This window comes from Ovis aries, chromosome 6, assembly GCF_016772045.2.
Source record: "Ovis aries strain OAR_USU_Benz2616 breed Rambouillet chromosome 6, ARS-UI_Ramb_v3.0, whole genome shotgun sequence".
In the NCBI taxonomy this organism is placed as follows: Eukaryota; Metazoa; Chordata; class Mammalia; order Artiodactyla; family Bovidae; genus Ovis; species Ovis aries.
Window position 1 is genome coordinate 6,474,729 of NC_056059.1, and position 72,089 is coordinate 6,546,817.

Below are 72,089 nucleotides of genomic sequence, written 5' to 3' on the forward strand. Positions count from 1 at the left end.
TTGATTGTGCCCGTGTTCTGGATGATTGTGTTCTCCACTGAGATAGGAGATGGAATAAGATAGTGGGAGGAGTGTTATTAAAAGATCAGAAGCAGAACCCTTGGGTTCTAATTTTAGACATGCAATGTGAGAAAGTGACAGTTTCTTCTCTAATTTAAGTTTCTATTCCTTAAATGAGGGAATTGATATAAAGTTATTTCAAGATAGAGGCTAATTCTAAAGTGCTGTGGTTCTAAGTAAATGATTGTTTATTTAAACCAAAGAGAGTTAGTATTATGCTAGTAACAGTACTAGTGGCTTATATTTGGTAAAAGAGTAACTGTTTTCACTATTCTAATTATATATTAATATCTAAAATATTAATATCCTTTTGGATTAATAAGAGGACACTTAAATAAACATCAGTGTATGGATTTGTACAAGCGGCATAGTCTAATACTTTCTGATAATTATGATCATTAGCCATAATTAATATTATATGTAAATGCATCTGAAAACATAATTCTTCTGTGTTGCTATGCATCTTAGTCTGTTCAGGGTACAATAACAGATTGAGTGCCTTATAGACAACAGAAATTTATTTCCCATAGTTCTAGAATCTGGGAAGTCCAAGGGCAAGGTGCTGACAGATTGGTGTCTGGTATGAATCTACTTCCTGATTTGTATTTGGCCATTTTCTCTCTGTACTCACATGGGGAAAGGGGCAAGAAGGCTTTGTGGAGTCTCTTTTATGAGATACTAATCCCATTCATGAGCACTACACACTATCATTTAATTACCTCCCAAAGGCTCCACCTCCTAATACTAATTATATGGGAGTTAGGATTTCAACATATTGATTTTAGGGGTGCCATGCACCTTGTCTATAGTATTTTAAGTTTAATGTCTCTTTAATAGATTTTGATGAGTTTTTGAGGAAACTTTTTGTAATAATCATAAATTATATCCACATCCCTTTCTATGTATCAGAAGTAAAGAATGTTTCTTGAATAAATGTGGTCCGTGTTTGCATTTGACTTTATGTTCTGAAATAGCAACCCAGCCTAGAGTGCTCAGCTGACCCAGAAGACAGCTTTGCAGGAGACCTGCACCTGAGGCAAGTCGGTTAGAGTCTTCATTAGCTCTAGTTTCTCATACAGGTAGAAGTAAGGTAAAATAGGTATTAGGTACTGAGTTTAAAGTTAAACTTGGAAAGTAGTCCTGCTTTTTCAAAATAAGTTGGAAAAGAAGAAAAAGTTATTTCAGGTTGATTATATTTAGGTAAGTTTTCCATTATGTTAGCATCAGTTCGTAGAGGAATCAGCTCCTTTCCCTGTTTATGACTCTCAGATGCCTCAGTTCTTGAAGCAATGTGGAGAAAGGACTTTGGGGTGAATGTTTGTATTCATTGTACTACAGAGATGACTGTGCCAAAACATTAGAATTCAGGGGCTATGTACTTCCTGATTTGAAACATTCCAAGCAGGTGTATGAATGAAAAGTCATTTTAGTTTTTTAAGAAAATGAAGGATTATGTAGCCATCTGTCCTTGGGAACTCCTTTCTGGTTGTATAATGTAGTTTCTAAAAGAGGTAGGTATACTGATCGAGAGAAATATCCATCATATTGACTTTTTTTAATTCTCAAGTGACCTACAAGGTATGTGAATGGTCACAAGAAATCACACTGTTCTAGCAAGATCCTAAGAAGTCTACCCTAACTGCAATTTTAAGTCTGAGAGCAGAGCTGGCATTAATGCTTATGCTAAAAAATAGTCAGGCCGTGTTAGTGTTTCTGATTATACGTGTGTTTAATATACTCACTGCTCCAACATATTTTACTTCTAAATCAGGGTCTAATATATTTATCCCAAAGCAGTTCCAGTGTAACCTAATCTAACTTCATTCTAAATGTCTTTGCTTTCTTACTGTGTGGTCTTGATAATTTTTTGTTACTAATAATAGCTAATTATCCCCATAATTAAGATGAATTTATTTATGTAAAAAAATTTTTATTGTTCTTCACTATGTATCAGGCATAGAGGATACAGCAGCGAATAAAAAAGGCAGTCTCTATCCTCAGAGATCATTCATTCCAGTGGGTGAGATAAATAATAAAGGAGTAAATATATTGTGTGTGGCAGTACAACTTGTGGGTCTTAGACAGCGTGGTTGACTGAGGGCCCCTTGCTCTGAGTTGACTGAGTTCTCCTTACTCTGACTTCCATCAGTGCATTCGTGCTGAGTCTGTCTTTCACAGTGTGCTCCCAGCCAGTGAGTAACCATGACAGTGACCCCAAGGCAGACATGTTGCTGAGAAACACTGGACCTCTTCTGCAGATGATGTTGGCTCACAGATCTTCCAACAACCTTGCTGACTTTTCCCTGGACTCTCAGGCAGTCTAGAACATATCCATATACTTCCACCTGAGGTCCCTTGGGTCTCTCCCAGCCTTTCTTTGACCTGTCTCCCCATTTTCCTAATAAAATTGTTACAGATTTAACTGCATCTTGGCTTCTGATTGATTCTCAGATGACCCAGACTAATACATTATGTTAGGAAGTAATAAGGGTTATAAAGAAAAACAAAAGCACAATAAGGGGTTATATGTGTGCTCTCTTAAGTAAGGGTGGTCAGGGAAGGTCTTAAGCAGAAGTGGCCTGTGAAACAGAAATAGTTGGACAAAATTCCAGAGTAAAGTAAATTGCTTGAGATTATATTATTAATTAGTGATAAATCACCAAATAGCTGGCACATTTAAATGCAACTGCTGTTTTATATGCAGTTTATACATAAGTGGTGATAAAGAAAATGAATGAGAGTGTCTATTTAGGTGACAGTTCATATTAGACAATTGATACACATAGAGCAAAACTGCTTCGGAAGGAGTGAGGAGAAAGCTCTAGAAACCATAGAATAATGCAATTATTTCTTTTCAGCCTACTTCGTTCTGGCATTCCTTTCTTCCCCTTGTTCTTTTATTTTACTGGTGCTGCAGCTTCTATACCAATTCTTCTATACCAAATCAGCAGAATTTACCTTTTTTCTTTCTGACTTTTTCCCGTTCTGTTTCCTGAACTGTCTCCATCTCCTACACTGCCTGAGTTGTTGAAATGTGTTTCAAAATATTACACAATCCAGAATAATAAGCACATTCATTTTGAATCTGAACTATAAGCTCTTAGAAATAGCTCCCCCACCACCTGCTCTTTGCCCATATGCACCAAATCTTCCTGTTGAAATCACATTACATTGACAAGTCAGGAAGGTTTGTATCCTGAGTTGAAATCTAGCTCTTTCATTTAAGGAATTTAAATAGGGACACACCTTTTTTTAAAATCTAATAATACATCATCTTCAGCTATTGAAATTCTTATACAATTTTACAATTTTGCTTTTTTCTTAGCTCTGAAAAGTTAAACTTTTTAAAGCATTATAATTTTCTAAAAATCCTTTTGTGTATTCGTGAAGTGCTTTGATCAGTTAGTTTGAAATAGATTTCCCTTGCTTGTTCTTTTGGCAAAAACCTGGCATTCTTCCACCTTTCATAGAAAGTAAACTGCCCTTCTTCCTACAGAATAGAGCATGTGGAGGTCGAAAGTATTTTTCATAAGAAAAGGGGCATTCAGAGCAATACTTAGCTAAGCTTAATAAAAAGCAGTTGTGACTGAGAAATTGCAATGATGTCATGTAAGTTTTATCTTGCATAAGCAGCAGAGTGAGGAAATTCCAGAATTAATAAGTCTGCTGGTACAGCTGTGCCCTGAGTTGGAAAGTTCAGGATGTACTTTTCACTCTCACTGACTGGACATTTTGCTCCACATCAGCCTTTGTGAAAGTAATTGGCTCTGTCCATTTCCAAGCTGCTAAAACATTTATAAATGAGTCTATTTAGAAAATGTGAAATTTTCAGTGGATGTAGTAAGTGATCATTTTGACTAAAAATTATCTTCCATATTTACCTTGATTTAATAATAACCAATAATTAGTTATTTTAAACTATCAAGTCCTTTCAAATATTGAGTTAAGAAATGGAGAAATGATTGAAGGGAGCAAAGAGTTAAAAGCCAAGAATGAGCACTGGTCTAGTTGTTAATGTAGCTCTAGTATTATCCAGAAAGCAGCTGACCAACTGATCAACAAGAAATTGGCTAAATAAAATAGATATAATTTTATGACCCAGAATTCTATTGAACAGTATAATACAAATTCTTCTAAAGTTTTGAAAAGTAGAAAATATTTTCATTTAAATGAATATGTATGGTGTGTTATTACACTAGATTTCATTCAGCCTTATGGGTATTAGTGTTCTGTATTCCTGTCCTCTTTACTTCCTCTTCTTTCAAGAGGGGGAAAAAAAGATTACATGAATAGTCCATGGAATTACAAAAAGAGTTGGACACAACAACAACAACAAAAATTCATAATTAAGCATGCATATTGCTTGTTTGAAAATCTGAAAGTTTAGCTTTTCATGATTATGAGTACCTGAATGACTTTAATGGATGACTCTAAAATTACTCAATTTATAGATATATTTTCGCAAAGTTAAAATTAATATGATGGAGATTTTTTATTATTTTTTCTAGTAATAAAATAATTTTAAGGTTGAAGTTATTTCTGAAGGAGAAGTTATGAATTATGAGTTCTTAGAGCATATGCTTTAGATTCAGAGTCACCAAGTTCTTCCGCTTAGGAGCTGGTATTAAGCTGGTCACTCTAGTTCCCTAAGGCTCACTTTTCTAGCACAAAATGGAGATTATTTATAATACAGTTCTCACAGGATAATCACAAAAATAGAATGATGTTAAAAATACAGGGAATTCCCTAGCAGTCTAGTGGTTAGTACAAGGTGCCTTCACTGTGATGGGCTGGCTTCAGTCCCTAGTTGGGAACTAAGATCCTGCAAATCTGTGTGCTATGGTACAGCCAAAATAAATAAATATGATATTTTAAAATACACATTAACTAGCCTTTATTAGGCTTTTTTTTTTTTTTTTTTTCAAAATACCCACTACACCGTTAAGTAATGAGTATAGTTAGTGCCTGGCATTTAGTAGTCCATCAGCAAATGTTATTTTTATTCATTTTCTTTTAACTTTTTAACCTTTTTTTTCTCTTCTGTATGATTTTCCATATGTACAAATGTGGGTGGAAAAAAATGCCACAGTCTTTCGCTGTTCTGAAAAGGCTATCATATTTCTTCAGACTTAAAAAGGTTTAGCTGCTTTTCAGGTCATTGAAAAACCCATTCAAAATTCCTTTCAAATTCTAATTGTGTAGCAACCAGAGTGTGAAATTTGGCATTTCTAAAGGTGTCAGACAGCTGAGTTCGAATTAATAGATACTTCCCAGGAAAGGAAGAAATACAATAGTGAGCAGAGAGTTATTCCATTATTTTCTAACCAATTAAAAAAAATACTATAAAAAGTTAAAATTTTCCTTTATGAAATGGAGAATACTGTTCTGTAGCTAACATATTTAATTGCTGGTCCCCTTTTGGTGATTGTCAGAGTGGTGACCCTGAGCATAGAGTTTAACTACTTTGAGATAATTATAATAACATAATAAAATTTCAGTGTAATGAAAAATAGCATTTTGAATTGCTAATAAAGAACTAAACCATTTCATCAAAATACATAATAGAATAGGACTAATTCTTTTTCTTTTTTAAAAGATTAAATTAAAAAAAAGCATGAAGGTTCTCTGATATCTAGAGTTTATTACAGATGCCAACACTGTCATTTTAAAACAGGTAAACGGGGAATTCCCTGGCAGTCCAATGGTTAGGAATCTGTGCTTTCTCTGCCAAGGGCCCAGTTTCAATCTCAGGTCAGAGAACTAAGATCGCACAAGCTTGCTTGGTGTGGCCAAAATAAAAATAAAATAAGTGAAATGAGTGAACACCAAAACATAAAACTAAAATATCTTAAAGATATATTTTAAACAAATTCCCTACAATGATAATGTGTATAAGATATATTGATATTGTTCCTTTCTAGAGATTGCATTTCTCATACGCATATTTTTTTTAAATTTCTCTGCTTTCAAGATTGAAGATCATTAAAACAACTGTTGCAGGAAGGGGAACCCCTTCCAGGGCCCAAAACTGGACTCTTGTCTAACACTCAGAAATGAATTGTCTGAGGAGACACATGTGCTGACCAAGCAAGAGATTTTATTGGGAAAAGGCACCCGGATGGAGAGCAGTAGAGTAAGGGAACCCAGGAGAACAGCTCTGACACTGTAGCTCGCAGTCTAGGGTTTTATGGTGATGGGATTAGTCTCCGGGTGGTCTTTGGCCGATCATTCTAATTCAGAGTCTTTCCTGGTGGCGCGCACAGCGCTCAGCCAAGATGGATGCTAGCCAGAGGGATTTTGGGAAGTGGATGGACACGCGGTGTCTCCTTTCGACCTTTCCTGAACTCTTCTGGTTGGTGGTGGCTTATTAGTTCCGTATTCCTTATCAGTACCTCCTGTCATAAACCAACTCATGCAAATGTTACTATGGTGCCTGGCCAGGGTGGATGGCGTGCGCCACCAGGAAAGACTCTGAATTAGAATGATTGGCCAAAGACCACCTGGAAACTAATCCCATCACCATAAAACCCTAGACTGCAGAGCTGTTCTCCTGGGTTCCCTTACCCTACTGCTCTCCATCCGGGTGACTTTTCCCAATAAAATCTCTTGCTTTGTCAGCACATGTGTCTCCTTGGACAATTCATTTCCGAGTGTTAGACAAGAGCCCAGTTTTGGGCCTTGGGAAGGGTCCCCCTTCCTGCAACACAACCACCAATTTCAGCATTAAAGTCAAAGAAAGAAAGTGAAGTCACTCAATCGTGTCCAACTCTGCAACCCCATGAACTGTAGCCCGCCAGGCTCCTCTGTCCATGGGATTCTCCAGGCAAGTACTAGAGTGGGTTGCCAGTTCCTTCTCCAGGGGATCTTCCCAACCCAGGGATCGAACATGGTTCTCCTGCATTGCAGGCAGATGCTTTATCCTCTGAGCCACCTGGGAATCCCATAACGCCTACAGCACCCAGTATTCCCAGGCTGTCTCCCATCCAAGTACTAAACAGGCCCGACCCTGCTAAGCTTCCGAGATCAGACGAGATCGGGCGCGTTCAGGATTACATACTTTTATAAATATGCGATGTTGCTACATGGCATTTTCATTACTCTGTTGTGCACTTTCCTTCCAGTCTCCTAAATTTAATCTGGTAGGTAGTTTTCTGTATTCTCTGGTATAAACATCTACCACAGAACTTTTAACTGAATTGAAATGGGAAGAATTGGTATTTATTTCTTTCCAACTCCATGTTGTATATTCAATCATACTTTAAAATATACCTATAACTTTATATTAGAGTCTTTTATACTAATATTTTCATATATTTATGACAGAAATATGCTGTATTACATTCAAATGCTCTTGTCTTCTTCCATTTCTTGCTTTTGTTTTATGGCATATACTCCCTAGAGCTTAAGGATTTGAGCAGAATTTAAAGATTCAGCAGAGAAAGCTGCTAATTCAAATTATGCACTTGCTCTCTCCTTCATATTCATACTTATTTGTATGTCTATTAGCATGTGTCTTGTTATTACTCTTCTAAAAATGTATTCATAAAGTTGAACCTAAACAACACACAACATTAGGATTTGCAGAACTTGAATTCCAAGTTTACCTTGGTCATGAAAACTACAATAGTACGACGTTCTTTGAGTCATTTTCTCTCCATATTGTTGATTTAATACTAGACAACAGTAATAACCCAATTGAACTCTGGAGACTGTCATCTGGAATAATTATATGATGATTCAAAGCATGTTGAAAAATACAAAGTAGTTTCAAAGTTCTAAGAAATTTGAAATTTTAAGAAAGACTACTGAAAAGACTTCATCTAGACAAGTTATTTTATCATGGAAGCTTGTCAGAAAAGAAGAACCCAACCCTTTTCTCCATCAATAATGCTTATATATCAGCTTCTATAGCTTTCATCCCTTAAATAAAACTCTGAATTAATCTAAATATTTTGCGCTGTATTTTGATTGTAGATCCATCTAAAAACTTTATTCAGGAATAGCTTATATTAAAGGCAACAAAGATGAAACCCTTTGTCGTCAGTAACTTTTCTGGACTTTCCCAGTGTGGAGACCGGATTGTTTAACCAAGCGGTAACAAGATTATGAGTAAAGACAAGTGAGTTAAAAGTTTTTGTTTCTTTTTTTTAATAAGATTTTGAATTATTTATTAGATTTTGATCTGAGATTGAAATTAAATGCCATAAAAGGAAGATTGCTAAATTGCTATTAAATTATTGCTACTAATGAAGAGTGTTAGTGGCTTTGCCAGTGAGTAGAATAATAATACAGCAACATTTATATTCAGAGGTTTTTGTCGCACATACAACTTTCTTTTATAGGTCTTCTGATTCTGGTATGGTGTTATCCTCTGTAGGTTCAGTTGTTATAACTATAGGAATATTCTCAGATATCCATCCCTTTGGAGTCCTATTAAAGGACCGTCTGCCAGAAAGAGGATTGGTAAAGGCCATGAACCTGGGATCTGTTAGAAGTAGTAGGTCAAAATCTGGAACCTTGAATTTAACCATTTTTGATGCTTTTTCAAAACCTCCAAATGGGGTGGCAACTCTGTGAGGAGTGAAAAGAAAAAGAATAAATTAATATTCAAATTTATTTGCCAGAAAATAAAAAACAATTTAATGCATGATCTTATGCATTATGTGTTGTCGTGTTACAGTCTTACTAGGGTTTCAATTTTTGGCCTCTGAAATAAGTGTTTCCATTCAAGGACCATGCCTTTATGATAAAACAGATATTTGATAATGAATTTGTGTAAAGACCTTTTGTATGTACGCTTAGTTTTGGACTGAACTATTCTGTTCCCTGGACGCTGAGTCATCACAAACATTTCTTGCCTTCCTGCCTTTGCTAACAATGTTACACTTGCTTATTTCCTCTGGGGGAGGAAAAAAAAAAAAAAGGTATTTCCTCTGTGCCTCCATTCCACCTGTATATATCCTGTGGCCTTTAAATTTTAACTTCCCCCTCGATCCCTGGGTCAGGAAGATCCACTGGAGAAGGAAATGGCAACCCACTCCAGTACTCTTGCCTGGAGAATCTCATGGAGGGAGGAGGCTACAATCCATGGGGTCGCAAAGAGTTGAACACGACTTCGTGACTTCACTTCACTTAACTACCCCAAGCCCTCACTCCCTTTCTTAACCAGATTCCTATAGCATTGATTGTTTTATGTTAGTCTTATAGTGCATCTGTTAATAATATGGCATTTGGTATTGTCAGCTTCCATTTTTTAGAATATGATTTGGTTTCGGTCATCTGTGAATTATAAATTCTTTAAGGGTAAGAAATATATCTTTGCATTTTTCTGGTTGTGCCTCAAAAACATCGAAATCCTTCTACTCATCTGAAGAAAGTCCACCTTCCTTATCTTGGCATTCAAGATGTCATGTAACAGTCTAGCTTTTTTTGATTCAGCCATTAATTATTGATCCAGTGCCAGGCACATTCCTAAATGCTGGACATATGGCAGTGAGCAATGTAGTCAGAGTGTAAGGTTTTATATTTCTAGTGAAAGAGATAGACAAAAAATAAACATGTAAGTTAATTATACTTCAATAAAAATAATGATTTTTAGTTTTTAATAAAATTTTTAATAAAACACTAAACATACAAACGTTCAGTAATAAGAGCTATGAGAAATTTAAAATAGGGTGATACAATAGAGCATAACTGAATGACTAGATAGGGAGAAAAGACTTCTCTGAAGAAGTGACATTTAAACTGCCATCTGAAGGTCAGAAGTTAGCCATGGACAAAGTAACAGAAGCACTTCAGCATTTCAGATAGAGTAGCTAATACAAAGAATCTAAGGCAGAAATAATGTTGACCTTTTCAGAAATGAAAGAAAGCCTATGTTGCTAGACAGGTAAGTGAGTGGGATGGTAGAAGGGAGAGAGGACAGAGGGGTAGATTGTGAGGAATTTTGTCCAATAAGGAACATGGATTTCATTCTAAGTGTGAAGGGAAGCCATTGAAATCTTAAAAAGGTCAGTTTTCATTCCATTCCCAAAGGCAATGCCAAAGAATGTTCAAACTACTGCACAATTGTGCTCATCTCACACGCTAGTAAAGTAATGCTCAAAATTCTCCAAGCCAGGCTTTAATAGTACATGAACCGTGAACTTCCAGATGTTCAAGCTGGATTTAGAAAAGACACAGGAAACAGAGATCAAATTGCCAACACTTGCTGGATCATAGAGAAATAGAGAATCCCAGAAAAACATCTAATTCTGTTTCATTGACTACGCTAAAGCCTTTGACTGTGTGGATCACAACAAACTGTGGAATATTCTTCAAGAGATGGGAATACCAGACCACCTGACCTGCCTCCTGCAAAATCTGTATGCAGATTAAGAAACAACAGTTAGAACCAGATATGGAACAACAGACTGGTTCCAAATTGGGAAAGGAGTACATCAAGGCTGTATATTGTCACCTTGCTTATGTAACTTCTATGCATAGTACATCATGAGAAACGCTGGGCTGGATGAAGCACAGCCCAAATCAAGATTGCTGGGAGAAATATCAATAATCTCAGATATGCAGATGACACCAGCCTTATGGCAGAAAGCGAAGAGAAACTAAAGAGCCTCTTGCTGAAGGTGAAAGAGGAGAGTAAAAGTGCTGGCTTAAAACTCAACATTCAAAAAACGAAGATCATGGCATCTGGTCCCATCACTTCATGGCAAATAGATGGGGAAACAATGGAAACGGTGACAGACTTTATTTTCTTGGGCTCCAAAATCACTGCAGATGGTGATTGCAGCCATGAAATTAAAAGATGCTTGCTCCTTGGAAGAAAAACTATGACCAATCCGGACAGCATATTTAAAAGCAGGGACATTACTTTGCCAACAAAGGTCCATCTAGTTAAAGCTTTGGTTTTTCCTGTGGTCATGTATGGATGTGAGAGTTGGACCGTAAAGAAGGCTGAGCGCCAAAGAATTGATGCTTTTGAACTGTGGTGTTGGAGAAGACTCTTGAAAATCCCTTGGACTGCAAGAAACTCAAATCAGTCAATCCTCAAGGAAATCAGTCCTGAATATTCATTGAAAGGACAGATGCTAAAGCTGAAACTCCAATACTTTGGCCACCTGATGCTCCAATATTTTGGCCACCTGATGCGAAGAGCCGACTAATTAGAAAAGACCCTGATGCTGGGAATGATTGAAGGCAGGAACAGAAGGGAATAACAAGAGATGAGATGCTTGGATGGCATCACCAACTTAATGGACGTGAGGTTGAGCAAGCTCCAAGAGATGGTGAAAGACAGGGAATCCTGGCATGCTGCAATCCATGGGGTCGCAAAGAATTGGATAAGACTGAGCAACTGAACAACAAAAACAGGAGCAGTATAACTTGAGAAAATTTTAATAAAGATTACTCTGGCACCTGTTACTGTGTGAACAAGTATAGGTGGACAAGAATGAAAGAAGAGATATGGTACCAATTCAGGTGAGAAATGATGATAGCTTAGATTTCAGGTGTTTTCCTTGAAGAAGTGGGTGGTTTCAGGACGTGTTCTACAGGTAGGGTCAACAGGATATGCTGACAGATTGGATGAAAATTGTGAGGGAAATGTAAAAATCAATGATTATTCCATGGTTTAGAGTTTCAGTAGCTCACTGGTAGAAGGCAAGGAGAAACAGGTTTGGTATTTGTGTGTGTGGAAAAAAATGACTTTGACATTGTAGTGGAAAGGTCAGTCCTGCTAATTTTACCCTATACACTTTTGTTTAGTCTTTGTTCCAGTCAAACTGATATACTGCTTGCTCTTCACCTTGTTGGAGAAGGAAATGGCAATGCACTCCAGTGTTCTTGCCTGGAGAATCCCAGGGACAGAGGAGCCCGGTGGGCTGCCATCTATGGGCTCCCACAGAGTCAGACACGACTGAAGCGACTTAGCAGCAGCAGCAGCCTCTCCCTCTGCTCTCCAACGTCATTGCGTTTACTCACGCATTTTTCTCTGCCTGGAGTGCTCTGACCGTCATTACTGACATTTCTAAATCCCCTTTAAGTTTTAAGTATGTTCTTTAAGTAATTTATACTTAAGTAGGAAATGGCAGCCCACTCCAGTACTCTTGCCTGGAAAATCCCATGGAAGGAGGAGCCTGGTAGGCTACAGTCTATGGGGTTGCAAAGAGTCGGGCACAACTGAGCAACTTCACTTCACATTTGATATTTAATTTTATTCTTGAAGCTTTCGCTGATCTCCCACAGCCAGAACTAAACTCTTTCTCCCTAAGTTTCCATGAACTCTATTTTTACCTCCCTGTGACCTCATTTTCCATCTTTCATTATATTCAATAGTCTGTCTGCCTAATTTCTTATCAGACTACACTCCAAGAGGACTGGAATTCTCTCTGATATATCTTTATATCTTGCTCAATATATGTAACTGTTTAATGTATTTTGCCTGGACGATCCTCATAAACATTTGGACAATGGAATTGGCAGGACTATAAATTCTCCAGTATTATGGAGATCATTTTAAAGCCTAGAAGAGATCTGATTTTCTTTGAAGCTCAATCACCTGTGATCTTTCTTGAATATCTTAATTTCTGGATGATAGTAGTAAGGGACTATGGAGTCTAGTAAAGTAAGGAGGAAATGAATGATGGACTTTGAAAAATGAGATGGCTTTGATGTGTGGACCTGAAGCATGATTGAAATAAATAATAAATCAAAAAATTAAAGATAAAATGTGGTAGTGAGATGCTTGAAATTTAGATTTTGAAGATGATGCAGATATTGGTCAGCTTCCCTGGAATCTCAGTGGTAAAGAATCTGCCTGCAATGCAGGAGACCCGGGTTCAATCCCTGGGTTGGGAAGATCCCCTGGAGGAGGGTCTGGCAATCTACTCCAGCACTCTTGCCTGGAGAATTCCATGGACAGAGGAGCCTGGTGGGCTATAGTCCATGAAGTCACACAGAGTCAGACATGACTTGAAGTGACTAAGCAGCAGCAATAGCATAGATATTGGTAATGGCAAACTTTAAGGAATGTCAGTAGTGACTAAGATGGGATTGAGAGAGAGATCCTTTAAAGCAATACAGTCAAGGACTTAAAAGGGCTGAGAATTCAGTGAATCATTTAAGCTGCCAAAAAGTGATAACAGGAATAGTCCTTGGGAAAAAGACTGAGAGCCAGATAAAATCTTCAGTGTCCACAGGGTAGATAGGTGACCTCAATGATGGCTATAGCACATGTAACTGTGTCATGTATTGGACTGGCCAAAAATTCCGCTCCTTTAGGGTTTCCATAAGATGTTACAGAAAAACCTGAAAGAATGCAGGTTTTGGCCAATGCAGTAGTAGTATAGAATCTCATGTGTCGCTATGTGTGGTTAGTTGCTCGGTCGTGTCCGACTCGTTGCAACCCCTTGGACTGCAGCATGCCAGGCTCCTCTGTCCATGGGGATTCTCCAGCCAAGAATACTGGAGTGGGTTGCCATGCCCTCCTCCAGGGGATCTTCCCAATCTAGGGATCAAACCCATGTCTTCTACCTTCCAGGCAAATTCTTTACCATAAGTGAAAGTGTCAGTCACTCAGTCATGTCTGCTGTTTTCTACCCCATGGACTGTAGCCCACCAGGCTACTCTGTCAATGGAATTCTCCAGGCAAGAATACTGGAGTGAGTAGCTATTCCGTTATCCAGGGGATCTTCCTGAGCTGGGGATTGAACCAGGATCTCCTGCGTTGCAGGCAGATTCTTTGAGCCACCAGGGAAGTTCTCATGTCTTATTGGCCCATAATTTTCTTGTCTTCTAGTTTTTTTTTTTTTTTCCTGAAGAACAGTATGTTTTACTTTCTGTTGCATCTTTTCTCAAGATGGCTGCCCTCTTACAATATTTCCCCAAATCGCTGTGGAAAATAAGGATAACAACAGATCAGTGAGTAATGCAGTAACCTCAGTCTAATGCAGGATTTCAGCAATCATATCAGTTGAGTCTTTCATGTCCAGGGCCTAAAACCATTACTCTGGGGGTGAGAGAGATTGGTTAGGAAAAGAACTTTAAGAATTTAAATGGTCAGTCAGGTGCTTTGTGATCATTAAACTTCAGAAGACATAGTAATAATGAAAGCTAATATGTATCAACAGTGCTGTGCACCTGTTCTGTTAGTATGGAAATCACCTTGTGATCTTGTTAAGCTACAGATGCTAATTCAGTCAGTCTAGTATGTGTCCTGAGATTCTTCATTTCTAACCAGTTCCCAGGTGATGCCAGCACAACTGGTCTTACCACACTTTGAGTACCAAGGCTTTACATGATTGTCTCATTAAATTCTCAAAACAACTATTTGAGTTGATTATTTTTCTATCCCCTTTTAATAGATGAAACTGAAACACAAATAGTTAAATGAGTTACCCAATGTCACCCACCTAATAAGGTATAGAATCAGAATTTAAACCCAGGTATTCAGACTCACTGAAGCCTGCTCTTCTATACTACCATTTGTTGTACCCCTTGGACATAATTCTTAAGGAGTATTGGGCCTTCTGAGATTGTTTCTAAGTAGAGAAGTATATTGAGGACTCACATCTGTGATATAAGTGAGTGATTTAATGTCCCACATTTTGTCATTTGATTTAGTGGATTGAAGAGTCATTAAGAGTCAAATTTGACTCACTGCATAAGTAAAACTTCATATTCTTGGATGTTCAAGATGTCCAAGACAATGTTTTGTCATTTTGGAAGTTTACCATTATAAACCTATAATTAGTGCATTTGTTGGTTCATTCACTTACTGATATAAAAAAGTTGCATGTGTGTGTGCTCAGTTGCTTCAGTCGTGTCCGACTCTTTGTGACACTGTGGACGATAGCCCGCCAGGCTCCTCTGTCCATGGGATTCTCCAGGCACAAATACTGGGAGTGGGTTGCCATTTCTTCCTCCAGGGGATCTTCCTGAGCCAGGGATCAAACCCACATATCCTGTGTCTTCTGCATTGACAGGCAGGTTCTTTACCACCAGCGCTACCTGGGAAGCCCGATTATATCTAGACACTCTGCTATATGCTATGAATTCAAAGATGGAAAGATTGTAGTAGGTCTTAATTTCAATGAACTCACAAACAAGGAAAGAGAGAAATATAAGCGGGCCATGGGGGAACACGTCATGGACTAAGATAGTTACTTAAAGGGAACATTTTCCTGAATACAGAGGAACTTAAGGTAAAATTTAGAGCCTGGGATCTGATCTAAACACTTTTGTAGGGCACAGTGCAAAATGAAAACTCGGGACTCTTTGTTTAAAGCTGGTTAGGAATTTCAGACTTTAAAGCAAAAGTTTAAATCAGCTATGGCCTTTTAAATTGTGGGGCCCCCTGCAACTGCGCAAGCCACACATCCAAGGGAGTATAAGAGTATATTGTTATCCATTGGATATAAGAGGCTGGAGTTGAATATTATCAGATTTAGAGTGAATTTGCTCAGTTAACCTTGTATTTGGAGAAGGCAATGACACCCCACTCCAATACTCTTGCCTGGAAAATCCCATGGGTGGAGGCGCCTGGTAGGCTGCAGTCCATGGGGTCACGAAGAGTCAGACACGACTGAGTGACTTCACTTTCACTTTTCACTTTCATGCATTGGAGAAGGAAATGGCAACCCACTCCAGTGTTCTTGCCTGGAGAATCCTAGGGACAGAGGAATGGTGGGCTGCCGTCTACGGGGTCGCACAGAGTGGGACACGACTGAAGCGACTTAGCAGTAGCAACCTTGTATTTATTAATTCCAAAAATCACTTTTATTCTTATATTTATTTTTTCTGAATTAAATGAAAAAAGAAATGTTCTTCTGCCACTGTAATCCAATATTTGAGTTTGGTATTTAGTGCATTAGCTTTTCCCTTTTCATTCAGTATGTTTTGTTTTTCCCTCTTAATTTTTGGGTCACTTTCTTCTGTAAATGAAAACATTCCCATCTATTTCATCACCCATCTCCTACCTCCTACCACTTATCCAATGAAAGACTGTTGTTTCAAAAGCAGAATTTTCTTTTCTTTGGCACCATTTGAGACTGTATCCTGTTTGTTTAAATTTTTATTGCCTTCGGACACAAAGTAAACTTTTTAACCGAAATGTTAAGCATTAAAAGTGTGAGAATGTTTGTAAGATTTTTAAGATCTCTGAAAATAGTTTCAAGTTTTATTCAGTTAGAAAAGCAAAAAATTCCACTGAAAGATTTGGAATATTCTACTAAAAAATAACTGTGTATCTCTGTAATTCCCATAATATAATTTCTTTGAACACAGATCTGACTTAAAATGATTTTTTACAGTTTGCCATCTATGTAGTGACTAACAAGATTGTTTGGAGCAACACATAAACTAATATCAACCTTCACATTAGAAATCAATATTAAAATTGCTTTTTAAAATGTTGGAGATGATCTTACAACAATGATAGTTTGTGATTCATAGCCTTCATTTTTATACTAAAAATGTACCATATTAGTAATACTGCAAAAATGAGTCTTTGCCTAGGCAGAGATACTATATATTGCTTGTAGTTTTTCGGTTGTTTTTTTTTTTTTTCCCCTACCAGGGGATTCAGTTCTCCATACTGTGATATAACAGCCTTTGTATTGCATGCTGAAGTGTCATCCAGGGTAATTGAATTACCTGTTAAAGCTCCTGTAATCAGGCAATTCTGCCTTTCCTTCAGGCTTGAAAAATTTAGGGTATAAAGCTTCTAAAAGCTCCGGATCATTGCTAATGGCCTGTTCCCAGGGCGACTGGTAGTACTTAGGGACAGCTGTGGTGTTGAATCTTTCAGGAGGAATTTCCTTCAGTGGTCCAGAATATCCTTTGGAAAAATATTGCAAGAATAAGTAAACACAGAGTACCTGAGAGTTACTAAATTCCACCTAGCATTTTACCATGTTTAATTTTTTCCTGCAGGGGTAAATTTATGAAGAATGCATTCTTTTTTGGAGAGGGCAATGGCACCCCACTCCAGTACTCTTGCCTGGGAAATCCCATGGACGGAGGAGCCTCGTAGGCTACAGTCCATGGGGTTGCTAAGAGTCGGACATGACTGAGTGACTTCACTTTCACTTTTCACTTTCATGCATTGGAGAAGGAAATGGCAACCCACTCCAGTGTTCTTGCCTGGAGAATCTCAGGGACAGAGGAGTGGTGGGCTTCTGTCTATGGGGTCCCACAGAGTCGGACACGACTAACGCAACGTAGCAGCCCCCGCAGCAGCATTCTTTTTATGATCTCTCAGAAAAGAGTAGTCTGACAGCGTTAGACATTTTTAAATCCCTTTAAATTTATGGAATTTTCAAAAGAAACCACTTAGTGTTTCATTTTACCAAATTATAAGTATATATTTGTTCAGTGAAGCTATTAATTGTGCACCTTACATTAATTTATACTAGACCTTATATACCACAGTTACTGCATTGATTTAGAAACTAGGTTCTGCAGAAATATCAATAAAGACAGATCTCTCTCCCCTGGGAGCTGATTCTTTATAGGTAGTGTTCAGGTGTTGACTATCTAAAATTGCTGCGTGCTTACATGCGGCTAAATTGCTTCAAGTCGTGTCTGACTCTTTGGACCTCAGCCCTCCAGACTCCTCTGTCCATGGAATTTCTTTAGGCATGGGGATGACCCAGAGAGATGTTATGGGGAGGGAGGTGGGAGGGGGTTCATGTTTGGGAACGCATGTAAAAATTAAAGATTTTAAAATTTAAAAATAAAAAACTAAAAATAAAATAAAATAAAATAAAATTAAAAAAAAAAAAGAATACTAGAATGGGTTGCCATGCCTTCCTCCAGGGCATCTCGTGACCCAGGGATCAAATCCACAACTCTTATGCCTCTGCATTGGCAGGCAGGTTTTTTGTTTTGTTTTGTTTTTACCACTAGTGCCACCTGTGAAGCCCAATTTTTAATTTCTTTTTGCCCTTGCATGTGGGATCTTAGTCCCCAGCCAGGGATCAAACCAGTGCCTGCTCCTTTAGAAGTGTGGAGTCTTAACCACTAGACTGTCAGGGAAGTTTCAGGAATACTGGAGTGGGTAACCATTCCCTTCTCCAGAGGAATCTTCCCAACCCAGGGATCGAACCCAGATCTCCCGCATTGCAGGTGGACTCTTCACCTTCTGAGCCATCAGGGAAGCCTGAAATTGCCGAGTGGCCTGTCGAAGGTTCAAGCTTCAGAATGGTGAAGTAGCTCGTCTCCACTGTCTTCATCAGGCCCTTCATATTCCCTGATGCGCCTATCCTTTGTTTACTTCATTCCTGAGGATTTCTAACCTAACTTTTCTGCTTCCAGTCTTATCTCCTCAATTTATTCTTCTCACATGAGCTAGTTTTCTGAATGTATCATTTAAATATCACACAATTCCTGGCATAACTGTGAAACCATTTTCACATGCATTAAGTGACATTCTTCAGGTCTTCAAAGGCAGAACTGTTTACTTTCCAGCTACGCTACCTTACTGCCTAGTTATCTCTTTTACACGGTTCTCTCTTCTATCATATCAGAACTTCTGCTGTGCAGTCACTCCTGCTTTTAGGTTTCCATGATGCTCTTTTCCTTCTCTAAAATGTTTTCTCTTTTATTATGTTAAACCATGCCTGACCTTTTTATACACTAAAAATTAGTTTCTCTTTCTCAAAAACTCTTGATAATTCCACCAATAGGCAGCTATTTGTTTGTAGTAACTTAATTTTCTTCTGATTGTCTTCAGAATCAAATGGCAGTCTCTTCAGTAGGCTGCTTTACTCTGCTTAGGAAGTTTAATTTATATATTTGGCTTTAATTGTGACCTACATATTGATGATTCCAAGGTTTGTTTTTTTATCTTGATGCTCTTCTATTCAGCCACCTATTACATTCATCCAAATTACTATTCCCCTGACATCCTTTATAATCTGTCTAGACCTACGTGCAGCTGTTTTCCAATACATTCTGCTTCTTTCTGTATATTGATCATCTTAGCAAATGTTATCACTATTCTTAGATATCTAAGACAGAAGCACTGTCTTAAACAATCTTTCATTCCCACAACAAATCACTAAGTACTACCAGCTATACTTAAGGATTTCTTAAATAAGCTTCTCAGCTTTGCAGTTTCTGACTCACCATGGGCACCTACTTAAAATGTTGATAATGGCTTCTTCCTTCCAGAGACAGGAGGTCTCAGATATGGCTTACACGTTTAATGCAAGTGATTTGCAAACAGAACACTGGGAAGTAACTGTTCAAGCAAATTCTCTCTTTCCTTCTTCTCATTTCCACACCTGGTTCAGGTCCTGTACATATCTTGTCTGGGCTTTCATAGTAACCTTTGCTAAATTCAGATAATCTATAGTTTGTACTCTGAATTTGTTGTACTTTTCAGCTCGTCAACCGAGAAGGAAGGATCCATTACTCTTGCTTCATTGCAAGCCATCTGATAACCTTGAAACTCTCCCTTTTCTTAGTCTATATTACAGACAAGCCCTAATGTTTAATAATTGAATATTTAAACTTTAAGTAGCTATAGAATTTATACTTCCAAAATTTCTCTCTCTCTCTGTGTCTATATATGTATATAAATTAGAATATATGTATGTGTTTGTGTGTAAATATACATAGATTATTCCCGATAGTAAATAAAATATACATATGATATTGAAGTTTGTATGGCAGAGAGAAAATGAGACTACAAATATAGCATGGACATTTGTCCCATGTCCCTGTCTATGAATTCCTTGAGGGTAGAACTTTTTTATTCTTTTTGAAATTTCATAGTTTATAATCAGTTTAGTTGCTCGGTCATGTCCGACTCTGTGCGACCCCATGGACTGCAGCACGCCAGGCTTCCCTGTCCATCACCAGCTCCTGGAGCTTGCTCAGATTTATGTCCATCAAGTTGGTGATGCCATCCAACCATCTCATCCTCTGTCATCCCCTTCTCCTCCTGCCTTCAATCTTTCCCAGCATCCCTTTGCATCAGCCCTTCCAATGAATATTCAGGACTGATTTTCCTTGAGGATTGACTGATTTGATCTCCTTGCTGTCCAAGGAACTCTTAAGAGCCTTCTTCAACAAAACAGTTCAAAAGCATCAATTCTTCAGCTCCCAGCCTTCTTTATGGTCCAACTCTCATATCCATACATGACCACTGAAAAAGCCATAGCTTTGACTAGATGTACCTTTGTCAGCAAAGTAATGTCTCTGCTTTTCAATATGCTGTCTAGGTTGGTCATAACTTCTCTTTCAAGGAGCAAGTGTCTTTTAATTCCATGGGCGCAGTCACCATATGCAGTAATTTCAGAGCCCAAGAAAATAAAGTCAGCCACTGTTTCCACTGTTTCCCCATCTATTTGCCATGAAGTGATGGGCCTGGATGCCATGATCTTAGTGTTTTAATGTTAAGTTTTAAGCCAGCTTTTTCACTTTCCTCTTTCACCTTCACCAGGAGGCTTTTTAGTTCCTCTTTGCTTTTTGCCATAAGGGTGTTGGCATCTGCATATTGGAGGTTATTGATATTTCTCCTGGCAATCTTGATTCTGGCTTATGCTTCATCCAGCCGGGCATTTCACATGATGTACTCTGCATATAAGTTTAATAGGCAGAATGACAGTATACAGCTTTGATGTACTCCTTTCTCAATTTTGAACCAGTATGTTGTTCCATGTCCGGTTCTAACTATTGGTTCTTGACCAGCATACAGATTTCTTAGGAAGCAGGTAAGGGGATCTGGTATGCCCATCTCTTTAAGAATTTTCCACAGTTTGTTATGATCCACACAAAGGCTTTAGAGGAGTCAATGGAGCAGAAGTAGATGTTTTTCTGGAATTGTCTTTTCTATGATCCAGCAAATGTTGCCAATTTGATCTCTGGTTCCTCTGCCTTTTCTAAATCCAACTTGACCATCTGGAAGTTCTTGGTTCATGTACTGTTGAAGCCGAGCTTGAAGAATTTTGAGCATTTCTTTGCTAGTGTGTGAAATGAGAGCATTTGTGCAGGAGTTTGAACATTCTTTGGAATCACCTTTTTTGGGGAATGGAGCAAAAACTGACCTTTTCCAACCCTGTAGCCACTGCTGAGTTTTCCAAATTTGCTGGCATATTGAGTGCAGCACCTAACATCTTCATCTTTTAGAATTTGAAATAGGTCAGCTGGAATTCCATCACCTCTAGTAGTTTTGTTCATAGTGATGCTTCCTAATGCCCACTTGACTTCACACTCCAGGATGCCTGGCTCTAGGTAAGTGATCACACCATTGATTCATAATAATCAATTGTTATTGATTCATAATAAAACTTTTAACTTAGTAATGGAAATACCATATTGAATCAACATAAACTTTTCTATATGTCTTCTCTTCCTATTAAAAAACCTTACCATTCCACACATTAGATAGCAGGAGGTTACAGTATAGTGGTTGGAGCTAAAAGAAAATATATATAGTCTATTATGTATTAGAATCGCTCAGTCATGTCCGACTCTTTGCGACCCCATGGACAGTAGCCTGCACCAGGCTCCTCCGTCCATAGGATTTTCTAGGCAAGAGTACTGGAGTGGGTTGCCATTTCCTTCTCCATGGAATCTTCCCGACCTAGGAATCAAACCCAGGTCTCCCGCGTTGATAGACACTTTACCATCTGAGCCACCAGGGGACCTATTATGTATTAGGTATATAAAGATGGGTAAGGAAGGGAAAACTTTTAACTCATTATTTTATCGTATCTTAGGGACTACACTCACATTCTCACATTTAATTTTCACAACAACCATGTGCAGTGAGATTTATTTTCTTTATTTTACAGATTGAAGAAACAGACTCAAAGATATTTATTTTCTTTCTCAGCACAGTAGTAAAGTGGGCATGGATGAAAGGATCCAGCAGCTTTATTGCTGCTGTCCACAGTGGTGGTGGAACTTACTTTTGCCTTACCTGATCGCAAATTATGGGGGGACAGGATAAAGATTTATTATTTATTTAAATAAAAGTAAGAATAATTTGATTTTGCTCATTTAAGAGCAAGGAAAAAATGATGGGATGTTGACTGTGTTTGGCACTCAGGACACCTCCGTGAAAGTCCTTGTTCTGCATGGCATCCATCAGCTTTTACCTTTCATCCTTCTTCACTTTTGCTTCTGAGCTTGGCTGTACAAACTTTCACTTTCATTTGATAATATAAATTCAATTAATTTTACCATTTGAGAGACTACTAGTAACTAAATACTGAAGGAGAGAGAACATTGAAGGAACACATGTTTTTGTTATGGAGTATTGAAGAAAAGGGTAAACTTCTGCCACTGTAGTATGTTTTTATTAAAAGAGGGCTTGATTAATTTCGATTCATTTAGGGATGGTTCATTTATTGGACTGTTTTCTTAAAATCCCAGCATACTGTCTTTAGTAACAGCTGTAATATGTTGAACCGTTAATTTGGTTCAACCATAATTTCGGTTCAACCAAAAAAAAATAATTTTTTTTCCTATTCTCAGTTGTCCGTGTATACAGTCATATTAAAAGAAAAAAGGAGATCGCAGGTTGAACCCAGACCCATCAGATTCTAAAGTTTGTTTTTGCCACATGACCTTAATGTTGTATGTGTAGAACCTGTTGCCTGCTCTTCTGTCATAAAAAAAGCTATATGAAAGCTATTTGAGAATTTTATTATAATGCTTTACTTCAGAATTCTATGTATTCTAATTGTGCATTTGGTTTCCTTCAATATTACTTTGTCTATTAATACATTTTCTCATTGTGTTCTGTAAGAATGTCCTAATAACTCTAAGCTCATCAGTGGCTGACATTCAACTTACTTTTAAATAAGATTTAATATTATACAGTTATTTTACTTATATATTTTCAAAAACACTATGCTATTTGAGAAGGTTCATCAGAAGTACTCTTGATAAATTTACTATTTACAAAAATATGACACAGGCATTGCTAATTTCAGTATAAAAGTAGTTGAAAATTTTATAAATCTACTGTATACATTACTCCTGAGGAAAAACTTAAAGGTATTTGCTTTAAGTTATTTTGGAAAGATATTGTCTAAGTAGAGCAGATAATTTTTCTGATTTAATATTTCAAAACCTAACAATATTTCAAATAGCATGTACTGGTTTGAATAAACATTTACTTATTTTTTGGACTTCCTCATAGCTCAGTTGGTAAAGCTCAGTTGCAACAGAGGAGACCCCAGTTTGATCCCTGGATTGGCAAGATCCCCCGGAGAAGGAAAAAACTACCTACTCCAGGATTCTGGCCTGGAGAATTCCATGGACTATATGTATATTCCATGGGGTCTCAAAGAGTCGGACACAGCTGAGCAACTTTCACTTTCACTTTACTTATTTTTTAAGATAATAAACAAATATACAATATTAGAAGATTGCATTTAAAGCCCTGTAAGAGAGCAGAAAATAACAAAAGCAATCTCCACAAGGTCACTCACATGAGACATCTGTGAGTTTGGTATCAGAGCTGGATTTAATTCTGATCAGTTAGTGTTGGCTTCTAGCTATTCACAACCTCAAGTTCTTAAATGAGGATTATAGTTGGTAAAATGAGGATTATAACAACTGTCATAATTATTACTAAATTAAAGAAGATAAATACATGTAATAGTATTTCATAAATTACACAGTTCTATACAAATAGGATTTCAATATAATTACAAACTTAATTTTTAGTATAATAAACAATTGCCAACAAAAGCTTGGGCCATCTGAAAGAACATAAGACTCCTGTAAATGTGTTACTAAACTCTTCTAGGTCTAATCTTTACATTTGTCCTGAACTTATCTACAAAGCAGGTATATAATGTGAAAAGCTGTATCGTTCAGACCCCATTTACTAAAGACTCCAAGTGACTTGAGTCATATTTATGTGCATAGCAGTTTTATTATTCTGTTTTAAGGGGATTAATTACCTGGTGCAATGTTTTCTGGATTTGGGGGACTTCGTGGATCCGGGGTGTTAGGAGGAGTAAATGGTGCTTGCTGTGAACCACTTTCCAAGTTGATTCCATCCAGTTTCTCATTCTGCATGGCAATATTGTGCTGTATTTGATCAAAAGTAAACTCAACTGAAAACTCAAAAATGTACACTAATAGGACATATCATATGTGCAAGATGCCATTTGTATACTTGGAATTTAAATATAATGCCAATTCATTGTTACATACTGTCTTAATAATTTATATGGTACCGAGTTGAGTAATTGAATGAGAAATTTTACTGATATCAATCTAAACTGTTTTATGATGACAATCTACTTAATAATAATTAATTAAGCCTTACTGTGTGCCAGGCACTGTGTCCAGGGCTTTATATCAATTATCTAATTTACTATTCACAACATATCCATAAGATAAATCTATTTAGTTTTTAAGTCTTTACTGATTTAATATCATATAACATACTTGCCAAATACACAACTTAGTCATTGTTACATTATTAGTTTGCTTATAGTTGGGATTTAATTATATTCTTTAATATGACTTGTTTTAAAGTTAAATCTGAAATATGGATATCAGTCATGTATAACAAAAAATATTTTCATTTTAAGCTGTATAAACTTGTAGAAGGAAGAATTGGGGTTTCTAAAAAATAAAATATTTAAAAGAGTGTCTAAAGTTCTGGGTGAATTTGCTTTACTGTTATAATTTAGGATTTATTTTATGGCAATATAGCACTTTAAAAACAGTCAATTGATTTTTAACAGAGAAGAACAGACATTGTAATAGGTTATATCCTCAGATGTGTAGCTAAGATTTACCTCTATAATAAAATATTGTTTTAATTATACATGAGAGATACGTATGTTTTAAAAGAAGCTGATCTATTTAAGTTCATAAGGTCAAATCATCTTTTAACTTTATAAAGAAAAACTTACTGAAGGCCATAGCAAATAAACATCAATTTTGAGTTTTTCCTGTGTGAAATAAGCCAAACATATTTTAAAATATTTTTTATTTCTGTATTTATTTATAAAATGATAAAGTATACTTTTGTAATTTAATAATTATTTAACTTTATAGAAATGTGAATATTTCATACTAAAATCCAAATGCTTACAATAACTAAAGATCATAAATTAAGGCCTCGCCTGACAAAATTATGAAAAGAATAAAGCTTATCCCATTTTCAGCCTTCACCCACCCACCGCCACTCTCCTTACATTCTCCTTACATTCTCTCTTTTACATTCACCTTATTCTAGGCAGCACCCTGGTAAAGTTGCTGTGGAAATGAGCAGGGCAGTGTTGATAGTTGTAAGCTGACGTGGGGACATGAAAGAAGGCATGCAAGGTAACATTAACTAGGTGAGTATGGGTCTTCATTACTGGCCATAAGAGTTTGCATTTTATTCAATAGGCAAAAAGAAACAATTTCTAAAGATGAATAGCGCTGTACTCAAATACATCAGTTTTTAGTGTTTTGAATTTAGTTATTATCTTAAGTACTCAATTTAATTGACTTGGTTAATAACTTTTTTCACTTCTGAACCTTCACCACTTCTTAGGAAAAAAAAAAAGTCTTGCTAAGTTTAATTATAAATAAAAGCCAGCTGAGATACATATAGAAAGTTTAATTGTGCCATGCATTAAAATTACTTTTTCTAAGTTACTGTCCATGAAATGAGTTTCACCTAAACTTATAAACCATTCTACCTACATTAATTTAAAACTTGTGATACTAACCTCCTTTACAGGAAAATCAACTTTTTATAGCTAGTCATTAATTATCAGGAGACACTCAGTACCTCTGTTTGTCATTGTTAAGTATACAAACAAAGCCTTATAATAGTTGGGTAGTGACTTATTTTAGTTATGATAGCCTTAAATGATTTTTATAATGTTATTTTTTGAACAAAATATATATATTTTTTGAACCTCACTGTATTTAGTTACATCTTATTTCAGAATTACTTTTTACAGTATATTTCCCCTTTTCCAATATTATATAAGATTTCTAAAGATTTTTTAAAAGTCTTTATTGAATTTGTTACAGTTTGCTTCTGTTGTTTATGTTCTGGTTTTTTGGTCGTGAAGCATATGGGACCTTAGCTCACCACCAGAGATCTAACCCATGCCCCTTGCATTGGAAGGTGAAGTCTTAACCCCTGGGCCACCAGGGACGTGCCTCCAAGGAATTTTAAAAGTGCTTAGTTACTGCAAACATATGTAGTTTTAACTGTAAACTGTGGATTTTTTTTTTCTTAGTTCCTTGACCAGAGATTGAGTCTCCTGCATTGGAAGGCAGATTCTTTTTTATTGACTGCTCTTCATTGCTTTTGCCTGGGCTTTCTCTAGGTCTGGGGAGGGGGGCGGCTACTGTTTGTTGCCCTGTGTGGGCTTCTCACTGCAGTGGCTTCTCTTGTTGCAGAGCACAGGCTCTAGGCATGTGGGCTTCAGCAGTTCAGCACACAGGCTTAGTAGTTGCTGCTCACAAGCTTGGTTGCTCCACAGGATGTGGAATCTTCCCAGACCAAGGATTGAACCCATGTCTCCTGCCTTGGCAGGCAGATTCTTATCCACTGTGCCACCAGGGAAGTCTGTGGATTGTTTTGAATAATATCCTTTTGTGGTAACTTATAGAAAGGAATTTTAATTATGATGAATCATTCTTTTATTTTCTCTTGTATGCTTATTTTCTTCATTCCTTTTTGTATGTGTATGTGTAAGAAGGTATCAGTTCATGAACTAGGACTTTGAAATTGGCATGTGTAGCAAGCAATGTATCTTCATTTTATCTTAAAAATGCATATTTTCTGTTGTTATTTGTATCATAAGAAGGTTTGTGTGGCTTGAATTTACTAGTTTCTCAGCAAGAGAATAAGCTGTGCTTATTTTTTTAAATTATACTTAATATTTAAATAGATGGCATTGATTACCAAAGAGTTGGTTTATATTTTCATCTAATGATGTCCTAAAATTCTAAGAAATGCATAAATGTAAGTTAAGTAATTATTTTGACAATATCTAAAGCTCAAGGGAAGCAGTAAAATATTATTTCAGAAAATGTAGTCAATAACATTAATTTGATATAAATCATATAAAGATGATTCAAGAACTAGATTCTAAGTAAATCATTGTTTTCTATTTATCAATGTTATTTTGTCCCTCCATCACTAGACAAGGGCTGTATTAATTTATGTTTGAAATCCAAGCATAGTCTCTAGAACATAGTAGGCAATCAATAAATTTTTGCTGTAAGTATAAATAAATGAACAGGAATAGACCCAAACCTAATATCATCTTCTAAATTTCTGTCATATTATCAATGCTTGCTCAAAGTTGCAGTCTAAAGCCTTGATAAAAGCAAATGTGTCATCAAATGTCATCAGACTTCAGAGTATATGTAACTCAGTGACAGGTGACTTCATTCCATATAATATTATTGTGTATTATTTTATGCTACTTATTAGTATTTAATTGTTTCAGTATATTCAGTATATGTTCAAATATTTCAGTACAGGTGTTTGGGACTATTTAGTTCTCAATCTTCTAGGAATGCTGGAAAAATATTAAGATATATTCTTACATATTTTACCTATGACCAGAATGTTTGACCATAGACATATAAGATTATTGTCAATAATTTGAAATACTAGTGATAAGAGAATATGTTGTATTTTAATGGACATTTTAAATCTTCTACTTTTTCAGAATTGTAATTAAAGCATTATACTTAGAGATATAAATGTTAGTTATGAAAACTGGATTTATTCAGATGTCTAGCCTTGTAGATGACTTTTCAAAGAATTTCCATTAAGACACTATATTTCATATTATTCTTCAAAGCTACCTCTCTATTGTCATTATCCATCAGATGAGCCAGAGGTTATTTTAGGTTCATACTGTATTTGCTGCAGACATTTTCTGATAAGAGGATACTGAGCTTAATTACAGGATACCATAGCATTACATTTATCCATGACTTCAAGTGAAAATCTTCCTTCATTAAATGTAAATACTATGGTTGAGTAAAATTTGATGTCTAACTGAATTCATAATTATAACTAGATTCAATTATGGATGTTGAAAGTTGCTCATTAATGTTAAAAAAAAACTGTTTAAGATGTTCTCTAACCATTATTTATTGTTAAGCAGATCATAACAAGGGAAATAGAAATTTCAAGAATGAGTAAAATTTTAGGGTTTGTGAGTGCAAATGTTAGTTCTGTAGTGTGTTTTAGTAATTATGATAAAAGATCAGTGAAACTGGTCTGTTTGCTATAAAGAATTCAGCTGTTCATTCAAAACAGCTTACTAGTGATGGTAGTTGGAAAGCTTTCAGGTTTAAATTCATGAGTAAACTTTTCATAGCTATGGAAAGAAACCCTTAGTTAAAAAAAAGAAATATTGTTGTAGTCTCCACCATCTCCTATAGTGCAGTATTCCTTTTTGATTCTTCTTACTGGTATTTTATTTTTTAAATATTTTCCTGAAGCTAATCGTTTTTCAATTATGAACTTCTTCCTCTAAAATTTCTCTGAATGACAGTTTAAAAGAATATGGTATTCATGCAATATGTAAAGTATAATTTAATGAGTTTGTTTGTTTTAACTTTTGGTCGATGGGAACTGTTGTCCGAAGAGTTTTATCCACATCGATTTTATTGTCAGTGAGTACCAGACTTCTCTATACAACGTGGAATGGATACTTTGAAAGGAGATCAGCTGTGCCTAGTTCCCAGGCATCTTTCAATGCCAGGATGTTTTCAGCGAGTAAAATGCTTCTACTTGCTTTATGGAGCACTGTGTGCTTTGGAATTGTTTCCATCCCAAACATTTAACCAGTGGTGATAAGATACGGAAACTTGTAGTTCCACCAGTCTCCACTCCCTCTCCCTCCTCTTAGCAGAACAGACCAGTTCTTCAGTGCCAAATCTACAAACATGCAGTGTCTCTACTGAACCAAAAAGACACTCATATCAGGCATAATATTCGTTTATCCACCTAAATTACTCATTATCATGAAAAAAAGTGTAACAGAATCAATGAAAAGAAAATTTGTAAAATACTCATTTGGGAATTTAATAATACATATACATTTAGAAATGCTGCCCATTTGTTTAGATAACCGTATTATCAAGTTATACCTACGTTTATTTGTGCTTTAGTTTCATACCGGAAGTTTTCAAATGTGTATTTGTCAGATCTTCTTTGTCGCATCTTAAATAGTCTGGCACCACGGTTACTGAGATGGGATAATTCTTCCAACATGATGTCTCTGGGGATGCTGACTTTTTTGCCCAGGTGCATGACATCTACATCTGTAAAACAATATTCATGTGCATGAAAAACCCTAAGGTAAGCATTTTTAAATGCTCTGCTAAATTTCATAATTTACCATCTGTTATATGCTAAATAGGCTTCCCTGGTGGATCAATAGTAAAGAATCTGCGTGCCAATGCAGGCAGAGAAGGCAATGGCACCCCACTCCAGTACTCTTGCCTGGAAAATCCCATGGATGGTGGAGCCTGGTAGGCTGCAGTCCATGGGGTCGTGAAGAGTCAGACACAACTGAGCAACTTCACTTTCACTTTTCATTTTTATGCATTGGAGAAGGAAATGGCAACCCACTCCAGTGTTCTTGCCTGGAGAATCCCAGGGACGGCGGAGCCTGGTGGGCTGCCGTCTATGGGGTCGCACAGAGTTGGATACGACTGAAGCGACTTAGCAGCAGCAGCAGCAGCAGCCAGTGCAGGAGACGCTGGTTCCATCCCTGTGTAGGAAAGATCCCCTGGAGAAGGAAATGGCAACCCACTCCAGTATTTCTGCCTGGGAAATTCCATGGACAGAGAAGCCTGACAGGCTACAGTCCATGGGGTCACAAAAGAGCCAACACAACTTGTTAACTAAACAATAACAATATGCTAGTATAGTAACTAAAATAGAGTCTCTTTACTCAGACTGCCTTGGGTTAAATCCTGGGTCTACTACTTTCTAACTGTATGATCATAGGTATGTTGCTTATTTTTTTGTAAACCTCAATTTTCTTATCTCTAAAGTGGGACTAATAATAATAATATTACTGCATAGGTTTTATGTAAGGATTAAATAAAATGTTTCTTATCAAACAGTATCATACCTGGCACATAAAAGAGTGAGTAAAGTTTAATGACACTATTAATTTATTCTTTTCTTATTTAGTGACTTATCAAACAGTACCACTCATAGTTCTGTTCATAAGCTCTGTTTGACTCCCAGCATTTTTATGTATCAGTTTGAACTGTCTCCATTACAAGAATGCTTATGCTTTGTCTCATGCCACCCATTTCTCTGTCAGAATACTGTTAATTCTGTATCTTGCATCAAGGAGCCTAACATAAAGTAGGTAGGTGATAAGTATTGAATAATCCTTCTCAATCCAGTTTATGTGCCATTTCTGTCAATTCCTTCTCTAAAATTTTTATTCATAATTATTTATGCCTTTTCTGTATTCTCATAGCACTGAATCAATATTACTTGATTCCATTTTACTTATTCTGTGATTTGCACTTTTTGTCTTTGTGTCCTCCATGCCTTAAATAGAGGAGATGTTTACTAAACAACTATTATTTTCTGTTTCTAGTACTGAAGGACTTTTCTGAAATCTCAAAGAACTAAAACTCCTCTACTTGCTCCTTTAATCAGAAATGCTTTTTTTTGTTAACACACAGAGTTCCTTTGCCACTGTGGACTGCTGTTAAATGCAGAGAAGAAAAATTGGACCATTCATAAAATAAATATTCTGGAAGATTGGGACAACATTTTCTGATGTTACAAATTAACCCTAATAATTAGGCTTTTTGAGGTCTTTAGGGATAAAATAATAAAATTGCTTATAAATTTTCTCCCCATTTTGCTTTGAGGAAATCACTTTGCTTATATATCTTGATGTTACTAGAAGAGACACTCTGCTAATTATAAAAATTGTAATATCAAGACTTCTGTTTCTGTGAAGATAGAATAGATCTACTTTTCCCTGTACATTTACTAAGTAAAACTAAAAATCCTGGACATTAGTATAAAATAAACATAAGACTAAAAGTTGGAGGGAAGAAGGCAGCTAGGGACCTCCGGACCAAGGAACAACATGGTACTAATTCTTTGGGTTTCTTTTGGCCCCACATATCCCAGACTTGGAGCTGAAAATGCTTTTAACTGATAAACATGCAGCAGGTGCAGCCAAAAACCTACAGTAAGATTGCTCTCACTAGCCAAGACCAGGAAAGGAGCAGCCTACAAAGACAAGAAACTTTTAGACAATAGCTACTCTACTTTAGCCAAATGCCACAGAAAAACACTAGCCTCACCCATATCAACAAATTTCAAGTGTAAAGCCCAGGATTTTACCCTTGCAAAGCTATAACAAGGTGCCCCAGTGCGCCCTTATATAAGGGTGGTATCTGAGAGGCCAAGGAGGAAGCTGGGACTTTGTCCCTGTTAGCCAGTAACAACCCTCAACCCCTGCAGAGTTAGTAGAGACTAGGTGGAGATTCCGAACTCCCACCACCTAATAGTAACTAAGTGACCCTCCTCAAGTTTCACTGTGGGCCAACTGAGGCTTCTTATTTCTACCTGGCAGTGGTGAATGAGGTGCCATTCTCCTTCCCCTGCTGAAGCAATGTCAGACAAGTATAGATAAAATTGAAGGCTTAAATAAGAGCAAGAGTCTTAGGATATAATATGAAAATGTGCAGGCTCAAATAAAAAACTCATTTGTCATACCAAGAAACAAGAAGATCTCAAACTAAATGGGAAAAAAGATAGATGCCAGCATGAGAAGACTGAGATATTAAAATTATATAACAAAGATTTTAAAGTGGCCATGATAAAAATGCTTCAAAGAGCAATTACAAAGTTTCTGGAAACAAATGGAAAATTTTAGAAAACTTTAGCAAAGGAAAAAAAATCATGACTGAAATAAAAGTTATAAAGACCCAAATGGAAACTTCAGAACTGAAAAAATAGCCCAAATAAAAAGTTCAGTGGATGGATTCAGTAGCAGAATGGAGGGGATAAAGGAAAGAATCAGTGAACTGGGAGACAGAGTAATGGAAATTACCCAATACGAACAACAGAGGAAAAAAATAGGAAAAAAAGTAAAGAAAGCCTTACGGATCAGTGTGACTAGAACAAAAGATACAGCATTTGTATCACTGAAGTCCCAGAAGGAGAGGAGGTATTTGGGGTTGGAAAAGTACACAAAGAAATAATGGCTGAAAACATCCCAAATTTGGCAAGAGATATAAACCTACAGATTCAGGAAGCAAAAAGTATTCTATAAAAGATAAATCTATAGAACTCTACAACAAGACATATCATAAACTTCTGAAAACTAAAGACAAAGGGAAAATCTTGAAAGCAGCCAGAGAAAAATGACAACTTACCTATAGGGAGAAAAAAATGAGAATGACAGTAGATTTCTCATCACAAACCATGAAGACCAGAAGGAAGTGGCACAAAAATGCTGAAAGAAAAGAAATGTCAACCCAGAATCTGATACCAAGTGAAAATATTCTTTAGAAATAAAGGGGAATTTGAGACATCTCCAGATGAAGGACTTCCCTGGTGGCTCAGACGGTAAAGCGTCTGTCTACAATGCGGGAGACCTGTGTTCGAGCCCTGGGTTGGGAACATCCCCTGGAGAAGGAAATGGCAATCCACTCCAGTACTGTTGCCTGGAAAATCCCATGAACAGAGGAGCCTGGTACGCTACAGTCTTGCAAAGAGTTGGGCACGACTGAGAGCGACTTCACTTCAGATGAAGGAAAAGTAGGAGATTATTTTTCCTGGAGACCTACCCTAAAAGAATTGATTCATGCTATTATCACAAAACATCCAAGACTGGTGACTTGTAAACAGCGAAACATGTGTTTCTTATAGATTTGGAGGCTGGAAGTGTGAGATATGGGTACCAGCATAGTTGGTTCAGTTGAAGTCATTCTTCTGAGTTGCAGACTGCCTACTTCTCACTTTGTTTTCATGTAGTGGAAGAGACATGGTAGCTCTCTTGGGCTTCTTTTATAAAGGTGTTGATATCATTCATGAAGACCCCACTCTCATGGCCTAATCACCTCCCAAAGGCCTCATCTCCCAACACCATCAGGGGCACTAGCATTTCAATATATGAATTCTAGGGGGACACAAATATTCAGACCATAGCAAATAACTAAATGAAGTTCTTTAAACAAAATGGAAACAAAATAAGGAAACTTAGAATATCAAGAATGAGAAAAGATTACAGTAAGCAAAAATGTGGATAAATACAATAAGTTTTCCTTTCCCTCTTGAGTTTTCTAAATTATGTTTGACTCTAGAAGCAAAAATTATAAACCTCTCAGATATAATTATAAATGTACGTAGAAAATAGGTAACAGTTATAAACAGTAACAGTTATAAACAGGAAGAGGTAAATAGACATAAAGGTAGGTAGGTTTTCTGCACTTAAACTGATAAAATGACAACATCAGTAGACTTTGATAAATTAAACATATATAATGTAATAGAACAACTACTAAAAACTATAAATATATACTTGAAAAACTAGAGGTAAATAAAAATTTAATTCTGAAAAATAGGCAAGAAACCCCATAGGAAACTAAGAAAAAGAAAACAGAAGTAAAAAACAGACAAACAGAAAGCAAAAAATAAAATGATAGACTTAAGGTCTACTATGTCAATAATTTTACATTAAATATAAATGCTAAAAATATACTAATTAGAGGATAGAGACTAGTGATTGGATTTAAAAACATGACCCAAATATAAATTGTCTAGAAGAAACCCACTTCAAAAATAAGTACCTTTAGCAATATAGGCAAATTGAAAGTAACAGGATAGAAAAAGATATCAAACAAACATTAATCAATGGGAAGTAGAAGTGGTTATATTAATATCAGATAAAGTGGACTTCAGAACAAAGGAAATAACCAGAGACAGAGAATGTTATATAATGATTAAAGTGTCAGTCCACTAAGAAGACCTAAAACTACTAAATGTGTATTCATCAGAAAACAGAGCTGCAAATGGAGCAAAAATTAATAGAACTAAAAGGAGAAATAGATAAATCCACAATTATAGTTGGAGACTTCAATATCCCTTTCTCAACAAATGATAGGGCAACAGAAAATGAGCAAGGATATAAAAGAAGTCAATGACACTATCAACCAGCAGGATGTAAATGTTTGTAAAATACTCTACTGAACAGCAAAAGTTACACATTCTTTCCTGGTGCACATAGAGTATACACCAAGATAGACCATTTCCTGTACCATATAATAAGCTTTGACAAATTCAAAAGAGTGAAAATTATACACAGTATGATCTTTGATCACAGTGGAATCACACTAGAAATCAGTAACAGAACGATTACAAGAAAATCTCCAAATATTTGGAAACAACAAGAAAAAAATACTTCTAAGCAATCTGTGGGTCAAAGAAGTCTCAAAGGAAATAAAAAATTCATTGAACTAAGTGAAATAGAAAATAGAATTCATCAGCAATACTGGGCATTTATTCTAGTGAAATGAAAGTTTTATATTCACACAAAAACCTATACACAAATGTTCACAGCTTTATTCTTAATGTAAGAAAAGAGTCAAGTGTACTTTAATGAGTAATGGTTAAAAGGGGCTTCCCAAGTAAAGAATTCTACAATGCAAGAGACGTGGATGCAATCTCTGGGTTGGAAAGAGTCCCTGGAAAAGCAAATGACGATCCACTCCAGTATTCTTGCCTGGGAAATCCCATGGACAGAGGAACCTGGTGGGCTACAGTCCATAGGGTCTCAAGAAAGTTGGACACAACTTAGCTACTAAACAACAACAAATGGTTAAAAATGCTATGATCCATCCATGGCATGGTACTCAGCAATAAAAGCGAATAAACTATTGAAACATACAGCTGGATCTACCTCCAGGGAACTACACTGAGTGAGAAAAGCTATCCTCAAAGGTTACATAATGTATGATTCCATTTTACAGCATCTTAAAATGAAAAAAAAAATATATATATATATATAGGAGATAGATTACTGATTGATAGGAGTCTCTTGACTGCATAAATGTCAATATTCTCGTTGTGATATTGTCAATATTCTCGTTGTGATATTGTACCATGGTTTTGAAGATGTTGATATTGGGGGAAACTGGGAAAACATACTGGGTTTGCTCTGTATTCTTACACGCATCTGTACTCAGTCACTCAGCTCAGTTGTGTCCAACTCTGCCACCCCACGGGCTCCTGTCCATGGAATTCTCCAGGCAAGAATACTAGATTGGGTAGCCATTCCCTTCTCCAGCGAATCTTCCTGACTCAGGGATCAAACTCTTGTCTCCTGCATTGGCAGGCGGATTCTTTACCACTGAGCCACCTGGGAAGCCTATTCATTCTTACAGCTGCATGTAAACTTTTATCTCAAAATGAAAAGTTTAATTAAGAGCTATCAAACCGTGAAAAGACATGAAGGATCCTTAAATGTATATTGCTAAGTGAAAGAAGCCAGTATGTAATGGGTTACTGTGTGACTCCAGCTTCTGAAAAAGACACAACTTTGTAAGAAAGGAAAAGAATCAGTGGTTGTCAAGCGCCTATGGGGAGGGAGTGCACATGAAGATGCTGAGCACAGAGGACTTTTAGGTCAGGGAGACTGTTCTGCATGATATTATAATGGCAGGTACATGACAGTGTGCATTCACTTGAAACCCACTGAACAGTATAAGCCAGTGTGAACCCTGACATAAACTATGGACTTCAATTAATAATACTATATCAATATTGATTTATCAATCACAGCAAGTATAATACACTATGATGTCAGTAACAGGAGAGACTATATATTGGAAGAAGAAGGGTATATAGGAACACTACTTAACTTTGTGTTCAATTTTTCTGTAAACTGCTCCAAAAAATTAAGTCTATTCTAATTAACATGTTCAATTTAAAATTTTTTCATAGCACTTCCTAATGAATGCAGAATGGCATTGTCTGTTAAGATGGAAAAAAAAATAATAATTCTGTGCTTTACAGTCCCTGGGACGACAGAAGTAGCTTATGGAAGAGGAATGAAGGCCAACAGCAGAGTGAGTGAGACTATTTTATAGTTTCCTGGGGCTTGTTTGCTAGCTCTCTGAGTTCTGCAAGGAATACTCACTTCTTTTTATTTGCAAGTGTTTGGAGTTTCTGTTACTGTGTACTTGCCACATGGAAGGAGGAACTGGGTTATTTTTTGGTATGTCTATATCCCTCAGTATTCTAGAAAGTGTGACAGGAGTGAACTATTTCAGCTTTTTTATTCCGGAATCAAAATAAGTTCCCTTTAGATCACAAATGATAGAAAAGCCACAATATTGCTTATAGTAATTTGGTACAATGTTAGGGCTTCCCTGATAGCTCAGTTGATTCTCCACCTGCAATGCAGGAGTCCCCAGTTCAATTCCTAGGTCCAGAAGATCCGCTGGAGAAGGGATAGGCTACCCACTGCAGTATTCTTGGGCTTTCCCTGTGGCTCAGCTGGTAAAGAATCCGCCTGCATTGTGGGAGACCTGGGTTCAATCTTGGGTTGGGAAGAACTCCTGGAGAAGAGAAAGGCTACCCACTCCAGTATTCTGGCCTAGTGAATTCCATGGGCTATAGTCCATGGGGGCAAAGAGTTAGGACATGACTGAGCTACTTTGACTTCACGTCACAATACTAGGGGGTGGAGGGGAAATCTCCTTTAAATGCTTCTTGAAAGAATTCAATTAGCAATGCAAGACAGAGAAGATAAAAAGAATTACAGAAAATTGAAATCCATAGGAATACACATTCTGTTTAACAATTATATATTACAAGTAATGTTTTTAAAGAAATTTAGATTTTTCCTGAAAAACCTTTCAACTGGGACATTTTCAAGAACTAAAAAAATGCCCCATACCAGGCAACCACTAGAAAATGCAAAGATGACAGTCTTTATAGTACAGTATGCCCCCTATATGTGAAAGAGTTCCATTCAAAGAGTGCATATTCGTAAAGTCCAATGAAGTTACCCTAGGTACCCAACTAACACAATCAGCCATATAGCACCATACTGTAATAATTTCACACAAATAATACATAAAAAACACACTCACCAAAAAACATTTATAATCTTACAGTATCTTGAAAAGTACAGTAGTACAGTACAAGAGCTGGCACACAGGCATCTTTGAAAGCTTCCAACCTGACAGTTCATAGGTAGGGGACTTAACTGTTATGGAATCTTTCTCCTTACAAATTAATGCTATAAAGGTTTTCCATAAGGAAACCAAAACAAGGATGCAGCTTTTCTCTTTCTCCTCTTTACCAGTTTGAGTCATTATAGACAGTTAACTGAAAATAAAGAGTCTAGAAAAAGGAAATAATGTATTATTATTTTCTAAAAGTTCTAAATTTCAAGCTATGGCATAAGTTTAATTTGGGGACTCCAGACAAGGATTTGAGAAAACTTTTCTCTCATTTTCCTCTTCCTAATGACCGCTGATTACACCAGTCTTTCTGAAATAACCACATGACCTAAGTGAATCCTATCCCGCTAGCCCCTTAGATTTACAATAGTCCTCTGAGGTATATTTGACAGGAATTATTACCTTTGTGATTGATACAGGAACAGGTGTGTAATGACTTAGGCCAGTGAGAGAAAATACCAGGACTTTTCTTTGTGTACACTGTGCCAAAGATACTTTCTTTTCCTGCTACATATAAGCATGGATGCATATTGTCCCATAAACTGTTGATATGTACTTGATAAAATGATAGAGTCAGACATGAGGTGAAGCTTACCCCAAGGAAATCAGAGCAGAGGCAGAGAAAGAAACTGGTCCTTAATAACATACTTGAGGTGCCAGATGAAGATTTATTGAATCACCTCTGAACTTTTCAGTTATATTAGGCAGTAAATTCCCTTTATTTTTCAATCTAGTTGGTTTCTGATTTTCTGCTGTTTTCAACTTAAAAAGCATGCTAACTGATACGGTCATTATCTTCAGATCTTCATCTCACTGATATAGGTCCAAAAAGTTTATTAAGATTGGAGTCACAAGAAAGAGTAAAGAAGGATAGCCGAGAAACCCATCAGTGGGAGTCTCGAAGAAGAAAGGGAAAAAAGAGCAGAGGTATAAACTATATCTCTGGCCAGACTTGTTTGGACTCATAAAAAACATTCACTCCTTTTTAGCAAAACACAGTAATTATCACTCAAGCTGCTGCAAGGAATAGATGTATAGCAAGAGCCATGAGGAACTTACCTACCCTCAATAATCAGCTGGTGCAATCCATTATTACAGTAAATTTATACCACAATAGAGAAATAAGAGACAAAAAGGAAAGAGGAGAAGGCACACGTAATTGACCAACTCTCAGCTCTCTTGTCTTATTCTTCATACTTGCTTTTGTTAAGCCTAAATTATCTCTCTTACTCTGTAAGTAACAGACAAGGAATTCATTGGCTTTGAATGACCATCTAAAGGTACCGTGGATCTCTGGGATGAGATAACTTCATGAGAAGTCTACTGGTATCTGAAGCAGGCTTGTCCTGGCTCACAAAGAGTCAATAAATTTTCAGAAATTCTGTGAGCTAGTAGTTAAAGTCAATGAACATAGCCACTATTAAAATTAAATTATATAAACTTAATGATTAGATAAATTGTATTAAAAAGAAAGCAATAGATACTCAGAAATATCACTTTATAATTACTTCTTTTTGCTATTATCAATGCTCTTGATGTTTTCTTATATCTATTATATCTGTATGGTGGAAATACTTTAGTATTGTATTACTACACACCTCTTCCCAACTCTGCATTCAGTTTCTCCTTGATGGTAGCTCAGACTTGTTCACAGTAAGAGAATTTTGCAAACTCTACAAACAGGCATTCCCCACCTAAAAAACCAGTTCAATATTCACTAACATACTAATAGACATAGGAACATTTAAAGTCAACATGTTTTGCATAAACAAACAATAAAAGACATAAACCAAATTTTCCAAGGTTTTTTTCCCCTTCCTTTCCAGTAGTGGAGTTTATGATGTCACTGGAGCTCGAGTTCCAGACCATCTATGAGTTGGGAAATCTAACGTATGAACACTCATTTATTTAAATTTTCAGAGTGAAGAATTCTCTCAACTGAGCAGACAGAATCTAAGTTCAGCTGTTCCCTGCTCTTTATTGCAAACCTCTGCAGGGTCTTAACAGTGTGTTTTATCTGGATGCCTGATAAATGATATAACTTATTCAGGGTTCATATCCTTGCCCTGATGGATTAGAAGGTTGTCTTTGTGGCATTAGATCATCTATTGAAAATAATATTGCTAGACATACTTTCCTGTTGATGTCATTCATAGTGATCCAGAATTTTCCATTTATTCTTTAAAGATCTTATAGGATTTAATGCATTATAGCTTGCTGCTATTTTAGGGAGATCAGTGGTTATTTTAGATTAAATATCCAATTATAAAAAATATTAAAATATACCTTTAGGGTCTTGACCATAAGAAAATTAATTTCCACAAAAAACTCCACATTTTCCAATCTACTAGAGATATTAAATAATTGTAACTAATATTCTTTATCAGATGCATTTTTTCTAGTTAGATTAAGATTTTAAATCTTACATTAAAAAGTTCAAATTTTTGATTTTTGAGTGTGCTTTCCTTCCACTTTAGCCACATTACTATGAGTACTGGAAACCAATTGAAAAAATGCATTTTGGTGGGAGAGGTATCAGTGGTCTTTGAAAATGTGATCTATTTCTTTTTCAAACCTTTCTTCAATATGTAGTCTTATGAGCAGACCCTGGATCTAAATTCTTACAAAAGGAAACATTCTTTTTTTCACATTTATTTCATAGGTTAACATTCTGAAACTTAGTCAGCAAGGATTTATGGATGCACAGATAGTTCTGTTTGTATTTTGAAAATTTTATCCTGCCAGTGTTATATATTTAGTTAGATCAGTGAGTCCAATTCACAGTTTATAAAGATATTCAAATAATTGTAGTAAGACAAAAATCTTTTAAAACTGTTTCCCTACGAAATTTACTAGCAGCTGCAATTCTGGTAGAATGGGCAAAGCCACAGACGGGGAGATAATTGAATCTGATTTACTTGAGAGTGGTCCTATCAATTTAGTTAAAAGCCTGCTTAAATCCAAGAGATCTCTGTATTTACACAGGACTCTTCAGCCTGCTTGCAGTTAACCTATATGCACTGAATAGTAATCCATAAATATACATCATTGCATACTGAAATATGCATATATACATGCTATATAAAAAAGTTAATAGTCCAGACTGATTTTGATTTTGATGGGGAGGGAGGTGGGAGGGGAGTTCATGTTTGGGAACACATGTAAGAATTAAAGATATTAAAATTTAAAAATAAAAAACTTAAAAAAAAAAGTCTACATTTGGTTAAAAGTTTACTACTAATTTCTAATAGTTTTCTCTACATGAAAAAAGTTGGTTTTGAAACTCATCTGGAATTCCATATTTTCCTGCTTTGTATCTCTTTGCCTTGATTTGAGTTCTAAACTATAAAGTTTTCAAAACTTTACTGTTAAAAGTATTGCCACTTATAAACTGTGTAAATCTATAAACATTTAAAAAATGAGATTACCAATATATTAAAGTATGCAAATTGAATTACACTAACCAGTAATTCAACCAGAACTGTTTATAGGATGTACATCTAGAGTATGTTAGAGTGAAAAAGACAATAAAGAAATTAGGATGATGAAATTATGGCTAGAATTAAACATTATCATTTCAACTTTGGTATAAACTGGAATTTAGCCTGGTTCTCTGCTGCTACTTTTCTGGAAGGCCTTATTAGAGGTCTAGAAATCTATGGCAGATTTAGAAATATCCACGATTTTATAACATATTACTGCACACTGATTTTCAAAATAATGCATGATTTTTCTCATGGTTATGAGAATGCTAATGTGAAATTTTAAACCAAAGAAAACTCTCAAACTTGTACATTGAAGCATTAGGGTAAGTTCTTTTCTCCCCCAGACTTTTTATATTTGATCTGTGGTATTTAAGGCCTTCCTTGTGTCCTCATTTTTATACCAGTAACTTGATCAATTATAGTTTGAGGTATGCTTGTATAGGAAAAGTAAAAGGGTTCCTCACCTTAGTCTTTCATCTGAAAGTTAAGACATCATGATTATGTGTCCCTGCAATTTGTGTCAGTATTATCATTGCCTTTGCTATTGGTGGGGAAACTCAAACACACATAGCTCAATACATTAGAGTCATGAAATTTTAAAAGTAGATGTCTCAACAAACCCAACCTCTTCAGTCTCAGGTGAGGAATTAGATGTCTGGTCTGGAACCCAGGGCTCCTGGTACCATATCAACAACAGCACTCCATTTAGAACCTGGCTTCCTATTTTCAGAACACAGACTAACCTCTTTTCCTGAAATCACAAAAAATATCTGCTCAGTCTTCTGTGTACTGTTACTGTTCACCAGCTGTTCACCAGTCATGAGGGAAAACAAGCAAACAAACGAAAAACATACCAAAAAAGCCCTCACAAAACCAGGTGAGAAAACTGTAGGGTCACTGAAACAGTAGTCTTTCTATTTCTGAAAGCTCTACTTCTTACGTGTATTTGTGCTTAAAATCAGGGGCCAGCATACTCCCAGTTCTTACATAATTTTAATTCCTTTTCCCCACCATTTCTGACAGATGCCAGTTGTTCTAATGTGCCTCTCCTTCTTCCATTCTCATTCCCCCTTCTCTTTCTCTATCGACTTATTGCTTACTATTCATTTATCTCACCCCCTACCCTTCCTGGGTCTCAAATGATTTCCTGAGAGAGAAACACGATCACCACTGGAGAATGGGTACAGCTTCAGGAGAAATAGCACAGGATTGGTGGGCATTTTCCCACCATTATAAGCAGTCTTTTCTTGTCTCCATAACTAATTCATGCACCAATAATGGCAAAATATTTCTGTGTTTTTGTCTGTTAGAATAGCACTTGTTAGACGGTAACAGCATGGCTCTGATATTTCTGTTTAATACTCATAGGTTTTGTATCACAGCTGTAGCACCAGTTACTACCATCAGCTCTAACACTCCTGATGCTGATGGTGATGACCATGATGATGATCATCTGGAGGTGATGACGAGGACGGTCTGCCTTAGTATTAAGGGATACTTTCTATTAATTACTTTTGAGAGTGTAGTATTTTTGCTTCTGTTACATAATTTGACACCAAATCATGATGGCTCCATAATGAGTGAACATTTTGGGGTTTGTTAGAGGCGGGGTCATCTTCATTTTTACTCAGGCAATCCAGTTCAATGTATTCTAGTCTGTATGGATAGGATTTTCCTGTGATTCTTTGAGGTTATTTCTCCTTAAGATTAAGTGAGTGCTGTGATGAAAAACTCTTCTTTTGATTCTTGTATTTTTCTATTGGCGGATCTCAAGGCTCACTAACTATAGTCTCTCTCCCCACAATAAGAACCAGACTGAACTTCTAGTTCAGGTTTAGAAAGCAACCCATTTAGCTATCTCATTCTCACATTTCATTCTCCTCCTGGCTATATGTTTCTGAAAAGTAATATAAAAAATAAATGAATTATAATACTGCAAAAAAAAAATCTTGATGCACAAGGGGAAGAGGGAATGGAAGAAGAATGTAGACTGGGAGAAGAACTTCTCTGATCATTTTTATAAAGGACAATTCAGTCCAAATTTTACTTATTTAGTCTTAGAATTAAGATCAAGACTGTGGTATGCTTCATCATACATTATCCAGGTTTTTACTGGTGTGAAGTGTTTGAAAATTTGGAGGATTGTTCCTAAAAATGTTTTCTGTGCACTCCATGTCTCATTTCTGCCTCCTTAGGAAAAATGATGCCCATCTAATTCCACATCTCTAAACAATATGACATATACAAATAGTAAAGTTCCATGTAATATGTCAGAGGAAATAAAAGAGGGAGATTATTTAAATTACTTCCTAAAGTACTACAGCTATTTTAGTTGAGATGAGTTAAGAAAGAGTCTGTGATTATCCGTGTGTTATCTGTAGTACTTGACCTCCAAACTAAGGCAGAGCATGTGACTCTACTTAAGGGACTGGAAATCTACCCATGATTTGGGAGGGAGGCTTTAGCAGACTTTACATGGCCAAGACCTGTTGGTGATGAGATAGTAGTTTTGAGAATTTTTTTTATCCCTTGAGATATAATTGTATTTTTTCTTTATATTTCATTTTAAAAGTTATGTTACAAAAAAAGAAAAAGATACTCTTTATAGGTCTATATCAGTAATAGAGTAGAATTCAAAACATGATTTAAACTGGAAATAAATTAAAATGACGGACTGATTTATGATTATGACATAATTAGAAAATGATAAATTATCCCAAGCCTAGTTTGAAAGTAAGTAAGTTTAGTTACTGATTATCTGATTTTTGCCTTCCTGATCAGGGAAGCTGTTAAAACAATTTCAAGTAAACAACATGAAGCAGGAGATACAAAGAAGCATAAAAAAATGAAAAGAAGCATGAATTTTGGAAACTTACATTGGTACAAATTTAGTTCCGGGGTCTGATTCAGAATTATCTTCACTTATTCTAAGCTAACTCAAAATGATAGTTAAAACACAGAACTAAGTTGAATCCGCTATTTTATCTTGGATGATTTTATATTACAGAAAATGAAAACAAACTTAATAACAGAATCCTTAAATATGACTGCATTATGGGGGAAGCATCTAACACAATCTCTGGTTGGTTCTACTCAGCTCACATTATGGAAGGTGAAGTATGAAAATGCTACACTTTGTACACCTGAAACTAACACAGCGTTGTGAATCAGCTATACTCCAATACAAACTTAAAAGAGAGAAAGAAAAAAATGCTACCCTTAGGCCTGCTCTCAGCTGCCTTCACCAGATCTCATTTCTTTAGGTTTCAGTATTGTTCAGGTAAAAGATCATATTCCTTGTCAATAGAAGGGAAGCAAGGAGATGCCCTGAAAACTCCACAGATACATTCTGGAATGGCTCAAATCAGCCCTTAAAGGAATCTAGATATTCTACTTATTTGCTTTTAAAATTGACACTATCTTTTGCTCAGTTTCTTTTATTCTTTTAGTCAAAGTTGAATTTCCATTACAACAATCAAAATGCAATATATAAAGTACTAGAGTCTAGAATTTTTACTAGAACTTAGAGAAAAGAGTGATGTATCACCTTACATCTTACATTAAAATTGTTTTGAGTTGTATGTTTTGAGACTATAGGAAATCTGTATTTTCCTAGAAATTATAAATAGTAGATTTCCACACAAAATGTCTTGGTAAATCAGTTACTAAATATGAAGACTATTTCAGTGTTAAAGAAGTTCACAATTAATATGAATTCTAATTTAACAACATTTTTTTTTCCTAAAGGGATAGTAGAACAGATTTTGAATAATTTATACAATTTATGGTAAAAGAAATCAATATAGATCTTGTGGGATGGACAAGGAACACAAGATTTCATAAGACCTGTCTGAAAAAAAACAGAAAAAGAAAAAAATAAATGATCTGAGAGTGGTGATATTAACTTATAATGTGAAGTGTGAAAGGCAAGCCAAGCAGAATGTACATCAGCTGTCAGATTGCTTCATTCCTTTAGAACAGTTGTTCATCTGAAAATAGCTTTCAAATGAGAAAGGATGACTACAAAAGGATTAGTTACCATAGGCTTTTCCACACCCCCTGGAGCTCCAGGTTTGTTATGATAGAATAGCAAGAATTTAAAGAAAGTAAACTATAGAATATTAAATAACATCAGGAAGGGTCTACATTAGTGCTGAGCTGTGTTAATGCTATGAAGGATTGTCACTGATACCATTTCCATGGATTTCCTTCATGATGGCTGATGCTTGCTCTTTCCTCTGCTTCACCATGGTATTATGTGATAGCATGATTTTTTTTGTTCCCTGTTAAAAATAAAGAAACATTATTGAGGCAATGTGAAGAACTCATTTGCAATATTTTATAATCATCCTTTTGAAGGAGAGCATCTTTGTTCTTTATTATTGCTTTCCTTTGAAAGGCTTTAATACCATTCCTTGTTTGGTGACAGAGTATGCTATTCATTGACAGGCAATGTCACAGTGAACAGAGGCTGATTCTCAGTTTCAGGCCATCTTATCTATACACTAGTACAATCATTATTGGGCAATGAGAAGCAATGAAAGAGCTGGCTTCCTTTCCCCTTCCTTTCTCACTTTCACAGTTCATTTTAACCTGTCATTGCTTCCTTACTGGCCTTCAGTTCCAGCAAACTGTAAGAATGAAGACAGGACACCAGATTAAATAAGAACTCTTTGGTGGTAGCATTTTAATATTGGCATCAACCGCTGTCCTTTAAAGCAAAGAAAGCCCACTAATGAGTCACAGCTCTGAACTTCCTTGGACAATTGACTAATACAACATTTTAGGAAACGATATACTCACCTTGCTTTTCAGGAAGGAGGAATCCCAATTTGTGGAGGAAAGACTGGAGATGGACTATGGATGGCACTTGGGCCCGATGGTTTTTATCCTTGAGCCTGGGACGGCATGGTCCCTAGTTCTGACTCAAACTGGAGAGTGAGCCTTTCTGAAGAGACTGGCATCCAGCTGACATCAACTGACTATATATAGCACCAAATACTTCAGCTACTCATATCTTCCTGGCGAAAGGGAGGAACCAAGAAAGATTAGGTTCTCTCCATTGTGTTTCTATCTTGTGAGATGGTTGAATGAACATACAGAAGGTTTCTATGGACCACCTTCTGTTTAGCCCAAAGAGATTTTTTTAAATTTTGAAGATATAAGTCTTACATTTCATCCTAATCGAGGTGGCAAAAGATACGTACTTGAATTAGAACAGAATGATGGATTATTCACAAATTAAAGTGGAAGCACTGACAACAGTGTCTGAGGATTTCAAGAAGAAAGAAAGCAATATAGGGCAGAGCTATCCCTTAAATAATGCCATCCCTTAAGCAAGAGTGAGAACCTATGCTAACTTCAGAAAAATGGGTGATACTTGGGTGAAGTGAAGAAGCTTTTTGTAATGGGCATTAAAAGTTAAGCCTTGAATCTGAGTAAAAGTTTAGACTCGTAGCTGAGTCATGAGTCTTCCTGAAGAGACCCTGTAGAGAACAGTCCTACAAAATTGCCTGATCTCGTCAAGGTCTGGAGTCAAGTATTCCTGTTTGAGAATCAGGATAAGAAGTTGATAATGTAGGCCATCTTGGTTACCTTGCTGATGTTTGAACATAGGAGCATGTTCCTCCTGTATCCTTTTTCTTTTGCTATGTCCCACTTCCTGGAATGCTCTCTCCTGTTACCACTTGGCTTACTCACGCATTCAGAACTCCTCCCAACTATTGATTCCTCAAAGTCCTTCCTCAGTCACCCTTTAATCACCCTCAGTCTAAAATACTACACAGAGCCACACTCTTGTCCCTTACTCTGCTTTATCTTTAAAATATTTTTGTATTAGTTTAGATTAAAATTCTAATGCATGTGACAGAGAACCCTAAAAACAGAAATTTCAAAAAGATGGAAATGTTTGTTTTTCTCACACATGAACTTTTCCCAGAGATAAATAATCTAGAGTTGATGTGATTGACATATTTATCAGGGGCTCAGTCACCTCTAACTTCTTGCTTCCTTGTCCCCAAAATGAAGACCCTTGGGCCTAAATTACTGCTTCAGCTCTAGTCAGCATGCTCTTATTTCAGCCAATGGGAAAAATTAAAAAGGAATGATATCTTTCAAACATAGCCTGATATGGCTCAGATCTCTGTTGTTTACATCCCGTTGGCAGGACTTAGTCACATAACCATACACAGCTCAAGAGAGGTTGGGAAATGTAAATTTTATGCTGGGTGGCCATGGACCCAGTTAAATTCAGAGTTTAACTTACTGACAAAGATGATAATGATTATTGGGTGACAACTCTCAGTTTTTGCCGCAAGGACATATCCACATTACTTTATCTCTATCAATCTATCTACCTATCATCCTTTTATCAATCTGTCTCTCATATCTCTTTTTCCTATTAAAATATGAACTTCCTAAGGACTTAGGTTTTAAATCTTCAGCAGCAAGAATTGTGTCTAATATATTGGTGGACATTCAATATTCATTTAATGAATGAATAAATGAGTGGTTTGGAGATTAATTGTAGAATGCATTTAAGGTTTGGCAAGAGTTTGGAATTCTTTTCCTGTTATGTCAAACACTTGGGGAAACAGAATTGTAATAAACAGTCACCTGATTATAAGATGATGGTGGCTACTAAAGGGATAGGTTTGTTTTGTATGCAGCTGAAGTAGGTGGCTGATCACAGGCTCGACAGTTCAAGGTAGTAAATGGTATGTTTCAGTTCATTTGCTCAGTCGTGTCCAACTCTTTGTGACCCCATGAATTGCAGCACACCAGGCCTCACTGTCCATCACCAACTCCTGGAGTTCACCCAGACTCACGTCCATCGAATCGGTAATGCCATCCAGCCATCTTGTCCTCTATCATCCCCTTCTCCTCCTGCCCCCAATCCCTCCCAGCATCAGTCTTTTCCAGTGAGTCAACTGTTCACATGAGGTGGCCAAACTATAGGAGTTTCAGCTTTAGCATCAGTTGTTCCAAAGAACACCTAGGACTGATCTTTAGAATGGACTGGTGAGATTCCTTGCAGTCCAAGGGACTCTCAAGAGTCTTCTCCAACAACACCACAGTGCGAAAACATCAATTCTTCGGCGCTCAGCTTTCTTCACAGTCCAACTTTCACATCCATACATGACCACTGGAAAAACCATAGCCTTGACTAGACAGACCTTTGTTGACAAAGTAATGTCTCTGCTTTTGAATATGCTATCTAGGTTGGTCATAACTTTTCTTCCAAGGAGTAAGCGTCTTTTAATTTCATGGCTGCAATCACCATCTACAGTGATTTTGGAGTCCAAAAAAATAAAGTCTGACACTGTTTCCACTGTTTCCTCATCTATTTGCCATGAAGTGATGGGACCAGATGCCATGATCTTCGTTTTCTGAATGTTGAGCTTTAAGCCAACTTTTTCATTCTCCTCTTTCACTTTCATCAAGAGGCTTTTAGTTCCTCTTCACTTTCTGCCTTAAGGGTAGTGTCATCTGCATATCTGAGGTTATTGATATTTCTCTCGGCAATCTTGATTCCAGCTTATGCTTCTTCCAGTCCAGCGTTTCTCATGATGTACTCTGCATAGAAGTTAAATAAGCAGGGTGACAATATACAGCCTTGACGTACTCCTTTCCCTATTTGGAACCAGTCTGTTGTTCCATGTCCAGTTCTAACTGTTGCTTCCTGACCTGCATATAGGTTTCTCAAGAGGCAGGTTAGGTGGTCTGGTATTCCCATCTCTCTCAGAATTTTTCACAGTTGATTGTGATCCACACAGTCAAAGGCTTTGGCATAGTCAATAAAGCAGAAATAGATGTTTTTTCTGGAACTCTCTTGCTTTTTTGATGATCCAGCAGATGTTGGCAATTTGATCTCTGGTTCCTCTGCCTTTTCTAAAACCAGCTTGAACATCAGGAAGTTCACGGTTCACATATTGCTGAAGCCTAGCTTGGAGAATTTTGAGCATTACTTTATTAGCATGTGAGGTGAGTGCAATTGTGCGGTAGTTTGAGCATTCTTTGGCATTGCCTTTCTTTGGGATTGGAATGAAAACTGACCTTTTCCAGTCCTGTGGCCACTGCTGAGTTTTCCAAATTTGTTGGCATATTGAGTGCACCACGTTCACAGCATCATCTTCCAGGATTTGAAATAGCTCAACTGGAATTCCATCACCTCCACTAGCTTTGTTCATAGTGATGCTTTCTAAGGCCCACTTGACTTCACATTCCAAGATATCTGGCTCTAGGTGAGTGATCACACCATCGTGATTATCTGGGTCACGAAGATCTTTTTTGTACAGTTCTTCTGTGTATTCTTGCCACCTCTTCTTAATATCTTCTGCTTCTGTTAGAAGCTTTCTGTCCTTTATCGAGCCCATCTTTGCATGAAATGTTCCCTTGGTATCTCTAATTTTCTTGAAGAGATCTCTAGTCTATCCTATTCTGTTGGTTTCCTCTATTTCTGCATTGATCGCTGAGGAAGGCTTTCTTATCTCTTCTTGCTATTCTTTGGAACTTTGCGTTCAGATGCTTATTCTTCCCTTTTCTCCTTTGATTTTCACTTCTCTTCTTTTCACAGCTATTTGTAAGGCCTCCCCAGACAGCCCCTTTGCTTTTCTGCATTTCTTTTCTGTAGGGATGGTCTTGGTCCCTGTCTCCTGTACAATGTCACAAACCTCCGTCCATAGTTCATCAGGCACTCTATCTAGATCTAGGCCCTTAAATCTATTTCTCACTTCCAGTGTATAATCATAAGGAATTTGATTTAGGTCATACCTGAATGGTCTAGTGGTTTTCCCTACTTTCTTCAATTTAAGTCTGAATTTGGTAATAAGGAGTTCATGATCTGAGCCACAGTCAGCTCCCGGTCTTGTTTTTGCTGACTGTAGAGCTTCTCCATCTTCGGCTGCAAAGAATATAATCAATCTGATTTCGGTGTTGACCATCTGATGATGTCCATGTGTAGAGTCGGACCACAGCCTTTTCTAACTCAATGAAACTAAGCCATGCTATGTGGGGCCACCCAAGAGGGGTGGGTCATGGTAGAGAGGTCTGACAGAATGTGGTCCACTGGAGAAGGGAATGGCAAACCACTTCAGTATTCTTGCCTTGAGAACCCTATGAACAGTATGAAAAGGCATACTGAAAGAGGAACTCCCCAAGTCGGTAGGAGCCCAATATGCTCCTGGACATCACTGGAGAAATAACTCCAGAAAGAATTAAGGGATGAAGCCAAAGCAAAAACAATACCCAGCTGTGGATGTGACTGGTGGTAGAAGCAAGGTCCAATGCTGTAAAGAGCAATATTGCATAGGAACCTGGAATGTCAGGTCCATGAATCAAGGCAAATTGGAAGTAGTCGAACAGCTGATGGCAAGAGTGAGTGTCGACATTCTAGGAGTCAGCGAACTAAAATGGACTGGAATGGGTGAATTTAACTGAGATGACCCTTATATCTACTACTGTGGCAGGAATCCCTTAGAAGAAATGGAGTAGCCATCATGGTCAACAAAAGAGTCCAAAATGCAGTACTTGGATGCAATCTCAAAAATGACAGAATGATCTCTGTTCGTTTCCAAGGAAAACCATTCAATATCACAGTAATCCAAGTCTATGCCCCAACCAGTAACGCTGAAGAAGCTGAAGTTGAACAGTTTTATGAAGACCTACAAGACCTTTTGGAACTAACACCCTTTTCATTATAGGGGACTGGAATGCAAAAGTAGGAAGAAGAAACACCCGGAGTAACAGGCAAATTTGGCCTTGGAGTACGGAATGAAGCAGGGCAAAGGCTAATAGAGTTTTGCCAAGAGAACGCACTCGTCATAGCAAACACCGTCTTCCAACAACATAAGAGAAGGTTTAAGTTAACCTATTGCAATTGTTTCTAAATAAATGTTTGCATTGAAGTTATTAATTAAGTACCAGTGAGAAACAGTTAATCGAGTCATTGAATTTAAATTTCCTCTCAAGATCTCTCAACTGCTTATATATTCCTGGCTTTAGCATTTACAGTGGTGTGACATTCATCAAGTTTCTCAAGCTGTGTTTTTTCATTTGTAAAATGGAGGTTACAATATCTATCACATAGAACCATGGGCATTTTACATGTAACAATTTTCGAAATTCTTGATACTTAATAAAAGTTGAGTGTTAATTTTTCCTTTTACTATTTTATTCCCGCAATATGAAAGGATTTAAAACCTTAAAACAGTCAACTGCATTATTCAATAAAAAATTAAAATATATTTAGAAAGATGGTTTTCCTACTTGGTGACCTTTATATGTTCCCAATTTTGTGTTATATACAGTTTAAAGGTTGAAATGGTGTCCCCAAAAGACAATAATTACTATGTTGATTTTGGTTTCCAAAATGAAAAGTGTTTATTTTAAAAGATTTTAAAAGCTTTGAAGGATATAACTTAACTTGTTTTTGTTTATTTCTCAGTGACACCTAAAATTGTTTTGCCTTATATTTTAAAGTCATTTGTACATATCTCTGGTAGCTTTCTGGTTTTTAACTTATTATTTGTTCTGAAAAGAAGAAAGAATTAGTCACTAGTATTGTAGCTTTAAGACAGTTAAACTATCCGATTGCTTTATGACACAACAGCTAAATTTTAAAAAGACCTTTAATGGTTATTATACTGCATTTTTAAATGGTCCATTCTGAAAGCCAGTGCATTTGAATTTTAAATCAAGTCACAGTTAATATAATTCTGTTTCATCTACACAGAGGTCTGGCTCTAGATTACACTTCTCTCAGGTTTGTCATATTGCCATCTTTCTTTGTCTGCAGGCCCCACCTCCTCACCTCTGGACCCAGGACTGTCTCCCTCCTTGGCTCTCCCCACCACACCTACGCATACTGTACACTGGGAAAGAGTCTCTCCTACCCCCTGGGATCTCAGCACCTACACTGGCCCTACTCATCATCCCTGTCCTTGAAGTGTCTCCCTAATCCCAATTTAAACAGAGTAGTACTTTATTGTCCCCTCAAGGCCTAAATAGTTTGATCTAATTGGTGGTAAAGATAATGATAGACTCTTCTACTGTAGGCAAAATAATGGGATTCCAAAATCACTGCAGATGGTGATTGCAGCCATGAAATTAAAAGACGCTTACTCCTTGGAAGGAAAGTTATGACCAACCTAGATAGCATATTCAAAAGCAGAGACATTACTTTGCCAACAAAGGTCCGTCTAGTCAAGGCTATGTTTTTTCCAGTGGTCATGTATGGATGTGAAAGTTGGACTGTGAAGAAAACTGAGCGCCCAAGAGTTGATGCTTTTGAACTGTGGTGTTGGAGAAGACTCTTGAGAGTCCCTTGGATTGTAAGGAGATCCAACCAGTCCATTCTAAAGGAGATCAGTCCTGGGTATTCTTTGGAAGGAATGATGCTAAAGCTGAAACTCCAGTGCTTTGGCCACCTCATGCAAAGAGTTGACTCATTGGAAAAGACTCTGATGCTGGGAGGGATTGGGGGCAGGAGGAGAAGGGGATGACAGGATGAGATGGCTGGATGGCATCACTGACTTGATGGACGTGAGTTTGAGTGAACTCTGGGAATTGGTGGATAGACAGGGAGGCCTGGCGTGCTGCAATTCATGGGGTCGCAAAGAATCGGACACAACTGAGCGACTGAACTGAACTGAATGGTAAAATTTGGTGTCTTAGGAGGCTAGTTAAGGAAGAAGTTCTTGACGGAGCTTTTCAACACCCCTATAACCAAATTCTTTCCATTTCTGGGCCTGCCACAGTTGCATTTCCAACTCTTTTAGCTCCTGCTAAAAGACAAAAAAGATTAAGTTAATCTTAAAAAATAAGATAAATTTTACTCCCTATATACCACCCAGCAAAAATCTACACCATGAGGACCCATGAAAGACAAGCTTATTCAGCCAGTGGTAAACATGAGCCCTTTTAGAGTGGTAAACAAGGTCTACATTCATTTTCCTCTGACTGAGCACTTTTTTTTTTTTTTTTTTAATCCTGTGTTTCTCCTTGTCCCATTTTAGGTCTGTATTAGGTGGCTGTGGACAGTTGGAGATTAGGGCAGGATCCAGGGGAGGGGGAGGGAGCCCAGGATCTGAGGGCTGACTGTCTGCTAGGTGGGCCGACAGCACATTACCATTACTGAGGCTCAATTCTGAATTAATGCACACAGAACCCAAACAGGGTAACCCCCAGGCTAGTGTTGAACGACATATCTAAGAGGATGATCAGTTCTTTACCAGCCTTCATTGTCTCAAACATGGTGGTAACCCTGGGAGGAAAGAATCTATTTGAAAGGATAAAAATGTGTAAAAACTCACAGCTGATGAGGCTGTCTATGGAAACATGGGCTTATGTTTCTGCAAAAAGGTATGGGGACGGAGGTGGGAGGGGGGTTCAGGATGGGGAACAGGTGTATACCCATGGCAGATTCACGTTCATGTATGGGAAAACCAGTACAATATTGTAAAGTAATTAGCCTCCAATTTAAATAAATAAATTTAAATTTTTAAAAAATCCCTGTGAAGTGAAAGTCTCTCTGTCATATCCAACTCTTCACAACCCCATGGTCTATGCAGTCCATGGAGTTCTCAGGCCAGAATACTGGGATAGGTAGCCTTTCCCTTCTCCAAGGGGTCTTCCCAACCCAGGAATCGAACCAGGGTCTCCTGCATTGCAGGTGGATTCTTTACCAACTGAGCTATCAGAGAAGCCAGAAATCTGACACTTGCAGCTTATTTCCTCCTGCTGCTTGACAGAGAGATAAAAAATGTCTGACGCTTGCAGCCTATTTCCTCCATTTGGAGACCCCTAGCCTTCCTTTCTGTTACCCTCTCATTCCCTCCTTTTCTTTTAGGAGAATTATGTTGCCTAGGGAAAGGGGTGGAGAAGGAAATGCCAACCCACTCCAGTGTTCTTGCCTGGAGAATCCCAAGGATAGGGCAGCTGGGGCTGCCGTCTATGGGGTTACACAGAGTCAGACACGACTGAGGCGATTTAGCAGCAGCAGCAGCAGCAGCAGGGAAAGGGGAGTTATCCCTCAATTGATGAGGCAACATATTCTCCTAATCCTAATATTGAGGGTCTCTGATCCAGGGGCCCCAAGTAGTAGTTGGAGGAAACTGCCACAGTGGCAGAAGTTTGAGCAACCATTTGTAACTTAAAAACCTTCATGTAGCTGGAAACAAATCCAGTCACACAGTCACAGAGGCAGGGAGCAAACAGCAAAAACAGAACAATCAGCAAAGTTAAAAGTCACATTATGTCCACAGTTAGGGTACAAAGTGTTGCACAAGTCCGTTTTAGGATTGTTAGATACCATCAGATTAAGAAGAGGCATGACATATGATTGTTGTCGAAGGTATTCACAGATTTGGAGAAAGTCCTTTACTTGAAGTGGAGATGCCCATCATGGGAAGCCTTCCACTGATGAAGAGGGGAGCACTCCACAGGCCTAGCAGTAGACTGATTATGAAATGCAGCATAGGAGTTGTCTATAGTCCATAGACGTCTCCCTTTCCCTTCTCCAGGGGATCTTCCGAACCCAAGGATTGAACCCAGGTCTCCCCCATTGCAGGCGGATTCGTTACCAGCTGATCCACCAGGGAAGCCCAAAAGCCCTGTGCATTCTCCTTAATAGCTAATTGGCTTTCCATGCCTTCCATGGTTTCTATTTTCCTATAATGAATAAGATCCAGCTTATAATTGGTCTCCCTACAGGCCCAAAGCAAGGGCAGTGGTGATTATAAACAAAGCTGTGGTGATTATCCTACTAGCTAAAATGAGATATTGCAAGACAAATAGAGGCCTAAGGGCACCAACTAATGTAAAAGGAACTGTTACAAATTCTTTTTAGTTAATATTTGCTAGGTATTTCTTTTGTTTTGCAGATGAGGAAATTGAGGTCCTGAGAGATTAAAGTCCCCCATGTATCATAAGTTACAAAGATGAAATTAAAAGGTGTTTCTCTCTCATGTAAAGCCTTTTGTGTTTTCACTATATTGTGGAGAAATCTCCAACTTCCTGTCTCTGAATATCTCTGTATTGATACCTTCATGATAAAAATTAAAAAATAGTGTTAACAATTGTCAAAATAATCATTTCATTTTGCTCCTTATTGACTCCTTTTGGAATTTAGTATCCCAGTACTAGGTTTATCTTGGCTGAGGTACTTTTTGCTTATTAACATTTATGGCTCTTTCCCAACTCATGTTTTTCTGGTTAGCAAACTTCTAGAGTTCCTCATGGTGTCTATCCTCAGGGTGCCTTCCTTTCCTTCAGCTGTGCAAATACTAATGTTATTAAAATGCTGAACATAAACAATGGAAATGTGCCATTTGCTATGCAGACTTCTCCTTCCTTTCCTGGCCAGTGTACCACACACGTCACTGCCAAAATAAGGATCAAATCCAATTCTATCAAAATAATCCATTTACAGGCAAGCTCAAGTGTTTTACCTGTCTTCCTCTGCAATTTTGTTGTTGTTGTTGTTTTACTTAAGCATTTCCTTCTAGGCTTTTAAATTAAGCCTTAAGGTAAACTGGGGAGAACAGGAGAGGTAAACAGGGCTCAGTGACCAAGCTTGTCAAGGACAGAAGCTAATGTAATAGGGTTGGGAACTTGGAAAGAAAGAAAGATTCATATACAGGAATATTAAGAAAGAAGTTGCCAAACAAAACCTGCAAATCATTTTTTTCCTTTGCTTGCATAATCCCAGCATTTATTTAGAACCTTGTCCTATTTCCTTTCACAGTTGTAGCCAACCTGTATTTTTCCTATCATCTACAGAAGCATTTTCTTTGACAGTTTTCTCACCTGCAAGAATTTATCTCTGTTTTTATATACAAATTTAGCATGACCTAATTAAATGAGTTAATTAAAGAGAACATTAAGTTTTTAAGAAGAATGTATAGTCAGGGATTTAAGTGATAGAGTCTAGACTTCACAGCCATGTCTCACATGCTAGAGTCTCAGTAGCATGATCATAAAATAAGGACAATCACAATATCAATATCATAAGGCTGTTGCATGACATAGTACTTGTCACAATGCCTGGCTCATATTAAGTGTGTGATAAATGTTAGCCATTATTATTATCATCAAAAAGATTGTCTTTAGCATAAACATGTAAAAGGATGACAATCAAAATGTGCTAAGCCACCTTAAAAAATAGCAGCTTAATACTTATTTGCAGACAAGACACAGGGAGGTTAAATCACATTTTGAAGATCACATAGATAGAAAAAGTCGAAAAGTTACTTAACTGAGAAAGATATGAAGATGAATGAGCTGTTGGATTAATAGACATAAATAAAGCATGTGTAGATCAGAAGAGGGAATGCTAAGAAATAAAATAGAAAAGAACAGTGAAGGGTCTGGTGTACTTGATAAGTATGAGTATATATATCCTATGTGGGAGTGATTTACCAGCACATCAGAACCTAATATCATTGCACAAAATCTGAATTGTATGAATAACTCTCCTTATTCTTATTCTATGCTCCCATGCAAACCTCCATTAATCTATTAGTTTCCCATGAGTTTGCTTGAATCCAAACCCATCTACTTTATCTCACATATTATGACACATTTTAAGAGTTAAAAAACTCAGTGTCTAGTATTTGTTGAATGAGTGAGTAAATGAAAGGATGAATCAGAAAAAGTTAAAGAAATTGGGGAGAAAAAAAAAAAAAACCAGGAGAGCAAAGTTCAAGAGAAGAGAGAAATTTAAGGCACTGTCAAATTCTACACAGAGATTATAAAGGATGACATATGAGAAAAGGTCATTGGATTTAGCAAGAAGTAGGTCACTGGCAGAATTTAGAGACATTTTTTCATGTGGTCATAACAGAACCCAAATAGAAAGGATTTAAGGCAAAAAAGAGTGGATGGGAAGTGTAAACTGCAAATGGAAACTATTTAAAAGATCTGGCTGTGACCTAAAGAGGAGAGAGTGTTCAGTAGCTAATAGAAAAGCAATTTGTGTGTATGCACGCGTGTTTTGAAAGAGAAAACTTGAACATGTTTGGAGATAAGTGAAACAAATTATGACGTGTAAACAGTAACAACTCTGATGATTTCATATTTGGCTGGTTCACTTAATGATAGATGTTAAGTCTCGGATGGTTGACCATTGGGGAGAAATCCTGGTAGGAGGGAAGAAGTATGTGCATGGAGGTTTGGCATCTGGGCCAAAAGGTACCATCAGAAGGCCTTGTAACATGCCATCATTGGGGTAAGTTTTCCAGGGACCAGGTGCTGAACAGATCCAGACTTGCCAACTTCCCAATTTGATTACTCTTAGGCTGTGCCCCATCACTTCATTGAAATTACTTTTGAGATGAGTGATCTCCTAGATGGCAGATCCTAACCTATCTCCTGGCCTCTTAACTGGATTCCAAGTTGCAACTAGAAACCTCATTTTAGTGCTACACAAACACCTCAAAATTAACATGCCCCAAACTGGGCTTATCTTCCTCTTATATAAGCTCCTTGTCCTAAATCTTCAAACTCAGACAATATACTCATTGCTCTCTACACAGTAGACCAAACCAGAAATCACCCAGAATCCTCTTTTCTTCCTTTTCCCTCTTATAATCTAATCAAGCTCTTAAGTCATGTTTAGGTTAGGGGAATGGAAGTCTACCTCAACCCCATCCCTCTTACCCAAAGAAATAGAGGAGACAGTAACCTGATTTTTGACTCCTAAGGCACACATCTGGTTAGGTTGAGTGGTGCTGTAGTCAAATGTTTTGAGAGGATATACAACTAAGTATTGTTTCATTCTTTGCTGTCTATTCCAAGCAAGCAACAGAAGTTGAAATCAACTCCAGTCCCAGGCTTCTTGTTCTTCTCTCCTGTTTCTAATTTTATATGACTGATAAGATTGTACTAAAGCTTGGGGTTTGTAGGCTCTTGTTTGGGCTTGGGGTTGGTAGGCTCTTAGGTTTCTACTGATGTTCATTGTTTGAAACTTTAAAGTTTTACAAACAATAGTTTTCCCCTCTACCTGTTGAGTTCCCTTATTTGGTTATTCTCCACTGATTTTTTTCTGTGGTCTCCTTCTACAAACATCTCTACCTCCTTGAAACCTCCTCAGACCTTCCTAAGCAGAGTTTATGTTTGCTCTTGGGTTACTTGCTCTTCTGGGCTTATGTTGTGTTATGTTGGTATGTGCAACACATCGACATCTATTATTATATTCATTCTCTTTCATCTAACAAAGTTCTAATGTTTTATTTCCTGACATATCAGGGAATTGAGTCACTTTGGAACTCTAGTACTTAAAATACTGCTGGCATATGGTAAGCATGTGGTAAATATTTGTTAGATGACATAGCATAATGATTAGCACATAGCAGGAATATAATGTGTATTAGTTCCTTTTACCACCATCAGCTAAACCATCCATTCTTCAGTCTTACCCCCTGATTCCATGATATGCGGCAGTGGGTCCAGAAGTGGCATTGGTCAGTGGACCTTCGCTCCCTTATTTTGATTCAAAACTCTCGATGCCAAAATGGTGTCCATGTCATACTAACATGACTTCAGGACATCTCCAATAAAAACATGCATCTCAAGTAAACAATGCATCAGTGTTACCTTTTTCTCTTGAAAAGTTTTGTTTTCTCATTCCAGCAAACTTTATAATCCTGGTTTTTCCTCCTCTCTTCCTTCCTAGTTTATTCACTCAACAAGTCTTTACTGACCAGCTATCAGATATTAGTTACTATTCTAGGTACTGCTGCTGCTGCTGCTAAACTGCTTCAGTCGTGTCCAACTCTGTGCGACCCCAGAGATGGCAGCCCACCAGCCTCCCCCGTCTCTGGGATTCTGCAGGCAAGAACACTGGAGTGGGTTGCCATTGCCTTCTCCTCTAAGTACTGAGTAGGAAATAAAAACTTTTAAATCCTCACCATCATGGAACTTACTTTCTAGTGGGAGAAGTTGGCATGGAGCAAGATAAACAAATGAAATATACTGTATGTTAGATAAGGGAAACAAGTCGGGGAAACACACAGCATTGTTGGGAGTAGGGATTGTGGTTCTAGGTAGAATGACTGAGGAAGACCTCATTGAAAAGATGACATTCCGCTAAAGATCTGAAGGAGATGGAAGAGGAAGCCAGAAGAATATATTAGGAGAAGAACATCCCAGCAAGAAGGAACAAGTACATAGGCCCTGAGGTGGTAACATGTCTAGTATATTTGAGAAAAGTACAGAGACTAGTGTGACTAGGACAAACTAAGGGAGGGAGAAGTTAGGAGATTGGTCAGAGATAATGTAAACCTCAACAGCCATCATAAGGACTTTAGTTTTCCTCTAGGGTGGGAAGCTATTGGAGGGTCTTACCCAGAGTTATGACTGTAGTTCTGATATGACCTCTCTGACTGCTCTATGGAGTATAGTGTATAGAGGAGCAAGGACAGACCTCTCAGGAAAGCTATTGCAGTAATCTAGGCAAGAGATGGTGGTGACTTGGTCCAGGGTGGCAAGCAGTAGAGGTTGTGAGAAGTGGTCTGTTTCTGGATATACCTTGAAAGTAGAACCAACAGAATTTGCAGGTGAATTGGATATAAGATATGAAAGGTAGAAGTGACTCCCAACTTTGAGGACCTAGCCAATGGGAAGAATAGAGTTTCCATCCCCTGAGATTTCAAAGACTGAGAAGATTGTATTTGGAGGAGAATATCAAAAGTTCAAATTTGAAAGTGTTAGCTTTGAGTTGTCTGTTAGACATCCCAGGGGAAAATCTGGGGTAGAAATATGAATTTGAGAACTGTCAGTGCTTATATGATAGTTATTGTCATATAAATATGACATATGATATCAGTGAAAGTGAAGTTGTTCAGTCATGTCTGACTTTTTGCGACACCATGGACTATAGCTTATCAGGCTTCTCCATCCATGGGATTTTCCAGGCAAGAGTACTGAAGTGGGTTGCCATTTCCTTCTCCAGTGGATCTTCCTGACCCAGGGATCAAACCCGGGTCTCCTGCATGGCAGGCAGACACTTTACCCTCTGAGCTGCCAGGGAAGCCCCTGGCACATATGATATTGTCAGTGCTTATATATTTAAGGCCTTGAGACTAGATGAGATCCTCTTTGCTGGTTCCTATTCAATAACCCAAGTTTTTAATGTTAAAATGCTCCAGGGCCCCATCTTTGAACCTCTTCTCTTTTTTTTGCTTACACTCACTCATTTCTTATTCAAAATGAAGCAAGACAAAGGTTAACAGAATTTTGCCAAGAGAACACAGTGTCATAGCAAACACCCTCTTACAACAATACAAGAGACAAGTCTACACATGGACATCACCAGATGGTCAGTACAGAAATCAGATTGATTATATTCTTTGCAGTCAAAGATGGAGAAGTTCTATACAGTCAGCAAAAACAGGACCAGGAGCTGACTGTGGCTCAGATCATATTGCCAAATTCAGACATAAATTGAAGAAAGTAGGGAAAACCACTAGGCCATTCAGGTATGACCTAAATTAAATCCCTTACGATTATACAGTGGAAGTGAGAAATAGATTCAAGGGATTAGATCTGATAGACAGAGTGCCTGAAGAACTATGGACAGAGGTTCCTATGTTGTATAGGAGGCAATGATCCAAACAATTCCCAAGAAAAAGAAATGCAAAAATGTTAAATGATTCTCTGAGGAGGCCTTACAAATAGCTGAGAAAAGAAAAGAAGTGAAAGGCAAAGGAGGAAAAAAAGGTATATCCATCTGAATGCAGAGTTCCAAAAGAATAGCAAGGAGAGATAAGAAAGCCTTCCTCGGTAATCAATGCAAAGAAACAGGAAAACAATAGAATAGGAAAGACTAGAGTTCTGTTCAAGAAAATTAGAGATACGAAGGGAACATTTCATGCAAAGATAGGCACAATAAAAGACAGAAGTGCTATGGACCTAACAGGAGCAGAATTATTAAGAAGAGGTAGCAAGAATACACATAAGAACTATATAAAAAGGATCTTAATGATCCAGGTAACCATGATGGTGTACTCACTCACCTAGAACCAGATATCCTAGAGTGCCAAGTCAAGTGGGTCTTAGGAAGCATCACTACCAACAAAGCTAGTGGAGGTGATGGAATTCCAACTTAGCTGTTTCAAATCTGAAAAGATGATGCTGTTAAAGTGCTGCACTCAATATGCCAGCAAATTTGAAAAACTCAGCAGCGGCCACAGGACTGGAAAAGGTCAGTCTTAACTCCAGTCCCAAAGAAGGGCAATGCCAAAGAATGCTCAGACTACCACACAATTGCAATCATTTCATGTGCTAGCAAAGAAATGCTCAAAATTCTCCAAGCCAGGCTTCAACAGTATGTGAACCAATAACTTCCACATATTCAAGCTGGATTTAGAAAAGACAAAGGAACCAGAGTTCAAATTGCCACATTTACTGGATCATAGAAAAACCAAGGGAACTTCAGAAGAACTTCTGCTTAATCAACTAGGGCTAAAGCCTTTGACAGTGTAGATCACAACAAAATATGGAAAATACTTCAAGAGATGGGAAAACCAGACCACCTATTCTGCCTCCTGCGAGACCTGTATGCAGGTCAAGAAGCAACAGTGAGAACCAGACATGGAACAACAGACTGGTTCCAAATTGGGAAAAGAGTACATCAAGGCTGTATATTGTCACCCTGTTTATTTAACTTCCATGCAGAATACATCATGCAGCCGTGAAATTAAAAGATGCTTGCTCCTTGGAAGAATAGTAATGAGAAACCTAGACAGCATATTAAAAACCAGAGACATCATTTTGCCAACAAAGATCCATCTAGTCAAATTTCCAGTAGTCATTTATGGATGTGAGAGTTGGACTATAAATTATAGAAAGCTGAGTGCTGAAGAATCAATGCTTTTGACCAGTGGTGTTGGAGAAGACTCTTGAGAGTCTTTTGGACTGCAAGGAGATCCATCCAGTCCATCCTAAAGGAAATCAGTCCTGAATATTCATTGGAAGGCCTGATGCTGAAGCTTAGGCTCCAATACTTTGGCCACCTGATGCAAAGAACTGTGGCTGGGAAAGATTGAAGGCAGGAGGAGAAGGGGATGGCAGAGGATGAGATGGCTGGATGGCATCACTGACTCAATGGACATGAGTTTGAGCAAGCTCCGGGAGTTGATGGACAAGGAAACCTGACGTGTTGCAGTCCATGGGGTCTCAAAGAGTCGGACACGACTGAGCGACTGAAGTGAACTGAGCATACATCATACGAAATGCTGGGCTGGATGAAGAACAAACTGAGAGCAGGATTGCCAGGAGAAATAGCAATAACTTCAGATATGCAGATGACACCGTCGTTATGGCAGAAAGTGAAGAGGAACTAAGAAGCTTCTTGATGAAAGTGAAAGAGAGGAGTGAAAAAGTTGGCTTAAAGCTCAACATTCAGAAAACGAAGATCACGGCATCCAGTCCCATCACTTCATGGCAAATAGATGGGGGAACAGTGGAAACAGTGACAGACTTTATTTTCTTAGGCTCCAAAATCACTGCAGGTGGTGACTGCAGCCATGAAATTAAAATACGTTTGCTCCTTGGAAGAAAAACTATGACCAACGAGGACAACAAACTTAAAAGCAGAGATATTACTGTCAACAAAGGTCCGTCTAGTCAAAGCTATGGTTTTTCCATTAGTCATGTACGGATGTGAGAGTTAGACCACAAAGAAAGCTGAACACCGAAGAACTGATGCTTTTGCACAGTGGTGTTAGAGAAAACTCTTGAGAGTCCCTTGGACTGCAAGGAGATCAAACCAGTCCATCTTAAAGGAAATCAATCGTGAATATTCATTAGAAGGGCTGATGCTGAAGCTGAAGCTCCAATACGTTGGCCACCTGATGCAAAGAGCCAACTCATTGGAAAAAACCGTGATGCTGGGAAAGGCTGAAGGCGGGAGGAGAAGGAGATGACAGAGGATGAGATGTTTGGATGGCGTCACTGAGTCAGTGGACATGAGTTTGAACAAGCTCCGGGAGATGGAGATGGACAGGGAAGGCTTATATGCTGCAGTCCATGGAATGGCAGAATCAGACATGGCTGAGCAACTGAACAACAAAAACCACAACCTCTTTCTCCCATACTCTTTATCAAATCTGGTCAGCAAATCCTGAATATTGAAGGCTTCAAAATATCAGAAACTGACCCCTTCTCACCACCTCCACTGTTACCACTCTGATCCATTTCTCTTGCCTAGATTTTGCAGTAACCTCAAAGCTAATATTCTGTTTCTGAAACTGTGCCCCAACAGAAGCTGATGACTAACATGATTTCTTGAGCTTGTCTTGCAAAGCAACAAATAGGGGAACAGCTTGTTAAAACCCCCCTACTTATAACTGCCTTCACTGATTAAGCTTGCTTAAATTATTGTTTTCTTTCTTTTTTTCCTCTCTTAACTGCATATCTTCCCAGCTTTATGTAGCCCAGTTTTATTACAGGAACTTGAAGTTGGCTCATGTCTGATGAGAGCTGACTAAGAATAATTAGATCACCAGCCTTAAAACTGAGATCACTCACTCAGGTGTCCAATGAATGGACTTTTGATGTCAGAGGGCCAGGAAACTCCCCCTCAGATCATACTAAGCACCTCCATTTTTAAATATGCAGAAGCATTGTAATTGATAAACACCTGCACAAAACTGATTACCTCACCTTTTTCCCAATCTTTAATCTTCTTTCCCTACACCTGAGACCACCCTGCTTCTCTCATAAATACTCTACTACCCTTGCCTTCAAATAGGCAGATCTGAAACTCATCCTCCTAATCTGTGTCTCCTCAATTGGCTGCCTTGTGAATATATGCTTTCTCTGTTGCAAACCTCTGCATCTCAGTGTTTAGCTTGCTGCCCATCAGGGAGATGGACCTTATTCAGTAACATTTCTATGTGTATCTCACTTACGTCTGTTCTTGAAAAGGAGTTAGAACTTTTTGAAAGCTAAAACTTATTGCTCAGTCATGTCTGACTCTACAACCCCACAGACTGTAGCCCACAAGGCTCCTCTGTCCATGGAATTTTCTAGGCAAGAGTACTGGAGTAGGTAGCCATTCCCTTCTCCAGGGATCTTTCCCAACCCAGGGATCGAACTTGGGTCTCCCATATTGCAATCAGATTGTTTACCATCTAAGCCAAAATTAAAATGAAATTTTACTTCCCTGCTCAAAATGCTCCAATGATTCCTATATTAGAATAAAAAATTACATAAAAATATCTTTCACAACCATGTCATCTGTTAACTCACTGATCACACCTTCTACCTTACTTTTGCTGCCCTAAACTCCCAGTCTTCTTTACTTTTCTCAGACATCCCAGGCAGTTCCTTCTGAGAGGAACACTTTGCTCCAGATATCTGAGTGGCTAAGCAACATTGGGCCTTCATTCAATGCCACTTTCCCAGGGGAGCATCCCTTGTCTACCCTATTTAAAAATGCACCACCTCCTTCCCCTAGAATTCGCTATCTTCCCAGATTTATTTTTCTCCGTAATACTAATCACTGTCTTCCATATTTAATAAATACCATGAGGCATGAAGTATTGTCTGTTATTTTCTCTGCCGTATCCACAGCACCAAGGATAGTATCTTACACATTGTTGACACTTAAAAAATATACTTTAATAAATGGATGAAAGAAATGTACATAAGCAAAAGCAGTCTCCTTGCTCTGTGAACATTTGTTTCAAAGTAGTCTCCCAGACCTTCTTCTGTCAAAATCCTCTCTAGGCTCCTAAATGAAATGCTTTAACACCCACTGAAGTGGCTTAAACACCCGCATATAGTAGAAAGTATACGCTGTGCAGCTCAAGTCATACTGAGTGTTTCGTTAGTCATACCTGTGGCAGACATTTATAAAAATGATTAAAATATGGTTCCAGGCTTTGAGGCATTCGTAGTCCATTAGAGGTGAAAGTTGTATACAATGTGACTTGAGTAAAAAGAACAAGTTTCAATGGCACCCCACTCTAGTACTCTTGCCTGGAAAATCCCATGGATGGAGGAGCCTTGTAGGCTGAAGTCCATGGGGTCACTAAGAGTCGGACACAACTGAGCGACTTCCCTTTCACTTTTCACTTTCATGCATTGGAGAAGGAAATGGCAACCCACTCCAGTGTTCTTGCCTGGAGAATCCCAGGGACGGCAGAGCCTGGTGGGCTGCCATCTATGGGGTCGCACAGAGTTGGACGTGACTGAAGCGACTTAGCAGCAGCATTCACAACTTTAGGCTTGCTTCCTAGGTGGCCCAGTGGTAATGTATCCATTTGTAACACAGGAGACATGGGGTTCAGTCCCTGGATGGGGAAGATCCTCTGGAGAAGGAAATAACAACCCACTCCAGTATTCTTGCCTGGGAAATCCTTTGAACAGAGGAACCTGGTGGGCTACAGTCCTTGGGATCTTAAAAGAATTGGACATGACTCAGCAACTAGAGAGCAACATGGCTTTCCCTTTGGATGCCAATTCCTAAAGGATATTTTGAGCCTCTGGCAGCAGAGAGCTGTAGATTTAAGGGAAGGTGGGTGAGGCTTCCTTCAGTCAGTTCAGTTAAGTTGCTCAGTCGTGTCTGACTTTTTGTGACCCCATGGACTGCAGAATGCCAGGCTTCCCTGTCCATCACCAACTCCCAGAGCTTGCTGAAACTCATGTTCATTGAGTCGCTGATGCCATCCAACCATCTCATCCTCTGTCGTCCCCTTCTCCTCCCCACTTCAATCTTTCCCAGCATCAGGGTCATTTCCAATGAGTCAGTTCTTCCCATCAGGTGGCCAAAGTATTGGAGCTTCAGCTTCAGCATCAGTCCTTCCAACAAATATTCAGGACTGATTTCCTGTAGGACCGACTAGTTTGATCTCCTTGCAGACCAAGGGACTCTCAAGAGTCTTCTTCAACACCACAGTGCAAAAGCATCAATTCTTTGGTGCTCAGCTTTCTTTATGATCCAACTCTCACATCCATACATAACTACTGGAAAAACCATAGCTTTTGACTGGATGGACGTTTGTCAGCAAAGTAATGTTTTTGCTTTTTAATATGCTGCCTAGGTTGGTCATAGCTTTTCTTCCAAGGAGCAAGTGTCTTTTAATTTCATGGCTGCAGTCACCATCTGCAGTGATTTTGGAGCCCCCCAAAATAAAGTTTGTCTCTGTTTCCATTGTTTCCCCATCCATTTGCCATGAAGTGATTGGACCGGATGCCGTGATCTTCGTTTTCTGAATGTTGAGCTTTAAGCCAACTTTTTTCTTTTTTTTTTTAATTTTTATTTTTACTTTATTTTACTTTACAATACTGTATTGGTTTTGCCATACCTTGACATGAATCCACCACATAAGCCAACTTTTTTAGCCTCCTCTTTCACTTTCATCAAGAGGCTCTTTAGTTCTTCTTTACTTTCTGCCAAAAGTGTGGTGTCATCTGCATATCTGAGGTTATTGATATTTCTCCCAGCAATCTTGATTCCAGCTTGTGCTTCATCCAGCCTTGCATTTCTCATGATGTCCTCTGCATGTAAGTTAAATAAGCAGGGTGACAATATTATCACCTTGACATACTCCTTTCCTGATTTGGAACTCCTGGAACTCCTTTCCAGTCTGTTGTTCCGTGTCCAGTTCTAACTGTTGCTTCTTGACCTGCATACGAATTTCTCAGGAGGCAGGGAAGGTGTTCTGTATTCCCATCTCTTGAAGAATTTCCCACAGTTTATTGAGAGCCACGGAGTCAAAGACTTTGATATAGTCAATAAAGCAGAAATAAATGTTCCTTGAGTTACATTTAAAAGGGGAGAAGTGGCTCAAGAAAGTCTCCTGAAAGGCCAGATTAAAAAGGAAGGAATTTTGGTTAGTGATAAGAAGAGGAAAGGAATATGATAATAATTGTGGGCTTAGGGTGCATGAAAGGGAAGGAAGAGAAGGATTTTGGAACAGCTTCCATAAGAATTGGAGAAAACCAAGTGGATAAAGAGAATTTTTAATATTTATGGATCAAGTAAAGGAACTATCCTTTCTTTCCTCCAGAATACCTCAATTTTATGAGCAAGTTTTCTTTTTGAGAGCACCCAAATGACTTGGTTGCAAATGTGCCTGTAGAAGGATGACTGACTAAATTCATCTACCATTTGCTATTTGACTTGGAAAATGTCTTCTTTTAAGATGATACTTTCAGCAATTCCTCTGACTGTAAGTAGGAAAGATCAAAGGCTGTCCCTGTTTTTTTGGTCTTGTTTTGTTTGTTTGTTTTTATCAAACCATACCATCAACACAGAGGGGAATGTGAAGGCAACTATTGCATCTGGTACTTTTACAAAATAAATCTGTGAATGTATACGTATACACAAAACTCCTTTTTATCTAGAAGGCACCACATTTGTACCTAAAATATTTGCTCTCTAGAGTCGGACACGACTGAAGTGACTTAGCAGCAGCAGCAGCAGCATACTTTCTGCCCTCTTTTTATTTGTTTGTTTGTGGTTTTTTTGGCTTAAATGTTAAGCCATTTTTATACCATAAAAATTATAAACTGTTATTAATGTTAGGTGTTTTTCTTTTTACATTTTTCATCCTTTTATGCAGGGACTGATTAGCTGACCAATGAACTGACCCAAGCAAGGACTAGAAAAACCCTTTCTACCTTCTCTATTGAGGGATCTCTGAGTGTGGATTTCTGTATCTCACAAGTAGATTATCACTGAATCAGTATTAAGTTTCTATATATGTTTGCCTGTTTCTGTGACATCTGTCATGTTTCACTGGCCTATTAGTCTGTTTCCACCCAATATCATACTCTCTTCAATTTTATAACTTTTTAATTGTTGGGGGAGTGTGTAATTTCCTCAGTTCTGCCTCACCACAACAAAGGTTTGAAATGGTGGAGCAGTGTTACAGCTCAGTTTTATTTGGCAAGCAAAGTATAGTAAATTCTCGAGGCCTGAGAGTGGACTGACCCAAAAAAGAAGGGGGCTCAATCTTGGCTCCTTGTTTTATGTTTTGTCTCCTCCCCCCGAGCCTGCCTTGTGTAAATTGGGCTAGCCAGGAGGGCTGTTTGTTTCACCTGAGTTCTCACTCTGGTCCTCAGATTTTCTTTTGTTCCATTTTTGTGGGCTTTTTCCTTTTTTTGTCTTTTAGCCGCTACCATTTTGGACTCCTTTTTCCAATTCTAACCACCTAACAATCCCCCCTTAAGAAATGGGGGGCCCAATTCTTTCAGAATAGGGGCATCGAGGTCTCTCTGGCTACGTCCTGCTGAGGTGGGAGGGCGAGGGGCACTGGGCCTCCCCCTCTTGCTAGTCTCAGGCCTCAGAGTCCTTATAGCAGTGTCCATCCATGGGTGAGTGATATTTCCCATGGTCAGGTGTAGTTTTATATATCCCTGTTGGACTGGCACTGCATGTTTTAGCTTGGTGACCTGGGCAGAGACAAAATGGTTTAGACAATTGATAATACATGAAGCAATCATAAGCAGCATCAATATGGTGATAACAGGAATTAATTGGGGCATTAGCCAACCCCAAATCCCACCTCAGCAGGAGAAGGATCCCCCAAAGAGAGATTCTAGCCACCCTGAGGTCTCTCTAGATTGTTTTTTGAGATCCCATAGGATCTGAATGTTTTTCTTCAGGACTGTGAGACTTTAAATTAGCTGGAGGTATTTATCTAGAAACAACACATCTCATTCAAGATGGCTCAAGTCCCTCCTTGTTCAGGGATCAGGAAATCTATCACCTGTCTAGTACAACCCCTGCCAAGCTGTGTTGGCTCTTTAGAGCTATCCTGAGAAATCTTATCCCCAGAAAGTTAATTTTGGGGGTGTTCCTTAGAATGGCACTCATTTGTAGCCTGAATAGGTGTCTGAGATCTCCCAGGGGCTCGCAGGTGTATTTTGAGTTGTCGCTTCTGTTGTCTTCCACAGCTTGACTCGTGAATAGTGAATCTGAGTCATGCCCTTGTGCCTTTACTGCTGTGGGGGTAGGGACCCTTCCATGTGGGCTGGAGTTAAGCCTTCGGGGACCCATGTTTCCAGACTTTAATTAGGACTTGAGTCCCTGGAGCATATAGTGGTGGCTCTTTAGACTCTTTTGGGTCCTGGTTGACACCCACAAGCATCTTTCTTGTTGGAATTGCCCAACAGCCATGGTGTAAGACTGAAGAGTATGAACCTCTGAATCTAGGAAGAGGTCTTTGACATAAATGAAAGGTCTCCCATATTGCATCTCACAAGGGCTAAGACTAACCTTTTTTTTAGGGGCAATACAGTTGTGGAGGAGAGCTATTGATAAAGCCTCCTTCCATCCAAGGGAGGTCTCTCCTGGGTTATCTTTTTTATCACTGATTTAAGAATTGGTTGGCTCTTTAAGCTTTTCCTGAAGACTGAGGCTTCCAGGCCCAATGGAGGTAATAAGTAATGCCCAATTCTTTAGAGACCCCTTGGGTGACCTTAGAAGTAAATGATGTCCCATTGTCACTTTGTAATGAGCTGGGCAGGCCAAATCTCAGAATGATTTCATGGAGCAGTGTTTTTACCACCTCCTTGGCCTTCTCAGTGTGGGTAGGAAAGCCTTCGATCCATCCTGTGAAAGTATCTATCATGACTAATAGGTATTTATATCCTTGAGAAACTGGCATCCAGGTGAAATCCATCTGCCAGTCCCCCCTGAGTGGGCCCCACGTCTTTGGACGGGCTGGGCGAGCTGGGGTCTTGGAGCTCCGTGAGGGTTGTTTAATTGGCAAGTGGGACAAGAGGAGACCACTTGCCTTACAGTTGTTTGGAGGCCCGTTCCTCTGAAGGAACTTTCTAGTCATCTTTGGAGCGTCTTCTCCCCTAAATAAGTGGTGGTGTGTAAGGAGTTAACCAACTTCCATTGGAGGTTCCCAGGCAGAAAAAGGAGTCCCTCCTTTGGGAACCACCCCATATGATCTTTTTGAAAGCTCTCATGTTTAGATTTACAAGTCTCACCCTCAGTATATGAAGGAGTTTCTGGCAAATCAGTCTGTGGAACTAAGGTAGCAACCCCTATTAGGTCACTGTTCTGTAAAGCTGGTCTCTTAGCTGCCTGATCATCTGTTTGGTTCCCTTGTGCCACTTCCGTGCTCCCTTTTTGGTGTCCTTTACAGCAGGAGACTGGAACCTCAGTGGGCAGATGGACTGCATCCAAGAGTCTAAGGATCTGATCACCATACTTGATTGGGGATCCTCGGGTGGCCAAGTGGCCTCTTTCTTTCCAAGTATCAACATGTGCATGTAGCACCAGAAAGGCATGCTTGGAGTCAGTGTAAATGGCTACTCTTTTTCCTTTTCCCAGCTCTAAAGCTGAAGTCAGGGCTATGAGCTCAGCCGATTGGGTTGAAGTACCTGATGGCAAAGCTTTAGCTTCTATGGTCTCAAAGTTGGAGACTGCTTACTACTTATTCGGCTCTTCTTTTTCGATCCAAGACAAAGCTGCTTCCATTGGTGTACCAGATTTCCTCAAGATTGGTCAGAAGATATTCTGACAATGCCTCTCGGGGTTTTGTCCAGTGGTCCAAGGTTTCTAGGCAAGAGTGAGAGAGGAGAGAGCCCTTGAGGGTAGGCAGAAGTGTAGCTGGGTTAAGAACCTCACAAAGGGATATAGTCAGGCCTGGGTTTTCTATCAGCACTGCTTGATATCTGAGGATCCTTTGATCAGATATCCATAAATGGCCTCTCCCATTCAGGAGTTGTTTCACTTGGTGGCTGGTAAAAACAGTTATTTGTCACCAAGAGAGAGTTTTAAAGCATCTTTTATCAGGACTGCAATAGCTGCAAGATTCTGAAGGCAGGGAAAGACCTCTTTCCAATAAGGGAGTAGGACACGCAGGGACCACCAGAAACTAGTGGGAAAATATTTGTCAGTCAAGCAAAAAGAAGTGCTCAGGTGAATCTTTCTCTGATTGTTTTTCCTGTAGCACCCAAGATGGTACAGGTTTTGGAGGAAAAGGCTCCAGATAGGAGGTGAAGACAGAATAGGTAGCCCTTGTGTCAACCAAGAAATTCTCAGACCTACCTGCCACATCCAGTTGCACCCTTGGCTCCAGCCCTGTGATGGTTATCTGTGACAGATGGGCTGGCTGGAGGGGGCTGCTTCAGTCATGTTGAAACATCGTAGTTTCCAGTAGTCATGTATGGATGTGAGAGTTGGACTATAAAGAGCTCTGAGTGCCAAAGAATTGATGCTTTTGAACTGTGGTGTTGGAGAGGACTCTTGAGAGTGCCTTGAACTGCAAAGAGATCCAACCAGTCCATCCTAAAGGAAATCAGTCCTGAATATTCATTGGAAGGACTGATGCTGGAGCTGAAGCTGAGGATGCAATACTTTGGCCACCTGATGCAAAGAACTGACTCATTGGAAAAGAGTCTGATGCTGGGAAAGATTGAAGGCAGGAGGAGGAGAAGGCAACAACAGAGGATGAGATGGTTGGATGGCATCACCGATTCAAAGGACATGAGTTTGAGCAACCTCTGGGAGTTGGTGATGGACAGGGAAGCCTATCGTGCTGCAGTCTATGGGGTCGCAAAGAGTCGGACATGACTGAGCGACTGAACTGAACTGGCCCAATGTTCCCCCTGTCTACAGATTAGGCATTTGCCTCGTGCCTTGTCCTCAAGGACTTGGGGTTTGCCATAGGGCTTCCCTGAAGGGCAGCCGGCATCTGGGCATGCATTTATCTTTCCTTTTCTCCCTTTCCTGGGCCTTGGCCTTCCTCTCCTATTCTCTGTTATAAAAGTTATTGGTGGCTGTCCAGACCATCTCATCTAAAGAGGCAACAGGGTCCTGCTGCTGTAACTGTTGTAACTTTATCCATGTCTGGTGCACATTGGGATAGGAATTTGTCCTTTAAATTCACCTGTCCCTCGTAAGAGTCTTAAGTCCAGACTGGTAAACTTTTGGAGGGCCTCTTTGGACTTTCCAGAAGGGCAATCGGGTTCTCATTGGACTCCTGAGTTATTGCTGAGACCAGGCACAGTCCCTCAAGTAATAGGCTTCCTTCTATATCTATGAGTGGACTGCCTTAGGGGTAAGTCTTTCTGAAGCTTATCCTACCCAGTACTGTTGCAACCTGAGAGCCAGGCATCGCCAGGTCAGGGTGCAGATCCCCAGACAGGTTAAGGCATGACAACCTCCTGGAGATCGAATCCCCAGGCAGGTTGAGGCATGTTGGCCTCCCAAAAATTGGGTTCCTGGGCAAGTCGAGGCATGTCAATCTCCTGGCACCCTGAGCTGGTGGATCCCTGAGCAGGCTGAGACATGACAACCTCCTGAGGACCAGATCCCAAGGCAGGTCAAGGCAGGTTGACCTCCTGGGACCCCAGGGTGGAGTTGGGCATCCCCAAGGTCTCCAG

The 72,089-nt window shown here is 38.2% G+C and overlaps 1 protein-coding gene and 1 long non-coding RNA gene across 3 annotated transcripts; one reads left to right on the top strand and one right to left on the bottom strand.

Moving 5' to 3' along the window:
- Positions 1 to 8,011: 8,011 nt before the first annotated feature.
- On the top strand, positions 8,012 to 50,893 carry LOC105615393 (uncharacterized). Its single transcript, XR_009600971.1, has 4 exons — positions 8,012 to 8,179; positions 18,184 to 21,297; positions 25,277 to 40,381; positions 40,464 to 50,893. It is a non-coding gene; the product is annotated as an uncharacterized LOC105615393 (long non-coding RNA).
- Positions 8,185 to 45,659, bottom strand: MYOZ2 (myozenin 2). Of its 2 annotated transcripts, XM_012179352.4 has the most exons (7): positions 45,540 to 45,659; positions 44,929 to 45,019; positions 32,437 to 32,516; positions 29,165 to 29,334; positions 23,985 to 24,114; positions 16,711 to 16,894; positions 8,185 to 8,631 (listed from the first exon to the last, which is right to left on the bottom strand). In XM_012179352.4, exons 4-7 carry the CDS (start codon positions 29,321 to 29,323, stop codon positions 8,397 to 8,399), a joined length of 708 nt encoding a protein of 235 aa, XP_012034742.1. In that variant the 5' UTR covers positions 29,324 to 29,334; positions 32,437 to 32,516; positions 44,929 to 45,019; positions 45,540 to 45,659; the 3' UTR covers positions 8,185 to 8,396.
- Positions 50,894 to 72,089: the final 21,196 nt, after the last annotated feature.

What these genes read in the sequence shown, in the direction of transcription:
- MYOZ2 (XM_012179352.4), bottom strand. Translation starts at nt 29,323, where the DNA reads ATGCACCTGGGCAAAAAAGTCAGCATCCCCAGAGACATCATGTTGGAA. An exon ending in AAACTAAAGCACAAATAAAC is followed by an intron (nt 24,115 to 29,164) that starts GTAGGTATAACT and finishes GATCAAATACAG; the next exon opens with CACAATATTGCCATGCAGAA. An exon ending in GATTACAGGAGCTTTAACAG is followed by an intron (nt 8,632 to 16,710) that starts GTAATTCAATTA and finishes CACTCCTCACAG; the next exon opens with AGTTGCCACCCCATTTGGAG.